The sequence below is a fragment of the Mytilus californianus genome, unplaced genomic scaffold (genome assembly GCF_021869535.1).
Source record: "Mytilus californianus isolate M0D057914Y unplaced genomic scaffold, xbMytCali1.0.p SCAF_2, whole genome shotgun sequence".
In the NCBI taxonomy this organism is placed as follows: domain Eukaryota; kingdom Metazoa; phylum Mollusca; class Bivalvia; order Mytilida; family Mytilidae; genus Mytilus; species Mytilus californianus.
This window is the reverse complement of record NW_026262668.1, coordinates 74,839,103-74,911,191: the sequence shown is the minus strand read 5'-3', so window position 1 is coordinate 74,911,191 and position 72,089 is coordinate 74,839,103. Positions and strand designations below refer to the sequence as shown.

The 72,089-nt window shown below is 33.9% G+C and overlaps 1 protein-coding gene and 2 long non-coding RNA genes across 4 annotated transcripts; 1 reads left to right on the top strand and 2 right to left on the bottom strand.

The window, feature by feature from the left end:
- Positions 1 to 30,347: 30,347 nt before the first annotated feature.
- LOC127730296 (phospholipase A and acyltransferase 3-like) lies at positions 30,348 to 67,023 on the bottom strand. Its single transcript, XM_052238620.1, has 5 exons — positions 66,927 to 67,023; positions 39,964 to 40,103; positions 37,541 to 37,727; positions 35,506 to 35,635; positions 30,348 to 34,425 (listed from the first exon to the last, which is right to left on the bottom strand). The coding sequence occupies exons 2-5, from the start codon at positions 40,082 to 40,084 to the stop codon at positions 34,306 to 34,308; spliced, it is 558 nt and encodes a 185-aa protein (XP_052094580.1). The 5' UTR covers positions 40,085 to 40,103; positions 66,927 to 67,023; the 3' UTR covers positions 30,348 to 34,305.
- On the bottom strand, positions 36,463 to 37,032 carry LOC127730299 (uncharacterized). Its single transcript, XR_007995023.1, has 2 exons — positions 36,885 to 37,032; positions 36,463 to 36,548 (listed from the first exon to the last, which is right to left on the bottom strand). It is a non-coding gene; the product is annotated as an uncharacterized LOC127730299 (long non-coding RNA).
- Positions 47,744 to 56,064, top strand: LOC127730298 (uncharacterized). 2 transcript variants are annotated; one of them, XR_007995021.1, is made up of 2 exons: positions 47,744 to 48,902; positions 54,549 to 56,064. It is a non-coding gene; the product is annotated as an uncharacterized LOC127730298 (long non-coding RNA). The 2 variants fall into 2 exon arrangements; XR_007995022.1 differs by lacking the exon at positions 47,744 to 48,902 and adding an exon at positions 53,887 to 54,103.
- Positions 67,024 to 72,089: the final 5,066 nt, after the last annotated feature.

The following is a 72,089-nucleotide window of genomic DNA, read 5'->3' as shown; positions in this document are numbered from 1 at the left end:
AAATGTTATGAAACTTATACACAATGCTTATGAACACAAAACACAGATGAGGTTAGAAATTGGGTGGCGTCACCTATACCGTTCATGAGTTATGCCCCTTTATAAATGGAAAAAATGCTAAATCTGTCGTTTCCGTTCTCTAACTTCAGTTTGCCTCAACCAAATGTTATGACACTTACACACAATGCTTATTACCACAAAATACAGATCAAGTTCGAAACTGGGCGGTGTCGCTTTTACTGTTCATGAGTTATGTCCCTTTATAAATGGAAAAATTGCTGAATTTTTAGCTTCCGTTCTCTAACTTTAGTTTGCCTCAACCAAATTATAAGAACTTATACACAATGCTTATTACCACAAAACACAGATCATGGTCAAAATTGGGCGGCGTCACTTTTACCGTTCATGAGTTATGCCCCTTTATAAACATAAAAATTACAGGATTTTTCGTTTCCGTTCTCTAACTTTAGTTTGCCTCTACCAAATTTTATAAAACTTATACACAATGCTTACTACCACAAAGAACAGATCAAGTGTGAAATTGGCCGGTGTCACTTTTATCGTTCATGAGTTATGCTCCTTTATAAACATAAAAATTGCTGAATTTTTCGTTTCCGTTCTCTTACTTCAGTTTGACTCAAATAAATGTTATGAAACTGATAAACAATGCTTAGTACCACAAAATACAGATCAAGTTTGAAACTGGGCGGTGTCACTTAAACCGTTCATGAGTTATGCCCCTTTATAAACATAAAAATTGCTGAATTTTTCGTTTCCGTTCTCTAACTTTAGTTTGCCTCAACCAAATATTACGAAACTTATACACAATGCTTATTACTACAAAACACAGATCATGGTCGACATTGGGCGGTGTCACTTTTACCGTTCATGAGTTATGCCCCTTTATTAACATAAAAATTGCTGAATTTTTCGTTTCCGTTCTCTAACTTTAGTTTGCCTCAACCAAATGTTATAAAACTTGATAACTTGTAAGAGGCATGCAATGTTTGAACTTTAGAAGTAAGCAGTTTTGTGTGTCGATTAATGTGGTTGCCTGTCTTAATTATTTATGTATATTTCACATCTCCTTTAAATCATATTTAGAAATTAAAATATGTTAACATGCACAAATAATTGCTGTTATAGTCTGAGAGTCGTTTTTATGCCCCGCCGTAGCGGAGGGGGCATTAAGTGTTACCCTTGTCCGTCCGAACGTCTGTCCATCCCGTCCCGTCCGTACGTCCTTAAAATTGGTTTCCGTTCTGTAAACTTAGTTTGCCTCAACCAAATGTTTTACCGTTCATGAGTTATGCCCCTTTATAAACATAAAATTTGCTGAATTTTTCGTTTCCGTTCTCTAACTTTAGTTAGCCTCAACGAAATGTTATGAAACTTATACACAATGCTTATGAACACAAAACACAGATGAGGTTAGAAATTGGGTGGCGTCACCTATACCGTTCATGAGTTATGCCCCTTTATAAATGGAAAAAATGCTAAATCTGTCGTTTCCGTTCTCTAACTTCAGTTTGCCACAACCAATTGTTATGAAACTTATACACAATGCTTATTACCACAAAACACAGATCAAGTTCGAAATTTGGTGGCGTCACTTTTACTGTTCATGAGTAATGCCCCTTTATAAACATAAAAATTGCTGAATTTTTTGTTTCCGTTCTCTAACTTTAGTTAGCCCCAACAAAATGTTATGAAACTTATTCACAATGCTTATTACCACAAAACACAGATCAATCTTGAAATTTGGTGGCGTCACTTTCATCGTTCATGAGTTGTGCTCCTTTATAAACATAAAAATTGCTGAATTTTTCGTTTCCGTTGTCTAACTTTAGTTTGCCTCAACCAAATATTATAAAACTTATACACAATGCTTATTACCACAAATACAGATCAAGTTTGAAATAAGGAGGCCTCTCTCTTACCGTTCATGAGTTATACCCCTTTATAAACATAAAATTGCTGAATTTTTCGTTTCCGTTGTCTAACTTTTAAATTAGTTTACATCAACCAAATATTATAACACTTATACACAATACTTATTACCACAAAACACAGATCAAGTTTGAAATTGGGTGGCGTCACTTTTACTGTTCATGAGTTATGCCCCTTTATAAATGGAAAAATTGCTAATTTTTTCGTTTCCGTTCTCTAATTTCAGTTTGCCACAACCAAATGTTATGATACTTATACACAATGTTTATTACCACAAAATACAGATCAAGTTTGAAATAAGGAGGCCTCTCTCCTACCGTTCATGAGTTATACCCCTTTATAAATATAAAAATTGCTGAATGTTTCGTTTCCGTTCTCTAACTTTAGTTTGCCGCCACCAAATGTTATGAAACTTATACACAATGCTTATTACCACAAAACACAGATCAAGTTTGAAATTGGGTGGCGTCAATTTTACTGTTCATGAGTTATGCCCCTTTATAAATATAAAAATTGCTGAATTTTTCGTTTCCGTTCTCTACATTTAGTTAGCCTCAATCAAATGTTATGAAACTTATACACAATGCTTATTACCACAAAACACAGACCAAGTTCGAAATTGGGTGGCGTCAATTTTACTGTTCATAAGTTATGCCCCTTTATAAATATAAAAATTGCTGAATTTTTCGTTTCCGTTCTCTAACTTTAGTTTGCCTGAACCAAATGTTATGAAACTTATACACAATGCTTATTTCCACAAAACACAGACCAAGTTCGAAATTGGGTGGCGTCAATTTTACTGTTCATGAGTTATGCCCCTTAATAAATATAAAAATTGCTGAATTTTTCGTTTCCGTTCTCTAACTTTAGTTAGCCCCAACAAAATGTTATGAAACTTATTCACAATGCTTATTACCACAAAACACAGATCAATTTTGAAATTTGGTGGCGTCACTTTTACCGTTCATGAGTTATGCCCCTTTATTAATATAAAAATTGCTGAATTTTTCGTTTCCGTTCTCTAACATTAGTTTGCCTCAAACCAAATGTTATCAAACTTATAAACAATGCTTATTACCACAAAACACAGATCAAGTTCAAAATTGGGTGGCGTCACTTTAACTGTTCATGAGTTATGTCCCTTTATAAATGGAAAAATTGCTAAACTTTTCGTTTCCGTTTTCTAACTTTAGTTTGCCTCAACCAAATGTTATGATACTTATACACAATGCTTATTACCACAAAAAACAGATCAAGTTTGAAATTGGGCGGTGTCACTTTTACTGTTCATGAGTTATCATGCTCCTTTATAAATATAAAAATTGCTGAATTTTTCGTTTCCGTTCTCTCAATTTAGTTTGCCTCAACCAAATGTTATAAAACTTATACACAATGCTTATTACCACAAAACACAGATCAATTATGAAATTTGATGGCGTCACTTTTACCGTTCATGAGTTATGCCCCTTTGTAAACATAAAAATTGCTGAATTTTTCGTTTCCGTTGTCTAACTTTAGTTTACCTCAACCAAATATTATAACACTTATACACAATGCTTATTACCACAAAACACAGATCAAGTTTGAAATTGGGTGGCGTCACTTTTACTGTTCATGAGTTATGCCCCTTTATAAATGGAAAAATTGCTAATTTTTTCGTTTCCGTTCTCTAATTTTAGTTTGCCACAACCAAATGTTATGATACTTATACACAATGCTTATTACCACAAAATACAGATCAAGTTTGAATTAAGGAGGCCTCTCTCCAACCGTTCATGAGTTATACCCCTTTATAAATATAAAAATTGCTGAATTTTTCGTTTCCGTTCTTTAACTTTAGTTTGCCGCCACCAAATGTTATGAAACTTATACACAATGCTTATTACCACAAAACACAGATCAAGTTCGAAATTGGGTGGCGTCAATTTTACTGTTCATGAGTTATGCCCCTTTATAAATATAAAAATTGCTGAATTTTTCGTTTCCGTTATCTAACTTTAGTTAGCCCCAACAAAATGTTATGATACTTATACACAATGCTTATTACCACAAAATACAGATCAAGTTTGAAATTCGGCGGTGTCACTTTTACTGTTCATGAGTTATGCCCCTTTATAAATGTAAAAATTGCTGAATTTTTCGTTTCCGTTCTCTAACTTTAGTTTGCCTACACCAAACTTATACACAATGCATATTACCACAAAACACAGATCAATTTTGAAATTTGGTGGCGTCACTTTTACCGTTCATAAGTTATGCCCCTTTATAAACATAAAAATTGCTGAATTTTTCGTTTCCGTTCTCTAACTTTAGTTTGCCGCAACCAAATGTTATGAAACTTATAAACAATGCTTATTACCACAAAACACAGACCAAGTTCGAAATTGGGTGGCGTCACTTTTACTGTTCATGAGTTATGCCCCTTTATAAATGGAAAAATTGCTAAACTTTTCGTTCCCGTTCTCTAATTTTAGTTTGCCTCAACCAAATGTTATGATACTTATACACAATGCTTATTATCACAAAATACAGATCAAGTTTGAATTAAGGAGGCCTCTCTCCTACCGTTCATGAGTTATACCCCTTTATAAATATAAAAATTGCTGAATTTTTCGTTTCCGTTTTTTAACTTTAGTTTGCCGCCACCAAATGTTATGAAACTTATACACAATGCTTATTACCACAAAACACAGATCAAGTTCGAAATTGGGTGGCGTCAATTTTACCGTTCATGAGTTATGCCCCTTTATAAATATAAAAATTGCTAAATCTGTCGTTTCCGTTCTCTAACTTTAGTTTGCCTCAACCAAATGTTATAAAACTTATACACAATGCTTATTACCACAATACACAGATCAAGTTTTGAAATTTGGTGGCGTCACTTTTACTGTTCATGAGTTATGCCCCTTTATAAACATACAAATTGCTGAATTTTTCGTTTTCGTTCTCTAACTTTAGTTACCCCCAACAAAATGTTATGAAACTTATTCACAATGCTTATTACCACAAAACACAGATCAAGTTTGAAATTTGGTGGCGTCACTTTTACCGTTCATGAGTTATGCCCCTTTATTAATATAAAAATTGCTGAATTTTTCGTTTCCGTTCTCTAACTTTAGTTTGCCTCAACCAAATGTTATGAAACTTATACACAATGCTTATTACCACAAAATACAAATCAAGTTCGAAATTGGGTGGCGTCACTTTTACCGTTCATGAGTTATGCCCCTTTATAAATATAAAAATTGCTGAATTTTTCGTTTCCGTTCTCTAACTTAAGTTTGCCTCAACCAAATGTTATAAAACTTATACACAATGCTTATTACCACAAAAGACAGATAAATTTTGAAATTCGGTGGCGTCACTTTTACTGTTCTTGAGTTATGCTCCTTTATAAACATAAAAATTGCTGAATTTTTCGTTTCCGTTATCTAACTTTAGTTAGCCCCAACAAAATGTTATGAAACTTATTGACAATGTTTATTACCACAAAACACAGATCAATCTTGAAAATTGGTGGCGTCACTTTTACTGTTCATGAGTTATGCTCCTTTATAAACATAAAAATTGCTGAATTTTCCGTTTCCGTTCTCTAACTTTAGTAAGCCCCTACAAAATGTTATGAAACTTATTGACAATGCTTATTACCACAAAACACAGATCAATCTTGAAATTTGGTGGCGTCACTTTTACCGTTCATTAGTTGTGCTCCTTTATAAACATAAAAATTGCTGAATTTTTCGTTTCCGTTCTCTAACTTTAGTTAGCCCCAACAAAATGTTATGAAACTTATTCACAATGCTTATTACCACAAAAAACAGATCAAGTTTGAAATTGGGCGGTGTCACTTTTACTGTTCATGAGTTATGCTCCTTTATAAATATAAAAATTGCTGAATTTTTCGTTTCCGTTCTCTCAATTTAGTTTGCCTCAACCCAATGTTATTAAACTTATACACAATGCTTATTACCACAAAACACAGATCAATTTTGAAATTTGATGGCGTCACTTTTACCGTTCATGAGTTATGCCCCTTTGTAAACATAAAAATTGCTGAATTTTTCGTTTCCGTTGTCTAACTTTAGTTTACCTCAACCAAATATTATAACACTTATACACAATGCTTATTACCACAAAACACAGATCAAGTTTGAAATTGGGTGGCGTCACTTTTACTGTTCATGAGTTATGCCCCTTTATAAATGGAAAAATTGCTAATTTTTTCGTTTCCGTTCTCTAATTTTAGTTTGCCACAACCAAATGTTATGATACTTATACACAATGCTTATTACCACAAAATACAGATCAAGTTTGAAATAAGGAGGCCTCTCTCCTACCGTTCATGAGTTATACCCCTTTATAAATATAAAAATTGCTGAATTTTTCGTTTCCGTTCTTTAACTTTAGTTAGCCCCAACAAAATGTTATGAAACTTATTCACAATGCTTATTACCACAAAACACAGATCAAGTTCAAAATTGGGTGGCGTCACTTTTACTGTTCATGAGTTATGCCCCTTTATAAATGGAAAAGTTGCTAAACTTTTCGTTTCCGTTATCTAACTTTAGTGAGCCCCAACAAAATGTTATGATACTTATACACAATGCTTATTACCACAAAATACAGATCAAGTTTGAAATTGGGCGGTGTCACTTTTACTGTTCATGAGTCATGCCCCTTTATAAATATAAAAATTGCTGAATTTTTCGTTTCCGTTCTCTAACTTTAGTTTGCCGCAACCAAATGTTATGAAACTTATAAACAATGCTTATTACCACAAAACACAGAACAAGTTCGAAATTGGGTGGCGTCACTTTTACTGTTCATGAGTTATGCCCCTTTATAAATGGAAAAATTGCTAAACTTTTCGTTCCCGTTCTCTAATTTTAGTTTGCCTCAACCAAATGTTATGATACTTATACACAATGCTTATTACCACAAAATACAGATCAGGTTTGAATTAAGGAGGCCTCTCTCCTACCGTTCATGAGTTATACCCCTTTATAAATATAAAAATTGCTGAATTTTTCGTTTCCGTTCTTTAACTTTAGTTTGCCGCCACCAAATGTTATGAAACTTATACACAATGCTTATTACCACAAAACACAGATCAAGTTCGAAATTGGGTGGCGTCAATTTTACCGTTCATGAGTTATGCCCCTTTATAAATATAAAAATTGCTAAATCTGTCGTTTCCGTTCTCTAACTTTAGTTTGCCTCCACCAAATGTTATAAAACTTATACACAATGCTTATTACCACAAAACACAGACCAAGTTCGAAATTGGGTGGCGTCAATTTTACTGTTCATGAGTTATGCCCCTTTATAAATATAAAAATTGCTGAATTTTTCGTTTCCGTTCTCTAACTTTAGTTTGCCTCAACCAAATGTTATAAAACTTATACACAATGCTTATTACCACAATACACAGATCAAGTTTTGAAATTTGGTGACGTCACTTTTACTGTTCATGAGTTATGCCCCTTTATAAACATAAAAATTGCTGAATTTTTCGTTTTCGTTCTCTAACTTTAGTTACCCCCAACAAAATGTTATGAAACTTATTCACAATGCTTATTACCACAAAACACAGATCAAGTTTGAAATTTGGTGGCGTCACTTTAACCGTTCATGAGTTATGCCCCTTTATTAATATAAAAATTGCTGAATTTTTCGTTTCCGTTCTCTAACTTTAGTTTGCCTCAACCAAATGTTATGAAACTTATACACAATGCTTATTACCACAAAATACAAATCAAGTTCGAAATTGGGTGGCGTCACTTTTACTGTTCATGAGTAATGCCCCTTTATAAATATAAAAATTGCTGAATTTTTCGTTTCCGTTCTCTAACTTTAGTTTGCCTCAACCAAATGTTATAAAACTTATACACAATGCTTATTACCACAAAAGACAGATAAATTTTGAAATTGGGTGGCGTCACTTTTACCGTTCATGAGTAATGCCCCTTTATAAATATAAAAATTGCTGAATTTTTCGTTTCCGTTCTCTAACTTTAGTTTGCCTCAACCAAATGTTATAAAACTTATACACAATGCTTATTACCACAAAACACAGATCAATCTTGAAAATTGGTGGCGTCACTTTTACTGTTCATGAGTTATGCCCCTTTATAAACATAAAAAATGCTGAATTTTTCGTTTCCGTTCTCTAACTTTAGTTAGCCCCTACAAAATGTTATGAAACTTATTGACAATGCTTATTACCACAAAACACAGATCAATCTTGAAATTTGGTGGCGTCACTTTTACCGTTCATTAGTTGTGCTCCTTTATAAACATAAAAATTGCTGAATTTTTCGTTTCCGTTCTCTAACTTTAGTTTGCCGCAACCAAATGTTATGAAACTTATACACAATGCTAATTACCACAAAATACAGATCAAGTTCGAAATTGGGTGGCGTCACTTTTACCGTTCATGAGTTATGCCCCTTTATTAATATAAAAATTGCTGAATTTTTCGTTTCCGTTCTCTAACTTTAATTTGCCTCAACCAAATGTTATGAAACTTGTAAACAATGCTAATTACCACAAAACACAGATCAAGTTTGAAATTGGGTGGCGTCACTTTAACTGTTCATGAGTTATGCCTCTTTATAAATGGAAAAAATGCTAAATCTGTCGTTTCCGTTCTCTAACTTTAGTGTGTCTCAACCAAGTATCATAAAACTTATACACAATGCTTATTACCTCAAAATACAGATCCAGTTTGAAATAAGGAGGCCTCTCTCCTACCGTTCATGAGTTATACTTCTTTATAAATATAAAAATTGCAGAATTTTTCGTTTCCGTTCTCTAACTTTAGTTTGCCGCAACCAAATGTTATGAAACTTATACACAATGCTAATTACCACAAAATACAGATCAAGTTCGAAATTGGGTGGCGTCACTTTTACCGTTCATGAGTTATGCCCCTTTATTAATATAAAAATTGCTGAATTTTTCGTTTCCGTTCTCTAACTTTAGTTTGCCTCAACCAAATGTTATCAAACCTATAAACAATGCTTATTACCACAAAACACAGATCAAGTTCGAAATTGGGTGGCGTCACTTTTACTGTTCATGAGTTATGCCTCTTTATAAATGGAAAAATTGCTGAACTTTTCGTTTCCGTTCTCTAACTTTAGTTTGCCTCAACCAAATGTTATGATTATTATACACAATACTTATTACCACAAAATACAGATAAATTTTGAAATTGGGCGGTGTCACTTTTACCGTTCATGAGTAATGCTCCTTTATAAATATAAAAATTGCTGAATTTTTCGTTTCCGTTCTTTAACTTTAGTTTGTCTCAACCAAGTATCATAAAACGTATACACAATGCTTATAACCACAAAATACAGATCAAGTTTGAAATTTGGTGGCGTCACTTTTACCGTTCATGAGTTATGCCCCTTTATAAATGGAAAAATTGCTAAATCTGTCGTTTCCGTTCTCTAACTTTAGTTTGCCTCAACCAAATATTATAAAACCTATACACAATGCTTATTACCACAAAATACAGATCCAGTTTGAAATAAGGAGGCCTCTCTCCTACCGTTCATGAGTTGTACCCCTTTATCAATATAAAAATTGCTGAATTTTCGTTTCCGTTCTCTAACTTTAGTTTGCCGCAACCAAATGTTATGAAACTTATACACAATGCTTATTACCACAAAACACAGATGAAGTTCGAAATTGGGTGGCGTCACTTTTACTGTTCATGAGTAATGCTCCTTTATAAATATACGAATTGCTTAATTTTTCGTTTCCGTTCTCTAACTTTCAAATTAGTTTGTCTCAACCAAGTATCATAAAACTTATAAACAATGCTTATAACCACAAATTACAGATCAAGTTCAAAATTTGGTGTCGTCACTTTTACCGTTCATGAGTTATGCCCCTTTATAAATGGAAAAATTGCTAAATCTGTCGTTTCCGTTCTCTAACTTTAGTTTGCCTCAACCAAATGTTATGATACTTATACACAATGCTTATTACCACAAAATACAGATCAAGTTTGAAATAAGGAGGCCTTTCTCCTACCGTTCATGAGTTATACCCCTTTATAAATATATAAATTGCTGAATTTTTCGTTTCCGTTCTCTAACTTTAGTTTGCCGCAACTAAATGTTACGAAACTTATACACAATGCTTATTACCACAAAACACAGATCAAGTTCGAAATTGGGTGTCGTCACTTTTATCGTTCATGAGTAATGCTCCTTTATAAATATAAAAATTGCTGAATTTTTCGTTTCCATTCTTTAACTTTAGTTTGTCTCAACTAAGTATCATAAAACGTATACACAATGCTTATAACCACAAAATACAGATCAAGTTTGAAATTTGGTGGCGTCACTTTTACCGTTCATGAGTTATGCCCCTTTATAAATGGAAAAATTGCTAAATCTGTCGTTTCCGTTCTCTAACTTTAGTTTGCCTCAACCAAATATTATAAAACTTATACACAATGCTTATTACCACAAAATACAGATCCAGTTTGAAATAAGGAGGCCTCTCTCCTACCGTTCATGAGTTGTACCCCTTTATAAATATAAAAATTGCTGAATTTTCGTTTCCGTTCTCTAACTTTAGTTTGCCGCAACCAAATGTTATGAAACTTATACACAATGCTTATTACTACAAAACACAGATGAAGTTCGAAATTGGGTGGCGTCACTTTTACTGTTCATGAGTAATGCTCCTTTATAAATATACGAATTGCTTAATTTTTCGTTTCCGTTCTCTAACTTTAGTTTGTCTCAACCAAGTATCATAAAACTTATAAACAATGCTTATAACCACAAATTACAGATCAAGTTCAAAATTTGGTGTCGTCACTTTTACCGTTCATGAGTTATGCCCCTTTATAAATGGAAAAATTGCTAAATCTGTCGTTTCCGTTCTCTAACTTTAGTTTGCCTCAACCAAATGTTATGATACTTATACACAATGCTTATTACCACAAAATACAGATCAAGTTTGAAATAAGGAGGCCTTTCTCCTACCGTTCATGAGTTATACCCCTTTATAAATATATAAATTGCTGAATTTTTCGTTTCCGTTCTCTAACTTTAGTTTGCCGCAACTAAATGTTACGAAACTTATACACAATGCTTATTACCACAAAACACAGATCAAGTTCGAAATTGGGTGTCGTCACTTTTATCGTTCATGAGTTATGCCCCATTATAAATATAAAAATTGCTGAATTTTTCGTTTCCGTTCTCTAACTTTAGTTAGCCCCAACAAAATGTTATGAAACTTATACACAATGCGTATTACAACAAAACACAGATCAATTTTGAAATTTGGTGGCGTCACTTTTACCGTTCGTGAGTTGTGCTCCTTTATAAACATAAAAATTGCTGAATTTTTCGTTTCCGTTCTCTAACTTTAATTTGTCTCAACCAAATATTATAAAACTTATACACAATGCTTATTACCACAAAATACAGATAAATTTTGAAATTGGGTGGTGTCACTTTTACCGTTCATGAGTAATGCTCCTTTATAAATATAAAAAATTGCTGAATTTTTCGTTTCCGTTCTCTAACTTTAGTTTGTCTCAACCAAGTATCATAAAACTTATACACAATGCTTATAACCACAAAATACAGATCAAGTTAGAAATTGGGTGGCGTCACTTTTACCGTTCATGAGTTATGCCCCTTTATAAATGGAAAAATTGCTAAATCTGTCGTTTCCGTTCTCTAACTTTAGTTTGCCTCAACCAAATATTATAAAACTTATACACAATGCTTATAACCACAAAATACAGATCAAGTTTGAAATAAGGAGGCCTCTCTCCTACCGTTCATGAGTTATACCCCTTTATAAATATAAAAATTGCTGAATTTTTCGTTTCCGTTCTCTAACTTTAGTTTGCCGCAACCAAATGTTATGAAACTTATTCACAATGCTTATTACCACAAAACACAGATCAATTTTGAAATTTGGTGGCGTCACTTTTACCGTTCATGAGTTGTGCTCCTTTATAAACATAAAAATTGCTGAATTTTTCGTTTCCGTCCTCTAACTTTAGTTTGCCCCAACAAAATGTTATGAAACTTATTCACAATGCTTATTACCACAAAACATAGATCGATTTTGAAATTTGGTGGCGTCACTTTAACCGTTCATGAGTTGTGCTCCTTTATAAACATAAAAATTGCTGAATTTTTCGTTTCCGTTCTCTAACTTTAGTTTGCCTCAACCAAATATTATAAAACTTATACACAATGCTTATTACCACAAAATACAGATCAAGTTTGAAATAAGGAGGCCTCTCTCCTACCGTTCATGAGTTATGCCCCTTTATAAATGGAAAAATTGCTAAACTTTTCGTTTCCGTTCTCTAACTTTAGTTTGCCCCAACCAAATGTTATGATACTTATACACAATGCTTATTACCACAAAATACAGATCAAGTTTGAAATTGGGCGGTGTCACTTTTACCGTTCATGAGTAATGCTCCTTTATAAATATAAAAATTGCTGAATTTTTCGTTTCCGTTCTCTAACTTTAGTTTGTCTCAACCAAGTATCATAAATCTTATACACAATGCTTATAACCACAAAATACAGATCAAGTTAGAAATTGGGTGGCGTCACTTTTACCGTTCATGAGTTATGCCCCTTTATAAATGGAAAAATTGCTAAATCTGTCGTTTCCGTTCTCTAACTTTAGTTTGCCTCAACCAAATGGTATGAAACCAATACACTATGCTTATTACCACAAAATACAGATCAAATTCGAAATTGTACGGTGTCACTTTTACCGTTCACGAGTAATGCCCCTTTATAAATATAGAAATTGCTGAATTTTTTGTTTCCGTTCCCTTCCTTTAGTTTGCCTAAACCAAATTTTATAAAACTTATACACAATGCTTATTACCACAAAACACAGATCAAGTTCGAAATTGGGCGGTGTCACTTTTACCGTTCATGAGTTATGCCCCTTTATAAACATAAAAAATGCTGAATTTTTCGTTTCCGTTCTCTAACTTTAGTTTGCCCCAACCAAATGTTATGAAATTTATACACAATGCCTATTACCACAAAACACAGATCAAATTCGAAATTGGGCGGCGTCACTTTTACCGTTCATGACTGATGAGTTATGCTCCTTTATAAATGGACAAATTGCTAAATCTGTTATTTCCGTTCTCTAACTTTGGTTTGCCTCAACCAAATGTCATGAAACTTATACACAATGCTTATAATCACAAAACGGTCTTAACTACGTGAATCCTGCATCTGTATGTGGAAGTTGACTCGAGCATTTTTACAAGCCGGGCATCTGTGGCCCATAGACACATTCTCCATTTATTTCTTCTTATTATTATCTCCTCGTCTTATGTTCTTCGCATTCTGCTATCTTGCCACGATAAGATAGCTTTAATTAATATTAATCGAAATTAATTGATTTGGTTATATCCGTTTTTCAATTAAATTGTTACCGTTGGATTATCTTACTAAGTATCAATATGTATAACAGAGGGAAAAAAAGCATGCGCGGTGTGTCCCTAGGTTTTCATATACGTTTCAACTATAATGACTCTTAAACATTCATAACAACGAGCGACTGGATAAAATGTGGAATGATCACGTGTGCGTTTTTACACATTACAAAATTTCAGGAGTTTCGGCTATTTATAGAATAATGTTCCTGTTTACCGATATGCATGATTGATCACGATGCAACTTTAATAACTAAAATAAAGAGTTCAATCCGACACTCTGCGGGATTGAAGGACAATTACTAGGTTTCAAATTGCCCAACCAATCAACAGACTTTTACTATGAAAGAGTCAGTAATATCTTCCAATTAGGTAGTAAGAAAACATTCAGCCCGAAGACTGTCCATCGTTCAACTTATAAGACCGTCTCCGAGGAGGTAAACAATTAAACATGAATTATTATTAAGGATTGTATCATTCCAAATAATGATTGGTTTGCTACCATTGAAACGTTCATTGACATTTAAGTAGTTATATATTGTTTTTTGTACTACACATTATTTTAGTTTGGTCCGTTGCATTCTTCGATTCAAAATTTTACAAAAAAATGTAAAATTTACAATTGTGTATACAAATGCCTTCAACAGGGAAACTATGCTAGTTTGAAAAGAAAAGAACTTGACGTGTTACACCATTAAAAAGGAGTTTACGGTGAAGATCAACAGTATCGCAGTATCACAATATTACTGTGTTAAAAGGCTGTTAGATTCAAATTTAAAAGACCGAAACCAATTTTGAGAAAAATCTATTGGTTGTAATTTTTTATATGTTAACATAGCTGTTTTTTACATTTTTGTACCTTCACGTTGTAAATAGTTTAAACTGTATTTAGCGCAATAACGACTTGTCTAACAAAAAATTCTACTGTCACAACCATGTGGTGAGCAAACAGAATGGGTACATAAAACAAGAAAATGTTATAAATAGAATGGCATTTGTTACATAGACAATATAAGTATATAATTAAAATAAAGATATTTTACACGAAACTTACCTTTACATCTTAGGACTAGCCCAAATGTCAATTTAACTTGCCATTGGCCCAAACACATATTACGGACAGGAGTTGTTCCATACTGTCAACGTTGTTATATAGCTACCAATCGTTTCTTTCAGAAAATAATATAATATCTGGGACTATTATACTAACTATAGTATAATAGTATAATAGTCCCAGATAATATGTAAGATGTGTATTGGTCTCCGTGCACTGTTCATACCATACCATACGTTTATAAATAGATACTAAAAGTGAATAATTATGAGGGAATATTGTCTCCATTTTTTATTTAAAAGTAAATCAAGACCAGCTAGTAGTACACGTGTATGGACCTTCAGAGCTTCATGCAAATGATTGAAAAATTACACATCTCCAGTCCATGATGCAACTGCATACCAAGTTTAACCAACTGAAGATTTACGGTACAAAAATTATGAGCCGGACACGAATTGGACAAATATTTGCTTCAATAGGAGTCAAATGTCAAAGTGACCTGACTATGGTATATGATACACCACCAGCCCATGATGCATCTGCATACCAAGTTTGATCAAGCTAAGTTCTATGGTACAAAGAACTACATGTTCTGTAATAAACGCAAAAAATAGTAAAAATATTTAAGGGCAATAACTGCTTTGAGGGGTTAGTTGAAATTTTCGACCATGAGTTTGAATGTCCCTTTGGTATCTTTCGCCTCTCAGATCTTATTGTGCTTAACATGTTTGATATCTACTATTTCTCTCTATTATGGTTTCCGCAAACAAGAGTGTACACGCTGAAATGTCTTGACTTATCATTGAAATAGTATAAGTGGTCAGTAAGGGACAATAACTCCCATAAGGAGTCAGTTGACGATTTCAGCTATGTTGACTTAGTGTTCTATGTTGTGTTTTGTGTACTGTTTGTCTGTTTGTCTTTTTCTTTTTTAGACATGGCGTTGTCAGTTTGTTTTCGACTGGCTTACGAGTTTGAATGTCCCTTTGGTATCTTTCGCCTCTCTGATCTTATTGTGCTTAACATGTTTGATATTTACTATTTCTTTCTATTATGGTTTCTGCAAACAAGAGTGTACACGCTGAAATGTCTTCACTTATCATTGAATTTATGTTGAAATCTCTAATATGAAGATTTTACTACAAGTATCGCTTAAACTTAGAATTATCAATCTTTCTATGAAAGTGAGGTCACGGTCAGATGAATCATACCAGATAGACACGTACACCTTTATAATCATTCCGTACCAAATATAGTGGTCCTATCGCTAAAAGTACATGTGAAAAAGATCAAAATACAAATCTTAACATTGACCAATGAACCGTGAAAATGAGGTCAAGTTTATATAAACCCTGCAAGACAGACATGAACACCTCACAATTGTTCCATACATCACATATAGTTGACGTATTGCTTATAGTATCTGATAAACTGACAACATTAGGAAAACTTAGCATTGACCAATGAACCATGAAATGAGGTAAAGGTCATATGAACCCTACCAGACATCCATGTACACCTTACAATCGTTCAACTTCCATACACCATATATAATTGACTTATTGCTTAAAATATCTGAAAAATAGACCAAACCAAAAAACAAAACATTGTCCAATTAACAATGAAAATGAGGCAAATGTCAGATGAAACCTGCTAGATGGACATTTACTCCTTACAATCATCCCATACACTAGATACGTTGCCCTATGGCTTATAGTATCTGAGAAATAGACCAAACCACAAAAGTTAAACATTGTCCAATGAACCATGAAATTGTGGTCAAGGTCAGATGAAACCTGCGAGTCGGACATGTACACCTTACAATCGTTCCATACACCATATATAATTGACCTATTGCTTATAATATCTGAGAAATAGACAAAACCACAAAAACAAAACATTGTCCAATGAACCATGAAAGAAGAGGTCTAGGTCAGATTAAACCTACCAGACGGACATGTACACCTTACAATCATTCCATGCACCAAATATAGTTGCCCTTTTCCTTATAGTATCTGAGAAATAGGTCAAACCACAAAAATTAAACATCGTCCAATGAACCTTGAAAATGAGGTCAAGGTCAGATGAAACCTGCCAGTCGGACATGTACACCTTACAATCATTCCATACAACCAAATATAGTTGACCTTATGCTTATAGTATCTGAGATACGGACTTGATTACATGACTTTAACCTTGATCATTGATCCATGAAATGAGGTCGGATCAGTGAACCCTACATGATAAATATGTAGACGTTGCAAGGAACCCATCATATACCAAATATACTTACCCTATTTATACTCATAAGTGAGTATTACACTTAACAAACTAGATGTGTTGGAACATGTACACCTTACAATCATTCCATGCACCAAATATAGTTGCCCTTTTCCTTATAGTATCTGAGAAATAGGTCAAACCACAAAAATTAAACATCGTCCAATGAACCTTGAAAATGAGGTCAAGGTCAGATGAAACCTGCCAGTCGGACATGTACACCTTACAATCATTCCATACAACCAAATATAGTTGACCTTATGCTTATAGTATCTGAGATACGGACTTGATTACATGACTTTAACCTTGATCATTGATCCATGAAATGAGGTCGGATCAGTGAACCCTACATGATAAATATGTAGACGTTGCAAGGAACCCATCATATACCAAATATACTTACTCTATTTATACTCATAAGTGAGTATTACACTTAACAAACTAGATGTGTTGGAACGACACGACCCCCCCCCCCCCTTTTCGCAAAAAAGCTTGAAGCCATTTTTAAGAGTGGAAATTTGAGAATGAAAGTCTGTATTTATTTCAAAATCAAAATTTCAAAGTTCAAATATCAGCGGAGTGAAACCAAACGTAAACTTGATCTGTAATTCATCATAGAATACTCTCATACTAAATATCATCACAATATGTGAAGGCGATTAGAAAAAAGTCAGTATACCTGTTATTTTTAAGAAATTTTCAAATTCTAAAGCCTTTAATTTTAGCAAATATCAATGGAGCAGAACCAAATGTTAACTCGATATGTAACTCATTACAATAGACCCGCATACTAAAATTCAGTCCAATATGCGAAGGCATTTAGATAAAAAGTCTGTATAACTGTTATTTTCACTAAATTTTCAAAGTCCAAAGCCCGTAATTTCCATAAAAACAAGCATTCTGAGAGTATTGCATGGCAATACATAGTCCCCTACCGGTTAAAAATTAATTGTACTGGATCAAAATGCTAACTTGATCTATAACTTGTCATGGTGTAAACTATATAACAAATATCAAGTCAATATCTTCAAGCATGACGAAAAAAAGTGCGGAAATCTGATAATTTAAGTAAATTTTCTAGGTCCAAGGACCATAACTCTGCAAAAAATCATCAAACCGAAACAAAATTCGAAATTGATCTGTAACTTGTCTTGATAAAACTATATACCAATTATCAAATCAATATCTTCATACATGACGAAAAAAAGTGCAGAAAACTGATTATTTGAGTGAATTTTCTAAGTCCAATGACCATAACTCTGCACAAAATTATCAGACCGGAACAAAATTCGAACTTGATCTGTAACTTGTCATGATAAAACAATATACCAAATATCTAATCAATATCTTCAAGCATGAAGAAAAAAAGTGTGGAAAACTGATTTGCCGGACTGACAGAAGGACAGACAGACGGACAGACATGCAGACATACGGACGGAGTGCAAACCTAAAGTCCCCTTCGACTTCGTCGGTAGGGGACTAATAAATGGAGCGGAAACCAAGCGTAAATTCGATCTGTAACTTATCACAGTAGATTAACATACTAAAATTCAGCTCAATATGTGAAGGCATTTAGAAATAAAAAGAAGAGTTCCAATGTCACCCGCGTTGCACAATAACTCAAAAAAACACTTTTTTTTTTGTTCTTTAAAACTTTTAATAAATGTCATAGAGGAAGGAAGGCTTCAGAGCAAATGCAATGCGATTTCTGTTATAATTTATATTTCCAAGAAGCATAACTCGTTAAAAATATTTGATCAGAACTTATTTTCGAAAGAGTCAAAGACATTGCTGATAATAACCTATGATATAAGTTTCATAAAATTCTGGGAAGAATCGTACATATGAGAGCGCTTACAATGCAATTCTCTATATAATTAATATTTCCAAGGGGCATAACTCTTTTAAAAATAATTGATCTGCCCTGATTTTCGGACTCGTCCAAGACATTGCTGATATAAACCTATGATATAAGTTTCATAAAAATCTTGTAAGAATTGTACACATGAGAGGGCTAATGATGCAGTTTTCAATATAATTAATGTTTCCAAGGGGCATAACTCTTTTAAAAATAATTGATCGGCACTGATTTTCGAACTCGTCCAAGACATTGGTTATATAAACCTATGATATAAGTTTCTTAAAAATCTGGCAAGAATTGTACAAATGAGAGCGCTAACGATGCAATTTTTCATATAATTAATGTTTGCAAGGGGCATAACTCTTTTAAAAATGATTGATCTGCACTGATTTTCGAACTCGTCCAAGACATTGCTGATATAAACCTATGATATAAGTTTCATATATAACTGGCAAGAATTGTACACGCGAGAGTGCTAACAAAACCGGACGGACGCCCAGTATTTCTATGTCAAAAAAGTCTGTATAAAAACAGTTATTTCCACGAAATTTTCAAAGTCCAAAGCCAGTAATTTTGGCCAAAATCAGCATAGCGCAACCAAACGTAAACTCGATCTGTAACTCATCATACTAAAAATCAGCTCAATATGCGAAGGCATTTAGAAAAAAAGTCTGTATAGCTGTTCGTTGATGAATGACGGAATGACAGAATGACAGAATGACAGAATGATGGAATGATGTATAGGGTAAAACTATATGACCCCAACCACTTTGTGGCGGGAGACATAAAAAAAACCCTTTTTCTCAAGCAGTCATTGAACCATGAAAATGAGGTCAAGAACAATGGACATATGACAGACGGAAACATCATAACATGAGGTATCTGTTTTCAAGGTATGAAGCATCCAGGTATTCTTCTGAAATATAAAGCTTTATACAAATATTTTACACCGTCGCTGACGCCACCGTCACCAGATTGTAATCCCTATGTCTTGCATTCTGCGACTTTCATAGAAGGCGAGACAAAAATGGGTAAATGTCATCTTTCAAGGATAAGACTCCTATAATGAGTCAGTTGACAAACATGTTGACTTACTTGTAGATTTTATTGTGTTTAACCATTTTGCTTTTTTAGTTTCTCTCGATCTATTACAGTTTCAGCAAATAGTGATAAAATAGGTAAAAATCATATTTCATAATCACTAAATCCTATATGTACATCATATTGTGCTTTACATCTTTGCTATTTTCAATTACTCATTATCTATTACAGTTTTCAAGATAAAAAAATTTGTAAGGGTTCTGCGGAACCCAGTGTCTCACCTGCTTTTGCTGTTAGTCGTAGGCTCAACAAACTAGAGGCTCTCAAGAGCCTGTGTCACTCACCTGATTCTACTTTGGTTTTGGAAATCATGTAAAAATAGATTAAAATCATAACAGATACCCTAATAATGAGTGAGGCCAAATTTGGTTTAATATTGGTCCTGTAATTTAATAAAAAAATCCTGGTGGCCATCTTGAACAGTAAATCGGCAACAAAGTAGCAACACTTAATCAGCACCTCATAAGAAACATTTATGCCATGTTTTGGTTTCATTCCATTCAGTGCGCCTCTAGAAGAAGCATTTGTATGTATTTCCCATAGGGTCTTATGTTAAAGGAAGTCCCCCCATTGGCGGCCATCATGGATGAAGGATCAGCTTCAAAGTAACAAAACTTAGTCAGCACCTCATAAGGAACATTCATGCCATTTTTGGTTTCAATCCATTCAGTATGTGGTTCTCTAAAAGAAGACATTTGTATATATTGTCCATAGGGTCCTTTGTTAAACATTGTCCCCATCTGGCAGCCATCACGGATGAAGGATCAGCTTCAAAGTAACAACACTTGGTCAGCACCTCAAAAGGAACATGCATGCCATGTTTGGTTTCATTCCATTCAATGGTTCTCTAAAAGAAAACATTTGTACGTATTTCTCATAGGGTCCTATGTTAAACTAAGTCCTCCGCTGGCGGCCATCTTAGATTATGGATCGGCTTCATAATAACAACACTTGGTCAGCACCTCATAAGGAACATTCATGCCATGTTTGGTTTCATTGCATTCAGTGGTTCTCTAAAAGAAGACATTTGTATGTATTTCCCATAGGGTCCTATGTTAAACTTAGTCCCCCGCTGGCTGCCATCTTGGATGATGGATCAGCTTTAAAGTAACAACACTTGGTCAGCATCTCATAAGGAACATTCTTGCCATGTTTGGTTTCATTCCATTCAGTGGTTCTCTAAAAGAAGACGTTTGTATGTATTTCCCATAGGGTCCCATGTTAAACTAAGTCCCCCGCTGGCGGCCATCTTGGATTATGGATCGGCTTCAAAGTTACAACACTCGGTCAGCACCTCATAAGGAACATTCATGCCATGTTTGGTTTCATTCCATTCAGTGGTTCTCTAAAATAAGACATTTGTATGTATTTCTCATAGGGTCCAATGTTAAACTAAGTCCCCTGCAGGAGGCAATCTTGGATTATGGATCGGCTTCAAAGTAACAACACTCGGTCAGCACCTCATAAGAAACATTCATGCCATGTTTGGTTTCATTCCATTCAGTGGTTCTCTAAAATAAGACATTTGTATGTATTTCTCATAGGGTCCCATGTTAAACTAAGTCCCCTGCAGGAGGCAATCTTGGATTATGGATCGGCTTCAAAGTAACAACACTCGGTCAGCACCTCATAAGAAACATTCATGCCATGTTTGGTTTCATTCCATTCAGTGGTTCTCTAAAAGAAGACATTTGTATGTATTTCCCATAGGGTCCAATGTTAAACTAAGTCCCCTGCTGGCGGCCATCTTGGATTATGGATCAGATTCATAGTAACAACAGTTGGTCAGCACCTCATAAGGAATATGCATGCCATGTTTGGTTTCATTCCATTCAGTGGTTCTCTAAAAGAAGACTTTTGTATGTATTTCCCATAGGGTCCCATGTTAAACTAAGTCCCACGCTGGGGGCCATCTTGGATTATGGATTGGCTTCAAAGTAACAACACTCGGTCAGCACCTCATAAGGAACATTCATACCATGTTTGGTTTCATTCCATTAAGTGGTTCTCTAAAAGAAGACATTTGTATGTATTTCCCATAGGGTCCCATGTTAAACTAAGTCCCCCGCTGGCGGCCATCTTGGTTTATGGATCGGCTTCAAAGTAACAACACTCGGTCAACACCTCATAAGAAACATTCATGCCATGTTTGGTTTCATTCCATTCAGTGGTTCTCTAAAAGAAGACATTTATATGTATTTCCCATAGGGTCCTATGTTAAACTAACTCCCCCGCTGGCGGCCATCTTGGATGATGGATCCGCTACAAAGTAACAACACTTGGTCAGCACCTCATAAGGAACATTCATGCCATGTTTGGTTTCATTCCATTCAGTGGTTCTCCAGAAGTTCAAAATGTAAAAAGATAACGCCGATGCCGGACGACGCCGGACGACACCGGACGCCAAGTGATGAGAAAAGCTCACTTGGCCCTTCGGGCCAGGTGAGCTAAACTAGAGGCTCTCAAGAGCCTGTGTCGCTCACCTGACTCTACTTTGGTTTTAGAAATCATGTAAAGATAGATAAAAATCATAACAGATACCCAATAAATTATAATGATTGAGGCCAAATTTTGATTAATATTGGTCCCGTTATTTTATCAAATATCCTGGTGGCCATCTTGAACAGTAAATCGGCAACAAAGTAGCAACACTTCGTCAGCACTTCATAAGGAACATTCATGCCATGTTTGGTTTCATTCCATTCCGTGGTACTCGAAAAGAAGACATTTGTATGTATTTCCCATAGGGTCCTATGTTAAACTAACCCCCCCCCCCCCCCCTAGCGGCCATCTTGGATGATGGATCGACTGCAAAGTAACAACACTTGGTCAGCAACTCATAAGGAACATTCATGCCATGTTTGGTTCCATTCCATTCAGTGGTTCTCTAAAAGAAGACATTTGTATGTATTTCTCATAGGGTCCAATGTTAAACTAAGTCCCCCGCTGTCTGCCATCTTGGATGATGGACCGACTGCAAAGTAACAACACTTGGTCAGCACCTCATTAGGAACATTCATGCCATGTTTGGTTTCATTCCATTCAGTGGTTCTCTAAAAGAAGACATTCGTATGTATTTCCCATAGGGTCCTATGTTAAACTAAGTCCCCCGCTGGCTGCCATCTTGGATGATGGATCGGCTGCAAAGAAACAACACTTGGTCAACACCTCATAAGGAACATTCATGCCATGTTTGGTTCCATTCCATTTAGAGGTTCTCTAAAAGAAGACATTTTGTATGTATTTCCAGTAGGGTCCTATGTTAAACTAAGTCACCCACTGGCAGCCATCTTGAATGATGGATCGGCTGCAAAGTAACAACACTCGGTCAGCACCTTATAAGGAACATTCATGCCATGTTTGGTTTCATTCCATTCACTGGTTCTCTAAGAGAAGACATTTGTATGTATTTCCCATAGGGTCCAATGTTAAACTAAGTCCCCCGCTGGCGGCCATCCTGGATGATGGACCGACTGCAAAGTTACAACACTTGGTCAGCACCTTATAAGGAACATTCATGCCATGTTTTGTTTCATTCCATTCAGTGGTTCTCTAAAAGAAGACATTTGTATGTATTTCCCATAGGGTCCTATGTTAAACTAAGTCCCCCGCTGGCGGCCATCTTGGATGATGGACCGACTGCAAAGTAACAACACTTGGTCAACATCTCATAAGGAACATTCATGCCATGTTTGGTTCCATTCCATTTATTGGTTCTCTAAAAGAAGACATTTTTATGTATTTCCCAAAGGGTCCTATGTAAAACTAAGTCCCCCGCTGGCGGCCATCTTGGATGATGGATCGGCTACAAAGTAACAACACTTGGTCAGCATCTCATAAGGAACATTCATGCCATGTTTGGTTTCATTCCATTCAGGGGTTCTCTAAAAGAAGACATTTGTATGTATTTCCCATAGGTCCTATGTTAAACTAAGTCCCCTGCTGTCGGCCATCTTGGATGATGGACCGACTGCAAAGTAACAACACTTAGTTAGCACTTCATAAGGAACATTCATGCCATGTTTGGTTTCATTCCATTCAGTGGTTCTCTAAAAGAAGACATTTGTATGTATTTCCCATAGGGTCCTATGTTAAACTAAGTCCCCCGCTGGCGGCCATCTTGGATGATGGATCGGCTACAAAGTAACAACACTTGGTCAGAACCTCATAAGGAACATTCATGCCATGTTTGGTTTCATTCCATTCAGTGGTTCTCTAAAAAAAGACATTTGTATGTATTTCCCATAGGGTCCTATGTTAAACTAAGTCCCCCGCTGGCGGCCATCTTGGATGATGGACCGACTGCAAAGTAACAACACTTGGTCAGCATCTCATAAGGAACATTCATGCCATGTTTGGTTCCATTCCATTCAGTTGTTCTCTAAAAGAAGACATTTTTATGTATTTCCCATAGGGTCCTATGTTAAACTAAGTCCCCCGCTGGCGGCCATCTTGGATGATGGATCGACTGCAAAGTAACAACACTTGGTCAGCACCTCATAAGGAACATTCATGCCATGTTTGGTTTCATTCCATTCAGTGGTTCTCTAAGAGAAGACATTTGTATGTATTTCCCATAGGGTCCTATGTTAAACTAAGTCCCCCGCTGGCGGCCATCTTGGATGATGGATCGGCTACAAAGTAACAGCACTTGGTCAGAACCTCATAAGGAACATTCATGCCATGTTTGGTTTCATTCCATTCAGTGGTTCTCTAAAAGAAGACATTTGTATGTATTTCCCATAGGGTCCTATGTTAAACTAAGTCCCCCGCTGGCGGCCATCTTGGATGATGGACCGACTGCAAAGTAACAACTCTTGGTCAGCATCTCATAAGGAACATTCATGCCATGTTTGATTCCATTCCATTCAGTGGTTCTCTAAAAGAAGACATTTTTATGTATTTCCTGTAGGGTCCTATGTTAAACTAAGTCCCCCGCTGGCGGCCATCTTGGATGATTGATCGGCTACAAAGTAACAACACTTGGTCAGCACCTCATAAGGAACATTCATGCCATGTTTGGTTTCATTCCATTCAGTGGTTCTCTAAGAGAAGACATTTGTATGTTTTTTCCCATAGGATCCTATGTTAAACTAAGTTCCCCGATGGCAGCCATCTTGGATGATGGATCGGCTACAAAGTAACAACACATGGTCAGCTCCTCATAAGGAACATTCATGCCATGTTTGGTTTTATTCCATTCAGTGGTTCTCTAAAAGAAGTCATTTGTATGCATTTCCCATAGGATCCTATGTTAAACTAAGTCCCCTGCTGGCGGCCATCTTGGATGATGGATCGGCTACAAAGTAACAACACTTGGTGAGCACCTCATAAGGAACATTCATGCCATGTTTGGTTTCATTCCATTCAGTGGTTCTCTAAAAGAAATCATTTGTATGCATTTCACATAGGGTCCTATGTTAAACTAAGTTCCCCGCTGGCGGCCATCTTGGATGATGGATCGGCTACAAAGTAACAACACTTGGTCAGCACCTCATAAGGAACATTCATGCCATGTTTGGTTTCATTGCATTCAGTGGTTCTTTAGAAGAAGTTCAAAATGTAAAAAGTTAACGCCGACGACGGACGACGCTGGACGACGGACGCCAAGTGATGAGAAAAGCTCACTTGGCCCTTCGGGCCAGGTGAGCTAAAAAGGGAAAAATTATTAAAAATTTTCCTCTAGATACTATTTTTTTATTGTAAGAAGCTTCTATCCAAGTTTGGTAAAAATCCAGGATGATTTATGAATCTAATAAATGTTTGTAAATCTTTAACTGGAGACTGTATGTAATGTTAACTGGAAGAAAAACTAAGTCCATTTATAAGTAATATACGGAAAAACAGGAAATAAATGTTTACCAAATTTCCTTCTAGATACTAGCTTTTGATCATAAACAAGCTTCTGTCCAAATTTGGTACAAATCCATGATAGTTTAAGAAAGTTATTAAAATTTAAAAAACTTTAACCACAGAGTGAGTGTAATGTTAACTGGCAGAAAAACTAAGTCCATTTATAAGTAAAATACGGATAAACAGGATTTTTTTTCTCACAAAAATTACTTCTGGATACTATCTTATGATCATAAACAAGCTTCTGTCCAAGTTTGGTACAAATCCAGGATAGTTTAAGAAAGTTATTAAAATTTCAAAAACTTTAACCAGAGTGAATATTTGTGGATGCCGCCGCCGATGACGGAATGTAGGATCGCTATGTCTCACTTTTGCGACAAAAGTCGCAAGCTCGACAAAAAACCATAACTCTGAATTTTTCTAAACATTGACATAGCAGGGGCATTTTTACAATTCAAATTTTCTATCCATCTATTATAGTGTTCAAGATAAAAGCCAAAATGATGAAAAAAAAATAATAAACAGCTGTGCCATGAGCACATGATACATTTGTCTTGTACATATTGAAATTGTTGCCTTATAAATGTTACTGTAAAAAGACCAATAACTCTGGAACAACAAATCAGTAAATTTTCAAGTAAAACACGAGCCTACATTTACAGATCTCAACAACATTGTAAAGATTGTAGTAATTGGATCTGGGCATACTAGAGCTAGTGCATGACATTTAAATAATAGCCCATAATCTGGAGGTTAAAGTCCCATAACTCTAGAATGACAAATTGGAAAAATATAAAAAATCAAAAGGCATCTAACGTTTACTAATTCCAAAAACTGTGTAAATTTTCCAGTAATTCAATCTAAATCTATAACATGTGAAAGATTTGCTTAAATCTGTTTCATCATGTTTGATCAGATATAAATAAGAAGATGTGGTATGAGTGCCAATGAGACAACTCTCCATCCAAGTAACAATGTATAAAAAGTTAACAATTATAGGTCAAAGAACATCCTTCAACACGGAGCCTTGGCTTGCACCGATAAGCAAGCTATAAAGGGCCTCAGAATGACTAGTGTTTAACAATTCAAACAGGAAAACGAACGGTCTAATCTATATAAAAAACGAGAAACAAGAAACACTTACGAACGACACCAACAAACGACAACCACTGAACAACAGACTCCTGACTTAGAACAGGTGCATACAAATGCAGCAGTTTAAACGTTTTAACAGGCGCCAACCTTCACCCTAACCTGAGACAGTAGTGTAATATTACAACATAAAATGACACACTATGAACAAGAAATGATTGTAACAGGATGCTGTTACGAAGTCTCCCAAACGAAGCTCCCATAATTCGTAATTCCCAGGGTCGCCTGACATTGGGCAACGTCCAGTGAAAATTGGTTTGGTCCAGTAAAGTTATATGCATTAGTGATGCCTGGGGACTAACCTTGTATATCATTCAAATCATCTTGGCATGACAAACCAGAATATATATGGTTTAGGGGTGGGGATCTCGACCATTTGCAAGATACTAGAATATTGGGGGTGGGGAGGAACCCCTGGGGACTGGCCCTATACGTCATTCAAATGTTCATTACATGACGAACAGGAATATATATGGTTTAGGGGTAGGGATCTCAACCATTTACAAGATATTAGAACATTGGGGGTGGGGGGAGCCCTGGGGACTGACCGTATACGTCATTCAAATGTTCTAGACATGACAAATAGGAATATATATGGTTGAGGGGTGGGGATCTCAACCATTTACAAGATATTAGAACTTTCTCAAATGGCAGGGGGTCGGGATGACCCCTGGGGACTAACCCTGTATATCATTCAAACCATCTTCGCATGACAAACCAGAATATATATGGTTTAGGGGTGGGGATCTTGACCACTTACAAGATATTAGAACTTTCTTAAATGGCAGGGGGTGGGGGTGACCCCTGGGGACTAACCCTGTATTTCATTTGATGTGCTTTATCATGACAAACCAGAATATATATGGTTTAGGGGTGGGGATCTCGACCATTTACTAGATATAAGAACTTTCTCAAATGGCAGGGGGTCTGGATGACCCCTAGGGACTAACCCTGTATATCATTCAAACCATCTTAGCATGACAAACCAGAATATATATGGTTTAGGGGTGGGGATCTTGACCACTTACAAGATATTAGAACTTTCTTAAATGGCAGGGGGTTGGGATGACCCCTGGGGACTAACCCTGTAATCATTCAAACCATCTTCGCATGACAAACCAGAATATATATGGTTTAGGGGTGGGGATCTTGACCACTTAGAAGATATTAGAACTTTCTTAACTGGCAGGGGGTGGGGGTGACCCCTGGGGACTAACCCTGTATTTCATTTGATGTGCTTTATCATGACAAACCAGAATATATATGGTTTAGGGGTGGGGATCTCTACCATTTACAAGATATTAGAACTTTCTCAAATGGCAGGGGGTCGGGATGACCCCTGGGGACTAACCCTGTATATCATTCAAACCATCTTCGCATGACAAACCAGAATATATATGGTTTAGGGGTGGGGATCTCGACCTCTTAGAAGATATTAGAACTTTCTTAAATGGCAGGGGGTGGGGGTGACCCCTGGGGACTAACCCTGTATTTCATTTGATGTGCTTTATCATGACAAACCAGAATATATATGGTTTAGGGGTGGGGATCTCAACCATTTACAAGATATTAGAACTTTCTCAAATGGCAGGGGGTCGGGATGACCCCTGGGGACTAACCCTGTATATCATTCAAACCATCTTAGCATGACAAACCAGAATATATATGGTTTAGGGGTGGGGATCTTGACCACTTACAAGATATTAGAACTTTCTTAAATGGCAGGGGGTGGGGGTGACCCCTGGGGACTAACCCTGTATTTCATTTGATGTGCTTTATCATGACAAACCAGAATATATATGGTTTAGGGGTGGGGATCTCGACCATTTACAAGATATTAGAACTTTCTCAAATGGCAGGGGGTCAGGATGACCCCTGGGGACTAACCCTGTATATCATTCAAACCATCTTAGCATAACAAACCAAAATATATATGGTTTAGGGGTGGGGATCTTGACCACTTACAAGGTATTAGAACTTTCTTAAATGGCAGGGGTCGGGGGTGACCCCTGGGGACTAACCCTGTATATCATTTAATGGGCTTTATCATTTAGAACATTTTCAATTAAAAAGATTGTGTCTATCACAAACGGTTTTCAATTTATAATCATTTGAAAATTAAAAAAAATAAAATCCCATAGGGTTCTTTAGTAAAACCCTCTTTTCTTTTTGCCCCTCAAAGTACCCCTTTATAAACCCCATTGCACAAACAAAACCCTGGTTGCACCACTAGACATGTTAGTCTAACATATTGTAAAACCCTAAGTTAATCTGACAAGGGGTTTTGGAGAACGGGTTCGGACAAGTTCAAATTTAAAAGCGGCAGAAGAGGAAGAAGAAGAAGAAGAAGAATAATAATAATAACAAGAAATAACTGTAACAGGATGCTGTTACGAAGTCTCCCAAACGAAGCTCCCATAATTCGTTATTCCCAGGGTCGCCTGACATGGGGCAAAGTCCAGTGAAAATTGGTTTGGTCCAGTAAAGTTATATGCATTAGTGATGCCTGGGGACTAACCCTGTATATCATTCAAATCATCTTGGCATGACAAACCAGAATATATATGGTTTAGGGGTGGGGATCTAGACCATTTACAAGATATTAGAACTTTCTCAAATGGCAGGGGGTCGGGATGACCCCTGGGGACTAACCCTGTATATCATTCAAACCATCTTAGCATGACAAACCAGAATATATATGGTTTAGGGGTGGGGATCTTGACCACTTACAAGGTATTAGAACTTTCTTCAATGGCATGGGGTGGGGGTGACCCCTGGGGACTAACCCTGTATTTCATTTCATGTGCTTTATCATGACAAACCAGAATATATATGGTTTAGGGGTGGGGATCTCGACCATTTACAAGATATTAGAACTTTCTTTAATGGCAGGGGGTCGGGATGACCCCTGAGGACTAACCCTGTATATCATTCAAACCATCTTAGCATGACAAACCAGAATATATATGGTTTAGGGGTGGGGATCTTGACCACTTACAAGATATTAGAAGAGGAAGAGGAAGAGGAAGAAGAATAATAATAATAATAAGAACTGTGTCAGAGCAAAAACAATAAGTCTTCCCAAACTTCGTTTGGGAGACTTAATAAGAACTGAGCAAAAACAATAAGTCTTCCCAAACTTCGTTTGGGAGACTTAAATATCAATTGAAATGGCTTAACTCGATCAAAAAGACATTTAAACAAAAACAAGTAAACATACACTGAACGAATAAGTTTGATCTATGACACAATATAGAACAATCTTTAGATTTTGTTACACATATGAATGGATGCACTGCAATGACGAAACAAAAGTATGGACAAATAGATAACTGTATTTCATTATACATCCCTTTGATGACCGTCATATCAAAATGGTCATTCTAGAGTAATAAATCCTAACTAAAGGAAGCCCTCTGACAATTGTGGTCACAAGGGATGGTATGAAGAACTTGACATTTTGACAGACGACACTGAATATCAAGTGATGGCAATAGCTCACATAGACCTTCTGTTGTAGTTCAAACAAACATTTATTTGCTTACAACCACTTCATATGGTCCCTTGTGGATGGTTGTCTCAATCATACATTAATTCTTATTTATATATACATGTATACAAATGAGAAATACTTAAACAAACAAAAGTTTATTAAAAAAACTACAATAGAAACACAATAACATTTCATACATAGATACTTTTTTTTTGTAAATAAATAACATATTTATATATCCTTCCTAATTTTCTTTTTATATGTCAGTCTGGAATCAAGTGGTTTGAACTAAGTGAGTCCCATATACCAAAACATTGAATAAAGAAAATTAGCAAAATAAATAGTCAAAGAAACATTATATAGTATATTAATGGTAGTAGTGAACAATAATTGTAACAAACAAATCCTATCTTAGGTCCAAAATACCTGGTAGATTCCACTTCAATTCTGATAAAACTTGTCAGACTCCAGTCACATTGATAGAATAATAGTTAAGTCTTTTTAAATAAATAAGTGCTGTTTTGTTTGGAATATAGTACAATGTATATGCTTGGCACTGCCAATATACTATAAAATGATTCCAATTCATCATTTACCAAGGTCATCTTCTCACTGATTTCAAACCAAATTTATTCTTATCGTTATTAAGAAGTATTACACAAAATTAATTGTAAAGTTAAAAATCATATGACACATTCATAAAAGAATAAACAAAAGCCCAATCAAAATAAGCAATATTATTTTACAAAATGATGTTTGGTACAAGTAAATAACCTGTAGTTTCTTGGGAAAATGCAATTAAAGTCTTTTATACTACAACAAGATCACTTTATGTTGTCTTATTTCCAAATATAGTAACATAGTTATATTTTGTGCAATCTTGACAATGTTAATTACCTTCATTCAAAGGACAAGGTTCACTTTAGGCCAAATATGGCCTTGAGTTTCAACTTTGTCATAAAATTTCAAAATGGCCATAATTTGGTTTTTAAGTGGATATATTGTCAAAAAGAATGATTTTGTGCATTTTTCAGAACTAAAAGCTTGAGGAAACCCTTGGCCACAAACTATGATCAAAAATGTTCTGTAACCAAAAGTTGCCAATGATGACATTGAATGTCATTTTTAATGTGATGTGCCAAAATAAAGTTATTTTGTATTAATAGTAATATCACAACTATTTCTAGGTGAAATTTGTAGTATTTTGTCCTGATTAAAAAAACATCAAAATCTGAGGGCCAATTTTAACCTCACTCCTTAAGAGGCTTATTTTGGGACAGAAAATAAGGCTTTTTTGTTTGTTCACACTTTAGTGACAATAATAGTCATGGTTGTAGAATTTCATAGCAGCAGTATAAAACAATAATAGATCAATGTCTGAAAATATTAACTTTTTTGTATTTAGCAAAAAAACTGTTGAAGAGCTCAGTGAACCTTTCTATCTTAGACACCAAAGGACATGCTTTGTACCAAAGCAGCACTGATATGTTGAGAAAAAAGGCTGTGAAGAAAATGGCATGTCAAGGATGAAAATATGCAAAACGGGACAAGTGGAGATAATGCAGTTAGCCTTTATGTCTTGGGTATTAATATAATAAATTCATATGCTAATATGTTAAATATAATTGTTTCATTTGTAGAACGGATCATTACATCAAAATAAGAATTCAAAATAACAAACAGCTGAGGTATTTAACAAAATTCTTCATTAAAATAAGTGTTGAACTTTAATCACAGATAGGCATGTATACATATACAACTTTCCATAAATTTTTAAAATAAAATTAATATAACAGCATAAATAAATAAAGTGTGCACAATTCTTTAATACTTAAACAGTTTCATTGAAAACAAAAAGATGCCCTGAAAAATTTACATATTTATCAAACAACCTTATTTCATACACTTTACTTCATGTAGAATCATAATATTAACATACCTGTCAACCTCTGAAGGTGAAAATGCAGGTAAACAAATATCAAGTCATATAAAGTGTACAGACTTTTTTTTGCTGAATTCAAGTTTCAATGATCAATTTGCTTTTAATACTTATGCCTCATTCTTGAAAATATTCCCAAGTGTTAATCGATTACTGAAAATAAGTTCCAATTTTATCCAAAAAAAACAAATTTCCTCTACAAGTAAATATTAATTATTTTAATGGCGTTATACCCATTTTGCATATCAGGATAAGCTTTGATATTACCTTTCAATTTTACTACCTTTCTAAACTTCATGTACAATACGCTTGATTCCAATCGTAATCTTTCTGTCAAAGTATAAAGTTTTTGCTGACGTTATATTACGTCATTCGACGTTAATTGGGAATTAAATCTATGTCAATGATTGAATAAAGGAATAAATATCTCAATTGGAACAATTTCCCTATAGCCCTTACATAAATGTGATACACAGTGTGTGAAACCTCTGCTCGCTAACTCGCCAAAGGCGAGTCAGAAATGTATATAGCGAGCACTGATAGTTGAGAACTCGCCAATGTGGCGAGTGATATTTCCCTGGCCAGTTGAAGTATTTTGACAGTTGCCAGGCCTTAAATTATCAAAGGTTGACGAATTTTTAGTCTGTTGAACCAATTTCAATGTGGAGTGTTACTAGACAATGATATTCCTAGCTCCTTAACAATTTATTAATCACAATAGGCAAACTAAAACATTATTATGACAACCTTGACACTTCATTGAAGTAGCATGCTAAAACTTATAATATGACCCCGACCACACTGATTTCATTTGTTGATGTGACTGAAATAAATGTTTTATTCATAGAGTGTGGTATCAATGGGTGACAAACAAAAAATTTTATAATATGTTTACCTTCCTATGGTGCATTTATGTTTATTTAAAGAGAAATACAGGATGGACAGGACATTTTTTAAACTTCTCTGAATGTTCAACAAGTTCAATCTGGACATTCTGGTGGCAAATTTTGAAATAGTAATTTCAATATGGACAAGTTTTTAGGGCTTAGCTTAGAATAATTAAAAAATGAAAGGAACTAAAAAGAAAAGCAAAACTAGAAACAAAACATAAAAAAGCCTTTGGTGCAGAAATTGTACACATAGTGTAATTTTTCAAGAGGCTGCTCAATAACTCCAGCATTTGTTATTTGTTATTATTATAATGTCTGGTCATGACATAAAAAATAACTTTTGACTTGTGGTGAAAAGCTATATGATACCAACCTCCCCAGTTAATCGAAAGATAACACAGATTGCTCCCTTATAACATGTATAACTGAGACTACTATATGTGTAAATAGTAATTTAAATTGTCAAGTTGCTAGTTATAGATTTAAAAAAAATAAACATATGTTCATACATTTTGTATTAAAGTAGACTTGGAATAATATCTTTTAATACATACAAAAATTATGTATTGAAAAGTCACGGCAAGTCCCAAAAGTAAGTCACTAGCTAAGCTGGCAAGTGGAATTTCAATTTGGTAAGTAAAAATGAAAAGCTGTTCCCAATTTGGCGAGTAAGAAAAAAAAACGGTTTCACACACTGGATACATGACAAAATTAAGGTATTTGTGTAGGTAGGGTTGAATAGATATGAACAAATAAGTTGGTTTATAGTTCTGAATATACTTATTTTGCAAAACTAAGGAACAAAAAAAATAAAAATCTTTAAAATCAAAAGAAATCAGAATTGAATATATTAAAGATAGTGTTTGGTAAAAAAAGTGTGTCTCCCCTTCTAATAATTGTCTAATACAAAATGGAGATTAACTATTGCTATTTTTTTTACTATTTCATAAAAAGTGCATTTGATATTTCACTGTACAATGGCTGATAAAAGCTTTAAATGTGTTTTGAAGATCACATACATTAAGTACATATGTAAGGTATATAAGTGTCAAATGAGATACTGCCTTTTTTTGAATTGAAAACATGTACATTTTGAATAAAATATATGGTAAATTTCAATATCAATGATATGATACCCCAAACCAAAAATACAAGGTACCAAAAAATAACATTTTGCAGTTGCCAGACATCATTCAACATATCTTATATTTAAACATGAATAATATTAATCAATCTAAATGAAATAAATGATGCATATTGTCTGGGGTCTATAAGGGCTGTTGTGTATCTTCTTTCTTCTTCTTTGATTCAGAATATCCAGCATAAGCCATTCCACCAACAACAACTGCAGCACCAATGCCCATTACCCATTGTAAGAAACTATCAGCCTGAAATGCACACAAATATTAAGATGATGACTTGTTTTGTGACTTGTCAAACCATAAGTCAGTGCATTTTTACACAAAATCAACAAAGAATGGAATTGTTTGATAAACTAAATTACCAAATTGGACTACATTCATATGAATAACTAGAGATACCAGTTATATTTCAATGAGACAGCAATTCAAGGACACACAAATCTGAGAGACATCAATAGTTCTTCTCATTAGTAAATTGTGTGCTTTCAGTCTCAACAAATACAATTCAGATATAGATTTATATAATATATGTTTGCATATTCATTGAGTTATATAAAACAGCTGTATACTTCTTATAAAGAGGATCAGCAGACAAGACAAGGCTGCACTGCAGATGTTAAAATTGCTTACATGCTAAGACTTAACATTATCAAGCTCAAGACCAAAAATAAAATCATTCCTTTCCTTAGAAGCCAAGGCTAGATTGACATTTGCAGTGTACAATGAGCATTGTAAAATTCCGAACTACCAATATACAAGAAATTGCTTTTGAATAAATATCTTACAAAAAATGTGCATGAATTGCTAACAATGTTGTTTTCCATATCATTTCTATTTCCAAGGGGCATTTCTCCTGTTCAAATATTTAGTCTTCCAAGACAGTTGCTGATAAAAGCCATAGATATGAAATTTTATAAAAATTTGACAAGAAATGTTGGAGTGAAAGTGCTTACAATGCGATGTTCAATATAAATAATTTTGATTTGTCGAGATATATATAACGTATAACTTTTGAAAGTTTTAATTAAAGTTTTTTAATTAGAGTATATGTTGCTAATTTTTCACTCAGTATAGTTAAAGTGTAAAGAAACAAACTTCAGTGTTATACAAATTTTCATGGTTCATTTGCTAACATGTTTTCTTGCACATATAATTAGTTTTGCAGATAAATATTATTGATATGTTCTCAATTATCAAAATCAGTTTAAAGAGGGAATAACTTTTCATACATTTGTTACTATGAAACAAAATCGAGTTCACATCAATTTTTTTTACAATTATCAATCTTTTATTCTATGTTTTCACATTATATAACAAGTCACAAACCTGTTGAGACCAGTTTTCTCCATTTCTACACCAAGCAGCAAAATGTTCACAATTGCTCCATAGTACATTATAAGGTATTGATCCTAACCTTGACTTTCCTCTTTCAATTATTTCATTTGGTGGGAATGCTCTGAAAACACCAATTTACCAAATTAAACCTTTTCGGTTATAATTAAAAGCATGATATTATCAAATTTTATGGAGAAAAAAAATTCTATACATAGATATCAAACTAGAGGCTCTCAAAAGCCTGTGTCACTCACCAGACTCTACTTTGGTTTTAGAAATCATGTACAGATAGATAAAAATCATAACAGATACCCAAATAATGATTGAGGCCAAATTTGGTTTAATATTGGTCCCGTTATTTAATAAAATATCCTGGTGGCCATCTTGAACAGTAAATCGGCAACAAAGTAGCAACACTTGGTCAGCACCTCATAAGGAACATGTATTTCCCATAGGGTCCTATGTTAAACTAAGTCCCCCCTGGCGGCGATCTTGGATGATGGATCGGCTGCAAAGAAACAACACTTGGTCAACACCTCATAAGGAACATTCATGCCATGTTTGGTTCCATTCCATTCAGTGGTTCTCTAAAAGAAGACATTTGTATGTATTTCCCATAGGGTCCTATGTTAAACTAAGTCCCCCGCTGGCGGCCATCTTGGATGATGGATTGACTGCAAAGTAACAACACTTGGTCAACACCTCATAAGGAACATTCATGCCATGTTTGGTTCCATTCCATGCAGTGGTTCTCTAAAAGAAGACATTTGTATGTATTTCCCATAGGGTCCTATGTTAAACCAAGTCCCCCGCTGTCGGCCATCTTGGATGATGGACCGACTGCAAAGTAACAACACTTGGTCAGCACCTCATAAGGAACATTCATGCCATGTTTTGTTTTATTCCATTCAGTGGTTCTCTAATAGAAGACATTTGTATGTATTTCCCATAGGGTCCTATGTTAAACTAAGGCCCCAGCTGGCGGCCATCTTGGATGATGGACCAACTGCAAAGTAACAACACTTGGTCAGCACCTCATTAGGAACATTCATGCCATGTTTGATTGCTCTCCATTCAGTGGTTCTCTAAAAGAAGACATTTGTATGTATTTCCCATAGGGTCCTATGTTAAACTAAGTCCCCCGCTGGCTGCCATCTTGGATGATGGACCAACTGCAAAGTAACAACACTTGGTCAGCACCTCATAAGGAACATTCATGCCATGTTTGGTTTCATTCCATTCACTGGTTCTCTAAAAGAAGACATTTGTATGCATTTCCCATAGGGTCCTATGTTAAACTAAGTCCCCACGCTGGCGGCCATCTTGGATGATGGATCGGCTACAAAGTAACAACACCACTTGGTCAGCACCTCATAAGGAACATTCATGCCATGTTTGGTTTCATTCCATTCAGTGGTTCTCTAGAAGAAGTTCAAAATGTAAAAAGTTAACGACGACGACGGACGCCAAGTGATGAGAAAAGCTCACTTGGCCCTTCGGGCCAGGTGAGCTAAAAATGAGAAAATTAAGATTGTGCAATTAATTAATAATTATGAAATACTATTTTACTGAGTATCATAATTGTTTTTCTTATTGACTTTAATCAATTTTTTTTCAGTAACTCCTAACCTACATGACCTATGAAGCAAGCTGCAACTGTAATATTTGATCTTTGTTTTTTGTTTGTACATAAATAGTTTTCTCTAAAACTTGAATTGGTTTACATTTTGTCATGATATGGTCTTTTTTAGTAGGCTATACTGTATGGGTTATGCTTCTTGCTGAAGACTGTACAGTGACCTTCTTGCTGAAGACTGTACAGTGACCTTCTTGCTGAAGACTGTACAGTGACCTTCTTGCTGAAGACTGTACAGTGACCTATCATTATTTACATCTACATCATTAGGCCTCTACTGGATAGTTGTCTCATTGGCAATCATACCAAATCTTCTTATTTTTATATATATATATGAATGGGTTAGAATATTATATAAAAAAACAAATAACTCTAGATATAAGAACATACTTGCACTTTTTATCTTTGTCATTATTTTTCTTGGCCTTACTGGTGCCCACTACGTCCCAAAAGTTATCAATTTTCACATTAGCTTTGTTAAACTGTCTACCACAAACAGTAAACAGGTGACCAGAATCAACATTTCCATTTATTCCATCATTTTCATCACCTGCTAAATGTATGATTTCTTCATTACCTGTAATGCAAAATAGTTTTAACACCACAGTGACGACTGATTAAAAATTAACCAAAAGCTTCCAGGAACTTTTTCAAACAAATGGCATCCACATTTTTTTTTATTTACTGAGTATAATACACATGTATGCTTGTTCAGGTAAAAAAAAACCACCAAACAATTGAGTTTTAGGGTTTCCCAACCAACCCTGATGTTTTTATAAGTACTTTTGGTAGTGAATCCTGACAAAATTACCGGTCTCCCAAATACTCAACATGATAAATTGAGAAAAAATTCTATGTTACCAACCCTGTCTACCCAATTGAAATACAGATATTGTGTCCAGTCTTCACTAACAAGGATCTGACAACATTTCATTCTACTTTCTGTTCTGGTAATTATTACATCAGCCAATGAAAAATCTGCCTTCACATTTTTGAAGTTGAATATCATAATGACAAAGCCAGAGGATCTGGAAAGATCTTTAAAATAGAAAGTTGAATGGAGCCTTGTCAGATCCTTGTAAGCAAAGCGTGGACACGGGATCTGTATTTCAATCAAATTGCCTACCCTGTTTGTCTTAAGGACAAAAAATAGAAACACAAATACTTTTTTTTTGCCCTTATTTAAGTCAATGCCATCACAATCTTCCTGTATGGCTGACAGTTTCTCAACCTTCTCCCATCTTGGATTGTAAAATAGCTGCCAATAATTGATCAAATTTTTTATTGAAATAAGCAAATTTTGAGACAGCAATCAATTCATTTGTAACACTTTTCATCTATAGGAAGCAAATTACGTGATCTTGTCTTTTTATTATGAAGTTCTGTTTTTAACAAATTCAGAATATTTTTTGATTGATTCAAAATATTTTAAACTAAGCATTATAATGGGAGAGTCAGAAAATTTTATTCTATAAAGAAAAATATAGTACATTTTTGTATTTTGTATTATCATGATTATAGGAAGAAAACTAGATGTGTCAGAATGACAAATGGCCCCGCTCGCAAAAAAAGCTTGAAGCCATTTTTAGGAGTGGAAATTTGAGAATGAAATTCCATACAACTGTAATTTTAAAGAAATTTTCAAAGTCCAAAGCCGGTAATTTCAGCAAAAATCAATGGAGCGGAACCAAACGAAAACTTGATCTGTAACTTATCATAGAAGACTCACATACTGAAATTCAGCTCAATATGTGAAGGTGTTCAGAAAATAGTATGTACAACTGTTATTTTAAAAAAATGTTCAAAGTCCAAAGCCTATTGTTTGCGGCAAAAATCAGCAGAGTGGAACTAAACGTATATTTGATCTGTAACTCATCATAGTTGACTCACATACATACTCAATATGTGAAGACGTTTGAAAAAAGCCGTGTAACTTTTATTTTCATGAAAGTCCAAAGCCTATAATTTAATGCAGTAAACACCCTACATGCATTGTAAAAGATCCTTGAATCCAATTCAGAAAAAAATGTTTATTTCTTGCTACTGAATATATGTATTTTTCCTAAACTAAGCTGAATATAGAGGAATTTCACTAGTACCTTTTTCATAAATTAAAATTTATGTTGCAACTATCTGAGCCTGAAACAAGAATGTGTCCATAGTACACGGATGCCCCACTCGCACTATCATTTTCTATGTTCAGTGGACCTTGAAATTGGGTTCAAAACTCTAATTTGGCATTAAAATTAGAAAGATCATATCATGGGGAACATGTGTACTAAGTTTCATGTTGATTGGACTTCAACTTCATCAAAAACTACCTTGACCAAAAACTTTAACCTGAAGCTGGAAAGACAGAAGGAACGAACTGACGAACGAATGGACACACAGACCGAAAAACATAATGCCTCTTAGACTATAGTACTTGGGGCATAAAAATGTAGTACACTATCTTATGAAACACCATTTTGAAAAAAAATATTGAGCATATTCAGATGTTATATTGAGGACACTTGCAGAGCTGTCTTATGGTTTTAGTGTTATGATTGTGTTGTTAGGTTGCTGTGTAACTGATACATGTGTAACAGTTATCTCTCTAGAAATACGTACATACATGTAACTTTTGTGATGTTGTTAATGTTGCTTTGTAACTAATGTTACCAATTATCTCTCTATAAGTAACATACAGACATGTATATTTTAAAGTTTTTGTGTTGCTGTTTCCTTTTATTCAAACCTTTTAGGCTTCATGTGTTTGCACATTCAGTTAAAAGCAAGCAATTTAATACAGGACAGAAAATTTTGAGGCCTACCAATATAAACTCCCCAGTGTGAGTAAATGCGTCCCCTTGGGAACTCCACTAAGTCTCCTTCTTCTAAGTTGTCTAAAACTGTCTGGTTATATTCTCTTACAGGTACCAATTTCTGTGCCATTTTGCTTCATAACAATTAGCTGGAAAACAAATTAATAAGCAGTGGGTAAATAACAGAACAAATCCGAGACTAACAAAAATGTCTTTGAATTAGCCAATATGAAGCAAAGCCTAACTCTTTTGTAATAAGAACACTAAGGCTAATTCAAAGACATTTTATTTTGATATGTACAATGCAAATAAATCAAGGAATTTAAGATCAGACAATCTTCTCATAAAAAATATGTTGGTATGTCAAAGTGAAAGGCTATACATCCACAGGCACTTGTCTCTGAAAAAAATGATGTATATATATATATATATATAGGTAATAAATTGCTTCGCTGAGCGCAGCTGGAAACCACCACAGAGGTCCAACCCTGAACAGTTGGGGCAAAAATGGACACAATATTCGCGCTTGATACAGGTCTGAATTTGGATTGTAATTAAATATTTGACACATAATAAGTTTCTGACACAGAATAACTGTAGTCAAAGAACTTAGAATTGGTTATATGATTTAAATTTATATTCAATTTGTTGCTTTTGTGCAATACACTATGCTGTTGGGTATTGATCCCCCCCCCCCCCCCCCCCCCCCCCCCCCCCAAAAAAAAATAAATGTGGATAGTGGACACATGTGGACACAGATGATGCCCCCGCTTGCAAAGCATATAGTTATAAAGGGACATAACTGAAGAACGGTAAAAGTGACGCTACCCAAATTTGAACTTGATCTGAGTTTTGTGGTAATAAGCATTGTGTGTAAGTCTCATAACATTTGGTTGAGGCTAACTTAAGTAGAGAACAGAAACTAAAAATTCAGCAATTTTTCTATTTGTAGTTTGCCGCAAACTAAAGTTAGAAAATATGGAAACAAAAAAGGAGTAGGCCCAGTAAGACCCCTTTTTGGCCCCAAAATATAGCAGTTTTACCAAATTGTTAAAATGTAAATTTTTAGTTATTTATTGGAAAGAAGAATACTTCTGTTTCATAAATATGGGCTGTTTTTGACAATACAATGCACATGTATCGGGTACTAGCATCATTAAATCATGCTAAATTACTGAAATCTTCGAAATTTTAGCATTTTGGTTAATTTTTAGACGGTTTCCGTCTGAAATGGAAGTGGCCGCATTTGTGTTCATTCTTAATATTTAAATGTAAGTTGTATTTGATGATAATACATAACATATATAATGGTTGAGAATGAACACGGATGCGGCCACTTTCATTTTTGACAAAAACCATCTGAAAAGTGACAAATTATGGCATATTTGATAGATTTTTTATATTTAAGCTTGAATTTGAGCGTCTTTAATGACTAAATCAGTTCAAATCCTTCACATAAACTAATTGAATCGACTGAAGTAGACACTTAAGTGTTTAAAAAGTGTCCAAAATCTTTCATCAGATGAACCTGAATTTTTGAGGCCAAAATCGGCCCTTACCGGACCTACTCCTTTGTACTTGATCTTAGTTTTGTGGTAATGAATATTGTGTATAGGTTTCATAATGTTTGGTTGGGGCAAACTTACGTTACAGAATGGAAACTAAAAATTTTGCAATCTTTCGATTTATAAAGGGGCATAACTCAATAATGGTTAAAGTGACACTACCCAAATTCAACTTGATCTGTGTTTTATCAGTGGAAGTCAAAATTAAACATTGCATTGTATAAAGCATTGATTGTAGTTGATCAAGTATAATCATGGACAAAGGAAGATAACTCCAATTTTAAATCAAAGCATCGTCTATCATGTCTATGTTGTGATCCAGCCATATTCATAGCTAGTCTTAAATTCTCCCTCATGAATTCGTCCGAATTTAAAACATTTCTATTCTAAATACATGGCTAAATAAGAGACAAGTCATAATTTAGGTTTGTTTGCTCGCAGTAACTTTCTTATTTTCTCAGCGAAACAACATTTAATATCTTGTAAACATTTTACAAATTACAAAAATATACCACAATTCCATCTATATACATTCACAATGTCCTCTAAATACATATCAATACAAACATAACTGTAATAAATTATGCAGAGCTTAACGTTAACTTCGTCTATCAAAGTTACTGGAGCACATCGATAATAACCAAACGTAATCAGGACTTATATATGCCTATAAAACCCCACCCGTACTACCGCCCTCGAAATATTCGTGCAGAAAACAACAGTAACATCAGACCACTTCTGATTTACATACTAGCCAAACTTGTACCACAAGTCTAAAGATAGAAATAGAATAGGGAAATTCCAAATATAACGGAATAGAAATAAATTTAAATTCTCCCTCATGAATTCGTCCGAATTTAAAACATTTCTATTCTAAATACATGGCTAAATAAGAGACAAGTCATAATTTAGGTTTGTTTGCTCGCAGTTACTTCGATAAAACAAAGGAATAAATAATTTGAGAACTATATGCCAAAATTCAAGGAAACAGCCATTTGAGATTTTAAATTGTCTTTAATATACCCATCTTTGGCTTTATCAGAAGCCCATCTACCGTGGACTTTAAGTAACCTATCAGAGACTCCTCTATTAGCCCCCGTAGAAGCGCCACCACTTCTCAAACTATGAAGCCCAAACTTAAGCTTATCTAAACCAATATCTGATAAACTCTCTAACAAAATTTCTCTCGCTCTGGTATAGGACAATGGACTATTTATATTACATAATTTATAAACATCTTTCAATTTCATAAAAGACAGTGCTCTGAAAATATAGCTATCAGAATTTTTGCTCAATTCAGCTAAATTGATATACTTATTTAACCAAAAAACTGGACATAAATCTGTACCTGTTGCAGCTATAACAACAGAATTACCCCTTCTGTATAAATCAGTTTTGCTTTTATCAATGCGAATTTTAACATGACTGACTTGAAACTCAATATTATTCATCTTAATGTTAGCCAATTCACTATACCTCAAAAATCCAGAAAATCCTAACAGAAATAATACTACTACACGCAATTTTTTGAGATTATTATGATCTCCGAACTTCAAAACAATTTTCCTTAATATATCTGACGTAATAGGTTCTTTTTTGTTTATAGATTTACTTAGCAATCTCCTTCCTCCTTCATAAATAAGACCAAGGAATTTGTCTGAAAAAGGATTATGTTTGAAATTAAAGTCATGAAACCATTTTATTGAATAAAAACTTGCATCTAAAATCGCAACACTGGATCCCTGTTGAATGAGTCCACCTATATACATAGAAATCGTAGTAGTTGTCGCTGGTAAACACTCAAGTGAACATGAAACACACCATTTTTCAAACTTTTTAAAATAGCACTTGTATTTCTTAATTGTAGAATTTGATCTAAACGATTCGACAAAAGAGGGTAAATCTCGTATGATACTGACAAATCTCGAATCATTGGCATAACACTCAAATTGTTTCCATTGATCTGTAAAATAAATATAATAATGAATACCAAGTGATAACTATAAACAAAGTAAATATAATTAACATTACTACTATAAATGAATGCGGCATTTCCCTCGCAAACAACCCAGTGCGGCATTTCCCTCGCAAACAAATAAATGCGGCATTTCCCTCGCAAACAAATGAATGCGGCATTTCCCTCGCAAACAAATGAATGCGGCATTTTCCTCGCAAACAAATGAATGCGGCATTTTCCTCGCACACTTACTGTGGCATTCAACCTCACAGTATCTAAAAAAGTCATATACTTATATATATACAGTGGCATTAACCCTCACTGTATTCATAAACAATTAATCAACAATGTTAACAATGACATATCTAATTGTTGCAGTTAAAACATCACAATGTTAAATTTAACATTCTTACGAATATAGTCTCATATCTGATAACTGCGGCAAATAACCATCGCAGAAAACTAAATCAACTACAGTCTGTATACAACATTCAATGCATAAATCTCAATACTTCGAGAAATCCAACAACAAAACATATACATTACTGTTAAAAGGTCTCTGTGCAAATATACTCTTTTCTTGTGAACCTTTTGTAAAAAAGTTCATAGGTTTTTAAAATAACGCACTGTATCACCATATTGCCAAGAAAATCCTAAATATTTTGGTGATCAGGGTGAATTTCTATATGGTGATAACCAGACTTTAAATCAAATTTAAACCCAAAACCGCTAAAATTTACAAATGTCATAGCTTCTTTAACCCCTTCAAATTTAACTTTTTGTTTCTCGACAAATTTATTAACATGTCTCAAATCTAAGACTAATCTTTCTTTACCCGTACTATTTACCGACACAGTAAGTGGATTAACGACAAATGGTCGATTTACTTCTTTTATACATTCTTTAGTTAAAAGTTCTTCAATAGAATTTTCCACAAATTCTGAGTGTTTTAACGCGGATCTATTATTACTTAGAAAAATAGTCGGTGGTTCACTCAGAAAAGGAATTCTATAACCAAAATTAATAACATTCATTATAAAATCATTAGCGTTAAGTACATTTTTCCAAAACAATGCATGTTTTCTTAAATTTCCTTTCACATTTATAAGATTTTGACAATATTTTTTCTCATACTTGTTAACAAATTGAAAACAATACTCAACTTCATCTATGTCTGTATCTGTTTTGTTACTGGGTCTTTCCTGTGTTCTGTTCCTGGAACTTTGGTGCACCAACTGTCGCTGTAGGAATCCTTTTTTCGGGGCAGTTCCTTGCAAAGTGCCCGGGCTGGTTACAATAGAAACACTTGTAACTTTCTGACTTGCCTGCTTTGGAGAACTCGGTATCACTGACTTGGCCAAGGCCACGAAAAAAAAAACTCCTGGAATTGAATTCTCCTTTTCCGGAACCACTATTGGAAGATTCTGGTTTACTGTACGGCTTGGAACTTCTTTTACGAGAAGCCCTGGAAATAGCAGCACGCAAATCACTAGCATCTTCTTTATTGTCGGCCAACGGACTATCCAAGTACTCTTTAACCGTGTCCCATCCATGCTTGTCGGTTATTTTTAGAATTTTATTACGCTTACGGATGATTTCCTTTTCCTGGGTAATAATTTCACTAACTTCGAAAGCATTTCCAAGCTTTATACAACTTTCAACGGCAGCAAGCCTCTCCAGACGCTCGGTATTAAACGAATGTTGCACTTTAATTCCCTCACTTTGGAATACAAATTCTGGTTGGTCGACACCGGTTGCTTTAACACTTTTTCCTAAACGAGCTTCGAAATGATTAATCAAGGAATGTTTTTGCTTCTCTAAAGCATTGTTTAAAGCTGAAGTGAAAAGCGAAATAGCCCCGTCCGTACTTAACTCTGTTTCGTTACTATTTTCAGCATGTTGAGTAGTAGCACGGTGTTCATCATGGTCGGAGCCTTCCTCGGACATATTATGCAGAGCTTAACGTTAACTTCGTCTATCAAAGTTACTGGAGCACATCGATAATAACCAAACGTAATCAGGACTTATATATGCCTATAAAACCCCACCCGTACTACCGCCCTCGAAATATTCGTGCAGAAAACAACAGTAACATCAGACCACTTCTGATTTACATACTAGCCAAACTTGTACCACAAGTCTAAAGATAGAAATAGAATAGGGAAATTCCAAATATAACGGAATAGAAATAAATTGATATTCTTTCAGACCATACTTTTTACAATATTTTTTTCTCTTTTCATTTCCAATCTTACTATAAAATTTCTATGTTATTGTCCAAAGGTAGGAAATTTCACAATATTGATGCAAATATTGATATAATTTTAGACTGTCAGACTTTTTTTTTATAAATATTTGCAATTTAATGGTATAGACAAGACTGGAAAGGGAAATCGTCAAACAAGTAATATGTTTTTTTATATGCCATTAATAATAACTGGCTTAATAATTTCTAGAAAGAGGCCTTGGAAATGCACTTTCTCAACAACAAAAATTAAAGAAAATAATAACTATTTTTTATCTAAATTGGTGTTCATTCTTCATTAAGAAAAAATACATTTCCTGTATTCAAATTTAAATGTACAAATACTTAATGCTGAGATATTTCCAATTACTGTTAAATAGCAATATAATGGGATATAAATGAAGAACAAACAAATAAATTTTATTGCAGAAAATGCTCAGGTAAGAGTTTTGCAATATTTTTGGCCCCAAAATATAGCAGTTTTACCAAATTGTTAAAATGTAAATTTTTAGTTATTTATTTGAAAGAAGAATACTTCTGTTTCATAAATATGGGCTGTTTTTGACAATACAATGCACATGTATCGGGTACTATCATCATTAAGTCATGCTAAATTACTGAAATCTTCGAAATTTTAGCATTTTGGTTAATTTTTAGACGGTTTCCGTCTGAAATGGAAGTGGCCGCATTTGTGTTCATTCTTAATATTTAAATGTAAGTTGTATTTGATGATAATACATAACATATATAAAGGTTGAGAATGAACACGGATGCGGCCACTTTCATTTTTGACAAAAACCATCTGAAAAGTGACATATTATGGCATATTTGATAGATTTTTTATATTTAAGCTTGAATTTGAGCGTCTTTAATGACTAAATCAGTTCAAATCCTTCACATAAACTAATTGAATCGACTGAAGTAGACACTTAAGTGTTTAAAAAGTGTCCAAAATCTTTCATCAGATGAACCTGAATTTTTGAGGCCAAAATCGGCCCTTACCGGACCTACTCCTTTGTACTTGATCTTAGTTTTGTGGTAATGAATATTGTGTATAGGTTTCATAATGTTTGGTTGGGGCAAACTTACGTTACAGAATGGAAACTAAAAATTTTGCAATCTTTCGATTTATAAAGGGGCATAACTCAATAATGGTTAAAGTGACACTACCCAAATTCAACTTGATCTGTGTTTTATCAGTGGAAGTCAAAATTAAACATTGCATTGTATAAAGCATTGATTGTAGTTGATCAACTATAATCATGGACAAAGGAAGATAACTCCAATTTTAAATCAAAGCATCGTCTATGTTGTGATCCAGCCATATTCATAGCTAGTCTGATATTCTTTCAGACCATACTTTTTACAATATTTTTTTCTCTTTTCATTTCCAATCTTACTATAAAATTTCTATGTTATTGTCCAAAGGTAGGAAATTTCACAATATTGATGCAAATATTGATATAATTTTAGACTCTGTCAGACTTTTTTTTTATAAATATTTGCAATTTAATGGTATAGACAAGACTGGAAAGGGAAATCGTCAAACAAGTAATATGTTTTTTTATATGCCATTAATAATAACTGGCTTAATAATTTCTAGAAAGAGGCCTTGGCAATGCACTTTCTCAACAACAAAAATTAAAGAAAATAATAACTATTTTTTATCTAAATTGGTGTTCATTCTTCATTAAGAAAAAATACATTTCCTGTATTCAAATTTAAATGTACAAATACTTAATGCTGAGATATTTCCAATTACTGTTAAATAGCAATATAATGGGATATAAATGAAGAACAAACAAATAAATTTTATTGCAGAAAATGCTCAGGTAAGAGTTATGCAATTTTGTTTATGGTTTCAACCAAATTTCTGATAATTGTAACTAATTAATTAGAACTTGATTATTAACCTTTGTCAGATGATAATGACACTGATTTTACAAGTGAAATCAAATTTGCTTGCATTTTTTATACACATGTTTTTTCATTTTTTGTCTTTTCTTTGAAAAAAAACCCACATCTGATTAATCATTCCGCTAGCTAGCAAAATTAACAGAATATTTTAATGTAGTGTAGATCAAAATAAATAATACATTTGTAGGTTTACTATTAAGGTCAAGAATGTGTGTTTTCAGTAAGGTGTGTAATAAATTGTGTCTATTTAATTACGTAACAGGTCATGAGATATTAACTGTGGTGAATTAAGACTGGGGTTGTTTCCAATCAATACTTACACCTTTGAGTGTAATTATTTGAAAATCATGACAGATGATAATCATACTGACTCTTACTTGCCTATGGAAAGAACTGGAGTAATACCATTTCAAATAAAATGCTTCGCTGGGGCGCAGCTTGATACGACCGCAGAGGTCGAACCCTGAACAGTTGGGGCAAGTATGGACACAAAATTCAAGCTTGATACAGCTATGACTTTGGATTGTCATTAAATATTTGACACAGCATAGGTTTCTGACACAGGATGAATGTGGTGTAAGAACTGGAAAAAATTTAATTTACCTATTATGGTGGAATATCCATAAACTAAATTGTTTGTTAATTTCAATATATCAAAGAATATGTAGAATTCAATGTTTGATGTAATGTAATAAAGTTGAAATTTGGACCGTTTTTGTTCAATGTGGACCAATTTGGTAACATGTATAAATAATCAAAAATCTAAATACATGGGAGCCCATTTAAATACATCATAAAGGTATTAAAATAGAAAGTGACATCATAGTCATGACTAAAAATAAACAAAAATCCTTAATCAGCAACATTTAAAGTAATATCTAAAAATTAAATTCCTTTGTAACCATAAAAGCCCATTTAAATACATCATAAAGATATTAAAATAGAAAATGACATCATAGTCATGGCTAAACATAGCAAAAAACCCTTAATCAGCATCATTTAACAGTAATATCTAAAAATAGAAATTACATCATAAAGGTATTAAAATAGAAAATGACATCATAGTCATGGCTAAAAATAAACAAAATCCTTAATCAGCATCAGCAACATTTTATAGTAATATCTAATAAAATGCTTCGCTGGGGCGCAGCTTGATACGACCGCAGAGGTCGAACCCTGAACAGTTGGGGCAAGTATGGACACAACATTCAAGCTTGATACAGCTCTGAATTTGGATTGTTATTAAATATTTGACACAGCATAGGTTTCTGACACAGAAAGAATGTGGTCTAAGAACTTGAATTTTTTTAATTTACCTATTATGGTCCAATGTCCAAAATCAAAATACATGGTTAGATTCAGCATATCAAAGAACCCCATATATTCAATTTTTGTTAAAATCAAACAAAGTTTAATTTTGGACCCCAACTTGGACAAACTTGAAAACTGGGCCCATAATCAAAAATCTAAACACATGTTTAGATTCAGCATATCAAAGAACCCCAAGAATTCAATTTTTGCTAAAATCAAACTAAGTTTAATTTTGGACCCTTTGGACCTTAATGTAGACCAATTTAAAAAACGGGACTTAAAATTAAAAATCTAAATACACGGTTAGATTTGGAATATCAAAGAACCCCAATAATTCAATTTTTGATGAAATCAAACAAAGTTTAATTTTGGACCCTTTTGACCTCAATATGAACCAATTTGATAGCGGGGCCCACAAATAAAAATTCTAAATTCATGGTTAGATTCAGCATATCAAAGAACCACATATATTCAATTTTTGTTGAAATCAAAAAAAGTTTAATTTTGGACCCCAACTTGGACCAACTTGAAAACTGGGCCCATAATCAAAAATCTAAACACATGTTTAGATTCAGCATATCAAAGAACCCCAAGAATTCAATTTTTGTTAAAATCAAACTAAGTTTAATTTTGGACCCTTTGGACCTCAATGAAGACCAATTTAAAAAACGGGACCCAAATTAAAAATCTAAAAACACGGTTAGATTTGGCATATCAAAGAACCCCAATAATTCAATTTTCGATGAAATCAAACAAAGTTTAATTTTGGACCCTTTTGACCTCAATATGAACCAATTTGATAGCGGGGCCTACAAATAAAAAATCTAAATACATGGTTAGATTCAGCATATCAAAGAACCTCATATATTCAATTTTTGTTGAAATCAAACAAAGTTTAATTTTGGACCCCAATTTGGACCAACTTGAAAACTGGGCCCATAATCAAAAATCTAAATACATGTTTAGATTCAGCATATCAAAGAACCCCATATATTCAATTTTTGTTGAAATCAAACAAAGTTTAAATACTGGACCCTATCTTGGACCAACTTGAAAACTGGGCCCATAATCAAAAATCTAAACACATGTTTAGATTCAGCATATCAAAGAACCCCAAGAATTCAATTTTTGTTAAAATCAAACTAAGTTTAATTTTGGACCCTTTGGACCTCAATGTAGACCAATTTAAAAAACAGGACCCAAAATTAAAAACCTAAATACACGGTTAGATTTTGAATATCAAAGAACCCCAATAATTCAATTTTAGATGAAATCAAACAAAGTTTAATTTTGGACCCTTTTGACCTCAATATGAACCAATTAGATAACGGGGTCCACAAATAAAAAATCTAAATACATGGTTAGATTCAGCATATCAAAGAACCCCATATATTCAATTTTTGTTGAAATCAAACAAAGTTTAATTTTGGACCCCAATTTGGACCAACTTGAAAACTGGGCCAAAAATCAAAAATCTAAATACATGTTTAGATTCAGCATATCAAAGAACCTCATATATTCAATTTTTGCTAAAATCAAACAAAGTTTAATTTTGGACCCTTTGGACATTAATGTAGACCAATTTGAAAACTGGACCCAAAATTAAAAATCTAAATACACTGTTAGATTCGGCATAACAAATAAATAAATGTGATCAAAGATTTTACAAATCTAATGCGCCATACTGTGCAATTAAAGATTACTTCTTGAAATTTTTCAATATTTGAAATTTGAAAAAAAAATAATATTTGAAGAATAATTCTTTTTAATTTCTGAAATCTGAAATGAGAAAAAATTGGCCCCCCACAATTTCTTTTTATCCCCCCCTCCCCTTTTTCCCCCAAAAAAATTCTTTCCCTCAAGATATGGTCATAATCTCAATTCAAATTTCCAATGGAGTTGGCAACCATAATTACCCATTTAAATTTACCATAGTGCTAACTTAATCTATTTTATAATAGATCGAATTAATAAAAATATAGTGTCAAATCTTTCATATGGATTTTTTTGTAAAAAAAAAAGATGAAAACATTTGCAGATATTTTTACTGGTCTTCCTTTATTAATATGCATTTCTTTAAACATAATTTAAAAGCAGTGTAAGGGAAGTAACCAAAACGTTGTATTTGGATTACCTCCCTTACACTGTTTTAGATTATCTTTATTGTTCATTAACCATTACTTTATACATAATTTAAAAGCAGTGTAAGGGAGATAATTTCAATGATGTATTTGATTTATCTCCCTTACACTGCTTTAAATTATGTTTTGTACTAAAGTATTTGTCCATTAACCAGGACAACCTTGTTTTTCCCCCTTTTTTGCCCCTAATTCCTAAACGGTTTGAGCCATAACCCCCCAAAGCAAATCCTAACCATCCCTTTGTGGTATGGAAACTTGTAGTATAATTTCAGAGAGATCCATACACAGTTCCACAGTTAATGTCTGGAAACTAGAAAATGCTCATTTTTGGCCCCTTTTTGGCCCCTAATTCCTAAACTGTTGGTACCATAACCCCCAAAATCAATCCCAACCTTCCTTTTGTGGTATTTAACCTTATGGTCAAATTTCAAAAAGATCCATTCACTTAAACTAAAGTTAGAGTGCGAAAACCAATATGTATTCGGACGAAGACGCCGGACGACGACGACGACGACGACGACGACGACGACGACGCCAACGTCATACCAATATACGACCACAAAATTTTTTTGCGGTCGTATAAAAATAAAATTCCTTTGTAACCATAAAAGCCCATTTAAATACATCATAACAGATATTAAAATAGAAAATGACATCATAGTCATGGCTAAACATAGCAAAAACCTTAATCAGCATCATTTAACAGTAATATCTAAAAATAAAAATTTCTTTGCAACCATAAAAGTAAAATAGAAAATGACATCATATAATATAATCATAGCTAAAAATAAACAAAAATTTTTTTTATTGGCAAATTTTAAATGGAGTTTATTATACTAAAACAATAAATTTGCAACCATAAACATGATAAAACCCCATTTAAACACATCATAAAAGTATTAAATAATTCAACTACATCATAAGGCTATAAAAATAGAAAATGACTTCATAGTCAAGGCTAAAGGTAAACAAAAAACTTTCATCAGCAAAATTTTATATTGGCAAATTTCCAATGAAGTTTATTACACTAAAATTGTTGGCAAATTTCCAATGCATTTATTAACAATAAAGTTATTGGCAAATTTCCAATTTACATAATTTAAAAGCAGTGTAGATGAGATATTTAAATGAGTTTGAATTACCAACCTTACACTGCTTTTAAATAATGTTCTTTACTCAATTATTTCTCTATTAAAATGGAAACCCTTGTTTTTTAACCTTTTTTTCCCTTATTCCTTAAACATTAGAGCCATTTATAACCCCCCCCCCCCCCCAAAGCCAATTATTACTTTCCAATGTAACCTAAATTTCCAATATACATAATTTTAAATTTCAATTCCTCATGATATATAACCGTATCATTATTATTTTCTTTCATATATAAATCTGAAACAACCATCTTTAAATGGAAAATTTTAAAGAAAAAAAAAGGAAAAAAAAAAATCCCACACATTTTTTCAACCCCCTTTTGATTCATCATCCCCCACCTCAATCACAACCTTCAATTTGTGGTATGGTACATTGCAATACAATTTCACAGAGATCCATACACTTGAACACAAGTTTTTGTTGCAAACTAAAAAAATCCTTATTTTTGACCAATATTTGGCCCCTTATTCATAAAAGTTTGAGCAATTAACCCCAAAACTCAATTCCTACTTTCTCTTAGTGATAAAAAATAACTAACTTAAAATGTAAATTTTAAACAAAAAAAAATGAAAAAAAAAAATTACCCCTTTTTTGACCCACGCCCCCTTATGATTCATCACCCCCACCCCCCTTTCCCCCCAAACCAAGCTCAATAACAGCCTTGCCTTTGTGGTATGGTACCTTGTAATACAATTTTAGAGAGATCCATACACTTGAACACAAGTTTAGAAACTAAAAAATGCTTATTTTAAACCCCTTTGTAGGCCCCTTATTACTAAACGTTTTGGGCAATTACCACAACACTCAATTCCAGCTTTCCCTTTGTGAAATGGAACCTTGTAGTAAAATTTCAGAAAGATCCATACACTTACACACAAGTTATTGTCATGAAACTAGAAAAATGCTTGTTTTTTGCCCCCTTTTGGCCCCTTATTCCTAAAATTTTGAGGCAATTAACCCCAAAATCAATCCCAGCATTGACCCTTTGTGATATGGAATCTTGTGGTACAATGTCAAAGAGATCCATATGCTAACACACAAGTTATGTCTGGAAGTTACAAAAATGCTTATTTTTTCGGCCCCTTTTTGGCCCCTAATTCCTTAACTGTTGGTACCATAACCCCCAAAATCAATCCCCACCTTCCTATTGTGGTATTGAACCTTATGGTAAAATTTCATAGAGATCCATTCACTTAAACTAAAGTTAGAGTGCGAAAACCATTATGTATTCGGACGACGACGCCGGACGACGCCGACGACGCCAACGTCATACCAATATACGACCTCAAAATTTTTTTGCGGTCGTATAAAAAGTGTGGGAATCAACTTAGATATATTTATACACATGTTGACCAAAATTTCATTGAACAATACCTTACACAAGCATAAGATACTGATATAATACTTTCAAAACTCTTATCAACTGATTCAATTGATGTTCAAATACTTTTTCAAATTAATTCATAAATAGTAAATCATTATAAATTTTGATTTACAAAGGAACTATATGCAAGTGTTTATCTAAAATAAAAGGGTTGTTCGACCAATCTTTTCTTAATTTAAGGGCAAATAACATGTCAAAAGTTGGCAGTTCATGATTAAAATGGTGTAGAAAGTTTCTGCAAGTCATAAAAACACATAATTAGTTCCATGATATGTCTCCAACTTAGTATTCTGCACAATCTCCAAAACCAGAGTGATCGCATAGAATCAGCATGGCTGAATCAATAAAATGCTCCGCTGGGCGCAGCTTGATACGACCGCAGAGGTCAAACCCTGAACAGTAGGGGCAAGTATGGACACAACATTCAAGCTTGATACAGCTCTGAATTTGGATTGTGATTAAATATTTGACACAGCATAGGTTTCTGACACAGAATTAATGTGGTCTAAGAATTTTTAATTTACCTATTATGGTCCAATATCCAAAATCTAAATACATACAGGGTTAAATTCAGCATATCAAAGAACCCCAAGAATTCAATTTTTTTTTAAATCAAACTAAGTTTAATTTTGGACCCTTTGGACCTTAATGTAGACCCATTTGAAAACGGGACCAAAAAATTAAGAATCTAGATACACGGTTAGATTCAGCATATCAAAGAACCCCAATATTTCAATTTTTGATGAAATTAAACCTTATCATTATTATTTGCTTTTATATATAAATAAATAAAATGCTTCGCTGGGCGCAGCTTGATACGACCGCAGAGGTCGAACCCTGAACAGTTGGGGCAAGTATGGACACAACATTCAAGCTTGATACAGCTCTGAATTTGGATTGTGATTAAATATTTGACACATCATAGATTTCTGACACAGAAAGAATGTGGTCTAAGAACTTGAATTTTTTTAATTTACCTATTATGGTCCAATGTCCAAAATCAAAATACATGGTTAGATTCAGCATATCAAAGAACCCCATATATTCAATTTTTGTTGCAATCAAACAAAGTTTAATTTTGGACCCCAAATTGGACAAACTTGAAAACTGGGCCAATAATCAAAAATCTAAACACATGTTTAGATTCAGCATATCAAAGTACCCCAAGAATTCAATTTTTGTTAAACTCAAACTAAGTTTAATTTTGGACCCTTTGGACCTTAATGTAGACCAATTTAAAAAACGGGACCCAAAATTAAAAATCTAAATATACGGTTAGATTTGGAATGTCAAAGAACCCCAATAATTCAATTTTTGATGAAATCAAACAAAGTTTAATTTTGGACCCTTTTGACCTCAATATGAACCAATTTGATAGCGGGGTCCACAAATAAAAAATCTAAATACATGGTTAGATTCAGCATATCAAAGAACCCCATATATTCAATTTTTGTTGAAATAAAAAAAGTTTAATTTTGGACCCCAACTTGGACCAACTTGAAAACTGGGCCCATAATCAAAAATCTACACATGTTTAGATTCAGCATATCAAAGAACCCCAAGAATTCAATTTTTGTTAAAATCAAACTAAGTTTAATTTTGGACCCTTTGGACCTTAATGTAGACCAATATAAAAAACGGGACCCAAAATTAAAAATCTAAAACACGGTTAGATTTGGCATATCAAAGAACCCCAATAATTCAATTTTTGATGAAATCAAACAAAGTTTAATTTTGGACCCTTTTGACCTCAATATGAACCAATTTGATAGCGGGCCCACAAATAAAAAATCTAAATACATGGTTAGATTCAGCATATCAAAGAACCCCATATATTCAATTTTTGTTGAAATCAAACAAAGTTTAATTTTGGACCCCAATTTGGACCAACTTGAAAACTGGGCCAAAAATCTAAAATCTAAATACATGTTTAGATTCAGCATATCAAAGAACCCCATATATTCAATTTTTGTTGAAATCAAACAAAGTTTAATTTTGAACCCCAACTTGGACCAACTTGAAAACTGGGCCCATAATCAAAAATCTAAACACATGTTTAGATTCAGCATATCAAAGAACCCCAATAATTCAATTTTTGTTAAAATCAAACTAAGTTTAATTTTGGACCCTTTGGACCTTAATGTAGACCAATTTAAAAAACAGGACCCAAAATTAAAAATCTAAATACACGGTTAGATTTGACATATCAAAGAACCCCAATAGTTCAATTTTTGATGAAATCAAACGAAGTTTAATTTTGGACCCTTTTGACCTCAATATGAACCAATTTGATAGCGGGGTCCACAAATAAAAAATATAAATACATGGTTAGATTCAGCATATGAAAGAACCCCATATATTCAATTTTTGTTGAAATCAAACAAAGTTTAATTTTGGACCCCAACTTGGACCAACTTGAAAACTGGGCCCATAATCAGAAATCTAAACACATGTTTAGATTCAGCATATCATAGAACCCCAAGAATTCAATTTTTGTTAAAATCAAACAAAGTTTAATTTTGGACCCTTTGGACCTTAATGTAGACCAATTTGAAAACTGGACCCAAAATTAAAAATCTAAATACACGGTTAGATACGGCATAACAAATAAATAAATGTGGTCAAAGATTTTACAAATCTAATGCGCCATACTGTGCAATTAAAGATTACTTCTTGAAATTTTTCAATATTTGAAATTTGAAAAAAAAATAATATTTGAAGAATAATTCTTTTTAATTTCTGAAATCTGAAATGAGAAAAAATTGACCCCCCACAATTTCTTTTTACCCCCCCCCCCCCCTTTTTTCTCCCAAAAAATTCTTTCCCTCAAGATATGGTCATAATCTCAATTCAAATTTCCAATGGAGTTTGAAACCATAATTACCCATTTAAATTTACCATAGTGCTAACTTAATCTATTTTATAATAGAATTTGAAATATAGTGTCAAATCTTTCATATGGATTTTTTTGTAAATATTTTTACTTGTCTTCCTTTATAAATATGCATTTCTTTAAACATAATTTAAAAGCAGTGTAAGGGAAGTAACCAAAACGTTGTATTTGGATTACCTCCCTTACACTGTTTTAAATTATCTTTATTGTTCATTAACCATTACTTTATACATAATTTAAAAGCAATGTAAGATAGATAATTTCAATGATGTTTTTGATTTATCTCCCTTACACTGCTTTAAATTATGTTTTGTACTAAAGTATTTGTCCATTAACCAGGACAACCTTGTTATTCCCCCTTTTTTGCCCCTAATTCCTAAACGGTTTGAGCCATAACCCCCAAAGCAAATCCTAACCATCCCTTTGTGGTATTGAAACTTGTAGTATAATTTCAGAGAGATCCATACACCGTTCCACTGTTATTGTCTGGAAACTAGAAAATGCTTATTTTTGGCCCCTTTTTGGCCCCTAATTCCTTAACTGTTGGTACCATAACCCCCAAAATCAATCCCCACCTTCCTTTTGTGATAATGAACTTTATGGTAAAATTTCAAAGAGATCCATTCACTTAAACTAAAGTTAGAGTGCGAAAACCTATGTGTCTTCGGACGACGACGATGACGACGCCGCCAACGTCATACCAATATACGACCGCAAAAAATTTTTGTGCTCTATCAAAAAAACAAACTTAAAATGGAAAATTTTATAGAAAAAAAAAAGGAAGAAAAGGAAACCCCCTTATGATTCATCACCCACAAACTCAATCCCAGCCTTCCTTTTGTGGTATGGTAGCTTGCAGTACAATTTTTGAGACATCCATACACTTGAACACAAGTTATTGTCTGGAAACTGTAAAAATGCTTGTTTTTTGGCCCCTTTTTGGCCCCAAATTCCTATACGTTTAGGGCAATTACCCCCAAACTCAATTCCAGCTTTCCCTTTGTGATATGGAACCTTGTAGAACATTTTCAGAAAGATCCATACACTTACACACAAGTTATTGTCTGGAAACTAGAAAAATGCTTGTTTTTTGCCCCTTTTTTGGTCCCTAATTCCTAAAATTTTGAGGCAATTACCCCCAAAATCAATCCCAGCATTCCCTTTGTGATATGGAACCTTGTGGTACAATGTCAGAGAGATCCATACACTAACACACAAGTTATTGTCTGGAAGTTACAAAAATGTTTATTTTTGGCCCCTAATTCCTTAACTGTTGGTACCATAACCAACAAAAACAATCCCAACCTTCCTTTTGTGGTATTGAACCTTATGGTAAAATTTCATAGAGATCCATTCACTTAAACTAAAGTAATTGTGCGAAAACCAATGTGTCTTAGGACGACGACGCTGTCGGACGACGACGACAACAACAACGACGAGGCCAACGTCATACCAATAAACGTCCGCAAATTTTTTGGCGGTCGTATAAAAACTACTTGATATTTAGAAGAAAATAAAAATTTTGCAACTTTTCCATTTATAAAGGGGCATAACTCTAGAACGGTTATAGTGACGCCACCAAAATTCAAACTTGATCTGTGTTTTGTGGTAATAAGCATTGTGTATAAGTTTCATAACATTTGGTTGAGGCATACTTAAGTTAGAGAACGGAAACTAAAAATTTTGCAATTTTTCCATTTATAATCGGGCATAACTCTAGAACGGTTAAAGTGACGCCACCAAAATTCAAACTTGATCTGTGTTTTGTGGTAATAAGCATTGTGTATAAGTTTCATAACATTTTGTTGAGGCAAACTTAAGTTAGAGAACGGAAACTAAAAATTTTGCAATTTTTCCTTTTATAAAGGGGCATAACTCTGGAATGGTTAAAGTGACACTACCAAAATTCAAACTTGATCTGTGTTTTGTGGTAATAAGAATTGTGTCTAAGTTACATAACATTTAGTTGAGGCAAACTTAAGTTAGAGAACGGAAACTAAAAATTTTGCAATTTTTCCATTTATAAAGGGGCATAACTCTGGAATGGTTAAAGTGACGCCACCAAAATTCAAACTTAATCTGTGTTTTGTGGTAATATGCATTGTGTATAAGTTTCATCACATTTAGTTGAGGCACACACAAGTTAGAGAACGGAAACAAATTTGGGACGTACGGACGGACGTTCGTACGCACGTACGTACAGATGGACAAGGGTAAAACTTAATGCCCCCACTGCTACGGTGGGGGCATAAAAAGACCAAAACTCAAAAACTTAACTTTGACCACTGAACCATGAAAATGAAGTCAAGGTCAGATGACACCTGCCAGTTGGACATGTACACCTTACAATCATTACATACACCAAATATAGTAGACCTATTGCTTATAGTATCTGAGATATGGACACGAAAACTTAACCTTGTTGAATGCAGATCAGTCTCTCTAAGTATAAACAATTTTGATTTTAGAAAATTAATTTGAAAAACACCTTTACAATAAAAATAAAATGCTCCGCTGGGGCGCAGCTTGATACGACCGCAGAGGTCGAACCCTGAACAGTTGGGGCAAGTATGGACACAACATTCAAGCTTGATACAGCACTGAATTTGGATTGTAATTAAATATTTGACACAGCATAGGTTTCTGACACAGAATGAAAGTGGTCTAAGAACTTAAAATTTTTTAATTTACCTATTCAAACCATATCATTATTATTTGCTTTTATATATAAATCAGAAATAACCAATTTGAAATGGAAAATTTTTAAAGAAAAAAAAATCCCCCCCCCACAAATTTTTTGAACCCCCTTATGATTCATCACCCCCAAACTCAATCCCAGCCTTTCCTTTGTGGTATGGTACCTTGCAGTACAATTTCAGAGAGATCCATACACTTGAACACAAGTTATTGTCTGGAAACTAGAAAAATGCTTGTTTTTTGGCCCCTTTTTGGCCCCTTATTCCTAAACGTTTAGGGCAATTACCCCGAAACTCAAACCCAGCTTTCCCTTTGTGATATGGAACTTTGCAGTACAATTTCATAAAGATCCATACACTTAAACACAAGTTATTGTCCTGAAACTAGAAAAATGCTTGTTTTTTGCCCTTTTATGGCCCCTAATTACTTAAGTTTTGAGGCAATTACCCCCAAAATCAATCCCAGCCTTCCCTTTGTGGTATGGTACCTTGCAGTACAATTTCAGTGAGATCCATACACTTGAACACAAGTTATTGTCTGGAAACTGTAAAAATGCTTATGGCCCCTTTTTGGCCCCTTTTTCCTAAAATTTTTGGGCAATTACCCCCAAACTCAATTCCAGCTTTCCCTTTGTCATATGGAACCTTGTACACGTAGTACAATTTCATAAAGATCCATACACTTACACACAAGTTATTGTCTGGAAACTAGAAAAATGCTTGTTTTTTGCCCCTTTTTGGCCCCTTATTCCTAAAATTTGGAAGCAATTACCCCCAAAATCAATCCCAGCATTCCTTTTGTGATATGGAACCTTGTGGTACAATGTCAGAGAGATCCATACACTTACACACAAGTTATGTCTGGAAGTTACAAAAATGCTTATTTTTGGCCCCTAATTCCTTAACTGTTGGTACCATAACCCCCAAAATCAATCCCCACAATTCTTTTGTGGTATTGAACCTTATGGTAAAGTTTCATTGAGATCCATTCACTTAAACTAAAGTTAGAGTGCGAAAATTAATGTGTCTTCGGACGACGACGACGACGACGAAGACGCCAACGTCATACCAATATACGACCACAAAAATTTTTTTGCGGTCGTATAAAAAGCAGGCATTGTGAAAGTTTGCATTATATTAGAAGATGATATTCATTTATTCTTCACTTGCCAAAAAATACATGTAAAATATTACTTAAATTGATAGAATTATTTAAAAGGTATAACCAGAGACATATATACACATTGTGTATATATGTCTCTGGTATAACATCAAAACAAATAGTCATGAAACAATTTTTTCAATTTTTTTTTTATTAAGGTATATATGGTTCAACTTTGTTTTATTATTTCATTTTATTTTTGAATTTTCTTGTCATAATCACAGTAATTAAATTTGACAAACACATATATTTTACCTGAGACACTTTACCTGTAAGTTATATAATTTGAACACTTCAATGCAGTCATGATTTCCCTTTATCCTTGACTAGTTTTTGATTAATACCTTGTGTATTAATTAAGCAACAGGTGGTATAATGATGGACGTAATTTTTATGGCCACCATTAATAAGATAAAGGCACAGGTAGTACTGTACACCTTACAATCATTCCATACACCAAATACAGTAGACCTATTGCTTACAGTATAAGAAAAACAGACCAAAACACAAAAACTTAACTATAACCACTGAACCATGAAAATGAGGTCAAGGTCAAATGACACCTGCCAGTTGGACATGTTCACCTTACAATCCTTCCATATACCAAATATACTAGACCTATTGCTTATAGTATCTGAGATATGGACTTGACCACGAAAACTTAACCTTGTTGAATGAAGATCAGTCTCTCTAAGTATAAACAATTTTGATTTTAGAAAATTAATTTGAAAAACACCTTTACAATAAAAATAAAATGCTCCGCTGGGGCGCAGCTTGATACGACCGCAGAGGTCGAACCCTGAACAGTTGGGGCAAGTATGGACACAACATTCAAGCTTGATACAGCACTGAATTTGGATTGTAATTAAATATTTGACACAGCATAGGTTTCTGACACAGAATGAAAGTGGTCTAAGAACTTAAAAATTTTTAATTTACCTATTCAAACCATATCATTATTATTTGCTTTTATATATAAATCAGAAATAACCAATTTGAAATGGAAAATTTTTAAAGAAAAAAAAATCCCCCCCCCACAAATTTTTTGAACCCCCTTATGATTCATCACCCCCAAACTCAATCCCAGCCTTTCCTTTGTGGTATGGTACCTTGCAGTACAATTTCAGAGAGATCCATACACTTGAACACAAGTTATTGTCTGGAAACTAGAAAAATGCTTGTTTTTTGGCCCCTTTTTGGCCCCTTATTCCTAAACGTTTAGGGCAATTACCTCGAAACTCAAACCCAGCTTTCCCTTTGTGATATGGAACTTTGCAGTACAATTTCATAAAGATCCATACACTTAAACACAAGTTATTGTCCTGAAACTAGAAAAATGCTTGTTTTTTGCCCTTTTATGGCCCCTAATTACTTAAGTTTTGAGGCAATTACCCCCAAAATCAATCCCAGCCTTCCCTTTGTGGTATGGTACCTTGCAGTACAATTTCAGAGAGATCCATACACTTGAACACAAGTTATTGTCTGGAAACTAGAAAAATGCTTATGGCCCCTTTTTGGCCCCTTTTTCCTAAAATTTTTGGGCAATTACCCCCAAACTCAATTCCAGCTTTCCCTTTGTGATATGGAACCTTGTACATGTAGTACAATTTCATAAAGATCCATACACTTACACACAAGTTATTGTCTGGAAACTAGAAAAATGCTTGTTTTTTGCCCCTTTTTGGCCCCTTATTCCTAAAATTTGGAAGCAATTACCCCCAAAATCAATCCCAGCATTCCTTTTGTGATATGGAACCTTGTGGTACAATGTCAGAGAGATCCATACACTTACACACAAGTTATGTCTGGAAGTTACAAAAATGCTTATTTTTGGCCCCTAATTCCTTAACTGTTGGTACCATAACCCCCAAAATCAATCCCCACAATTCTTTTGTGGTATTGAACCTTATGGTAAAGTTTCATTGAGATCCATTCACTTAAACTAAAGTTAGAGTGCGAAAATTAATGTGTCTTCGGACGACGACGACAACGACGAAGACGCCAACGTCATACCAATATACGACCACAAAAATTTTTTTGCGGTCGTATAAAAAGCAGGCATTGTGAAAGTTTGCATTATATTAGAAGATGATATTCATTTATTCTTCACTTGCCAAAAAATACATGTAAAATATTACTTAAATTGATAGAATTATTTAAAAGGTATAACCAGAGACATATATACACATTGTGTATATATGTCTCTGGTATAACATCAAAACAAATAGTCATGAAACAATTTTTTCAATTTTTTTTTTATTAAGGTATATATGGTTCAACTTTGTTTTATTATTTCATTTTATTTTTGAATTTTCTTGTCATAATCACAGTAATTAAATTTGACAAACACATATATTTTACCTGAGACACTTTACCTGTAAGTTATATAATTTGAACACTTCAATGCAGTCATGATTTCCCTTTATCCTTGACTAGTTTTTGATTAATACCTTGTGTATTAATTAAGCAACAGGTGGTATAATGATGGACGTAATTTTTATGGCCACCATTAATAAGATAAAGTCACAGGTAGTACTGTACACCTTACAATCATTCCATACACCAAATACAGTAGACCTATTGCTTACAGTATAAGAAAAACAGACCAAAACACAAAAACTTAACTATAACCATTGAACCATGAAAATGAGGTCAAGGTCAAATGACACCTGCCAGTTGGACATGTTCACCTTACAATCCTTCCATATACCAAATATACTAGACCTATTGCTTATAGTATCTGAGATATGGACTTGACCACGAAAACTTAACCTTGTTCACTGATCCATGAAATGAGGTCGAGGTCAAGTGAAAACTGTCTGATGGGCATGAGGACCTTGCAAGGTATTCACATACCAAATATAGTTATCCTATTACTCATAATAAGAGAGAAATTAACATTACAAAAAATCTTAACATTTTTTTCAAGTAGTCACTGAACCATGAAAATGAAGTCAAGGACAATGGACATGTGACAGACGGAAACTTCGTAACATAAGGCATCTATATGCAAAGTATGAAGCATCCAGGTCTTCTACCTTCTAAAATATAAAGCTTTTAAGAAGTTAGTTAAGGCCGCCGCTGCCTTGCTGGATCACTATCCCTATGTCAAGCTTTCTGCGACAAAAGTCGCAGGCTCGACAAAAATGAGAAACAAGAAACACCTATGAACCACACCAACAAACGACAACCACTGAAGAACAGGCTACTAACAGGACTGTTTTAAAAACATACATATATAAGGCAATATCAAGGATAGAATTTGAAGTGACTTGTACAGGAATGGACCCAAACAGCTCTGACACAAAAATAGTAGGGTGCCCAGTCAACAATTTGGATTAACTGAATACCACATGGCTGTATCTTATATCATTGGAAAGAGGAGAACAAGCCGCATCGAAATATTGATGTCGTCATTGTCTACAGTGGTCACGTTAATCTTAAATTTGAATCAAAGGTCAAAGCTAAAATTTCAGTAAAAAAGCAGAGTCATATTTAGACAGCTTGACGCCCTACATATATATGTTAAGAGCGAAATAAATTCAAATAATTTAAAGGATTATAACTATAATTTTTTATATTTAAGACTAATTGGATATTTATGTTGCCAAATATGATTCGAGATTGACGTGTGTACGTACACATAGGATGCACATTTACAATTTTCATTCAGCTGTTAAATAACAACCTTGACCAATTTCAATTTCAAAATTTGGAATTTTTGTATAAGATTTGATACATGTGTACTCTAGAAATGTTTTTTAGATATTAAAACATTTATAAGTTTCCTACCTAAAAAAGATGTTTTCCCCATCTTTTGATAGAAGATGTTCGTCATTTTTTTGGTAAATACATGTATCTAATTTTCTTTCTGTGAGTGTGGAAGAACATACAATTTCAATTTTTTCAAAATGTCAATTGGGAACAGGGTGACTCACTCCATCTTACACTTTAATATGACTTATTGAGCAGAAATTGGCTATAAAATTGACATGAAGTTAAAGAATATCTACAGGAAGAGGGTTTTGTCCAGCATCATTGTATTTTACAAACACTTGTAGACAACATGAAAAAATGGTCGAAGCTGGTTACAGTTATTAAATTTCTTTGTCTACTGTAGAATTAAAGCCATATATAAACTAAATTATAAGCACTATTTCAACCACCAGCAAAGAGCACAATAATTTTATTTTTCATGTTAAAGATTCCCCGTACAATACAGTATCTGGGGGTACCCTGTAAAACACGAAATTTAGAAAATCGTGACCACGGGAAGTTAAGATGACAATCATGATTGTAAAATATAATGATTTTCCTATACAATGTAATTTGCAAACAAATTTAGCCATTAACTTAAACTTGTTAACTAGAAGCCTTTTTTCAACATGTTTTAGGCACCCTACTAAAACTATCCTTTTTGTCAAGAAATGAAACAAAATTTTCCTCATACTCTGGTCAAAGTGTTTTTAGATTTAACTTGTGATAAGGCGAAGCATGGATACATGATAATCTGGTTGTATAGGTGGGCAAGGAAGGGTTCATGTGTTTTCTCACCTTTTTTTTAATAAAAAGATACATTTTCATTGCATTCCTGTGTCAATGTCAGAGAAGTGTTGTGGGTTGCTAGAGTTATTTTCACGCAACGTGTTTACTTGTGCTGTGCCTTCGATAAAAATTTCGACCGTTGATCGATTTTTTTAAAGAGGAAAAATATAACATGAATGGAAATAACAATGTACAGAAAAACAGTTCGTTGTTTTATGAATATGCATTAAAAATCTAATCGCTGACATTAAAAGTACATTCCCATGGCTATTCCTATATCATATACTGTGGATTCATTTTATTTCGTGGGTTACCAATTTTCGTGGATTGAGGAAAACTTGCATTTTCGTGGATCTTTAATTTCGTTGTTTTGGCAAAGTCTGCATACATTCCTTTAGAAAATTTGCAATTCGTTGAACATTTAAATTCATGGTTCCCCTGGATCCATGAAATCCACGAAAATTGGTATCCAACGAATATTAATGAATCCACAGTATATGATTAATTTTTTAGTTTCATGTCCAGTGGCAAATGTTTCATGTATTTTTTAATACAAGTTCATTCTGATTGGAATAGATTGAATTTTTTATGGCAGGTTTTGGACCACTGAAGACAGGTCTTGTCTGATTAACCTGTTTTCACATGTAACGTTCCAAAATTATGACATTTGTTTGTTTCGATTATAACAAATTTCATCCGTTTTATAGAAGTTTCAACCTCAATAAAGTCTTCATATATCAGTATATATAGAACCAATTATCATTGATTAAACAATTTTTATGTTTACTATCGATGTATTGATCAAACTTTTAAACTCACTAATTTTCCGATTATATTAACTACATTTTGAATTAACAACTCGACAACTTTAAGTTTTGAAAGTTTTCAATCTATAAGTTCATGTACAGTGTAGATCAACTTAAAAAATATTCCCTCCGCATGGTAAAATGATACCTTTTCAGTAATAACAGTTTCTGAGACTAAATTACATGAACAATGAGAAACTGCACCTTTACATTTTCTTTTAATCATGTTAATGAAGTGTATTTTCCCAAAGAACACACCGTGTATTAGTTAACCAAAACTTGCAAGGTTCTCGATTGCTTTATATGCATATGGTCATGGTATTTCTTAAATACAAGACGGGTGGTATGGTATATCATCTGTTTCGGTTTCTTTGACATATATACTTATAAGAAAGAGTAGTTCAAATGCCACCCCAACAATCATGACAATGGTTCTATGAAATAGATTTTCTGTTATGGCAGTAATGTACCTTCCTTTGTTGGACTTTTGGGTTGTCATACTAATGGGGTGTCAGACCAATGGGGCGTTGGACTAGTTGGGTGTCAGAATATCAGGGTGACCACTATATTAACTCTCTATATAATATATATCAGTGACCTCTATAGATATTTAGTTCATATTATACAGAAAAACGTGAAATGAATTAGAATAGAAAACAAAAAAATAACGGATTTGGGAAAAAGGGGGAGGGCTAAAAAAAAATTGTCCTGTTCCCAATTCCTACATGTATGATATACTGATATGTGAGGGTCGTAATGGACCTTCAAGACGAATAACGATAAAAAATGTTACCAAATGACGTTAACGGTAATTTTTGGTGCATGACGATAAATTGTACATTTTCTTTATGAGGACCGATTTTGACAAATCACGCTAAATTATTTCCAAAAATAACGCTAACGGTTTATTTTTTGAGACCTCTGACGACTCACGATAAAAAATTTAACCAATTTGACGCTAACGCTAGCCGAAAATGACCGTTTGACGCCTGACGGTAAATGGCATTAACAAAATAAATTTTACTTTCAGTTTCATTGATCAATAGCACATATAAATACAAATTTCATTAATCTCGATATTTGCTTTCAACCATAACAATTAACATAATACAATCATTAATCTCGATATTTGCTTTCAACCATAACATATTGTGACTTGAAAATTGAAATATAATGGTGCGTATGTTGGAAAACATTTTACCTATAAATGCAAAAGAAATCTGCCAAAATAAGGATGACGTAGTTTTCTGATTGGTTTCTTGTGAACTGACAAAAATAGAATCGACCGCTTGTGTCGTTAGAAAAAGGTTAACTAGAACATGTCTCGTCTCCCCGATCACAATCTTTTTTATCGATAGTTTTAAATCATCTATATATAGTATAATTTTGGCAGTGGCTTTTTTGACGGCTCTATTGAAATTTTGATTTATACTGTTAATTGATTTAAAATAAAAGCCTACATACTAATCATAGTACACAATTTCAGTAAATTGGTGTTCTTAATATGTCGTTTGCATTATGTACATGTACATGTTGTACATGTATAAAATACATGTAATAAGAAGCGGATCCAGCAATTTAAAAAAAAAGCCATATGTCCCCATTCACATATGAATTTGCTTCATATACTACTGACGCAAATCATTTAAAAATTGGTATTTTTGAGCTTTGGCAGACCCAATAGTACATAGCGTTATTTGCAAGGAAACTTGTTTCTCTATTTTTTTAATTTTTTTTGGGGGGGGGGGGGGCAATTTAGCCCTTTCTGGACCCATTGTTTAAAAACATTTAATCAACGTGTGGTTGTTGATGATCTCAGTAAAAGATTGGCTAAGTTTATGTCATAACCTTATCAGCTCTCTCGATGAATTGAATTGAATTGAATTCAAAAGCATTGATCGTCGAAAAAAAGGGAGGTACTTTTGAATTGCGGTTCATTACATTTTGATTTGTGATACATTACATTTTGAATTGTGTTACCTTATGGTTAAGTTTTACTGCTAATTTCCATCTGTGAATGATTTAAAAGTAGCAAATAGGCTATTATATATTTTTTCAAATACTTTACATTTCAATTCTTTTATAAATGTTGATAATAAACACCATTTTATAGTATCCAAAAAGACAAATTTAGGATTCATCAATTTTTTGTAGAGTCGGCAAAATAGCATGTTTTCTATTTTGCCGGCGCCAGTAAAACAGCACCTGCCTATAATTTCGGGTCCCGGTAAAGTGAGAAACGGAACAGAAACGAAACAGAGCGAAACGAAACCATGCCAAGAAATTGCCTCCGTTGAAATTCTGCAAATATCCCATAGAGCAAATTACATGGATGATTAATATTGACCATTTGGTATATGGCTGTGTTCTAAGCGACACGTACATGAAGGTCATAAATTAATTTGTTGAATGAAATCAAATCTTTAACTACTAATGGGTGCCGTAGGAGGTCTACCGGAATTTTTAGCTTAGATTTCTTCGCATGGAAACATGGCGAAACGAAACGAAACACAGCGAAACGAAACGAAACACGACGAAACGAAACGAAACATGTAAATTGAGAAACGAAACACAACGAAACGAAACAAAATCTGTATTTAGAGGAACCACCTATAGAAAATCTTCCTGACATAGCCGAAGATCAGTGTGGGTTTAGAGGGCCCTTTTGATTGATATCCACGTTGCGCACGGTATTGGTGTCTCTTTGGAAAAATGCTATAGTTAGCGGGTAATTCTAACTCAAGCTCTTTTCCTATACAAGACAGATCCATGTTCTACATATCATTCGAAAGGAAATAAACCAAAGAAATCGATTACATAGATGATTTTGTGCTTTGTATATTATGTAAAGAAAACCTTTGCTCATTTCGATGCCTATAACGTCATTTTAAGGGTGTCCCGCTGTTACAATTTTGTTTTGAGCACGTCATTGAAATCCCAGTGCGGATTAATTAGTAGGTTAAATGTGATAAAATTTTACAACTGTATTGTATACCTTTAACGAAAAAGGGGGTCATAGACGTTTTTAACTGTGAGTGAAAGAGGATCGTCAGAAGCGTTTAGATTAGGAAGAGAAAAAATGTCCCACTGAGCTGCTCAACCCTTATAAAATCTTTCTGCTTTTTTATTATAAGATATAACAGATGTAAATGGCTTTTATTAATATCAGAAAAATTATACATGTCCTAAAGAAGCTATCTGAAGTCATCATTATGTAACTGCGGTCTTACTTTCATAACATCGTCAGTTTTCCCGTGTCCAATAAAATGTCCCGATGGACAAAATAACACAAAGAATAATTCGGAGGCTGTTTATTAAACGAAATTCTACTTGATCTTCAATTTTTAACACCTTTTAACTGATATGAATGGAAAATACATTTAATTTCCTCTAAAATGATATGATATGTACTTTTGTTTGAGCTGCAGGTAGAAAATACGAAACGATCTAAGATGTCCAATGACATGTCCCCATAACTGTAATTTGACGTTCACGTTATGATAATGCTAAACTGTTACAGTACATGACTTTTTTTGCATATTTGGCATAAAATAATTTCATTAGTTGGTCTGATCAATATAAAATAAAGTTCTCGTTTAATATGCATTAAAATATAGATCTGCATTGTATCAATGATTTAAGATGTCTAAATATTTAACTCGGATACTTCATAAAGACAAGGCTCCGGGCCATAAAAGTGAGACAAGATTACATATGATCACAGTCTCACTTTTAGCAAAGCAACATACAGTGAAAATGAAAATGCGATCAAAAGTGAGCTCACCTTATTTAGCCATATTATAAACGATTCAAAATCAAGCTATACACCCTATCCTTAATTCCTAGCGTTGTTATTAAAATAATTTCTCAAAAGTACTCGTTAGTCATAAACATTTCGGTATAACGTGCAATCATTTTTTGTCGCAGCGACTCATTTAACAAAAAAAAAAATACGAGAGAAATGCTCGAGTATGTCATGAACATTTCAGTATAGCTTACGATCATGTTTTTTGTGTACTGTGGGTAGAACAATGTCTAGTCATCTACCTAGCAACATGTGTATGAAACAGAAGATTAATACTTCTAGAAGTAATGTGAGGCAGAATGGAGTTTATTGACTCGAATCTCCAACAGAATTGCCTGATACATAGCCATGCGATGCGACGATCGACTATTAAAATTGTAAATGGAACTTTTCTATTACATTAATTTGAGAGAGAAAGAGATAAAGAAAAATTCAAATGCACTCAGTGTTAGGGTTATAGTTGTCCGACAAATATGATGGATTGCACACAAACATGTAGCAGGTTCCACTGTATATATTTACAGACACTCCAAACCCTTTCGAAAAAAAAGTCCCCATGCACTGGACCCAACATCTTCACAAATTTCTTTCTTTCCATTTTTTTTGAAAGCGTATTTTTTGCGGGAAGTTTAATATTCTTTGCATGAATAACCAATTTATAAAAAAGAGGCAGAGAGAATTTCAAATACTATTAAATATACACTGATTACGCTGTATATATGTAGGACTCTAAAGTGCGATGGTACTCTAAAGTGCGATGGTCACGCTAAAGTCCGATGGTCTACGCTAAAGTGCGATGGTGTCAGACGCTAAAGTGCGATGGTTGTTTGTTTTTAAGTGCGATCAGATAACACGCTAAAGTGTGATGGTATGACACGCTAAATACGATGGTGTAACGGGAATGTGGTTCAGGCAATGGTTTTTGTTTGTTGCTGAGTTCCTATTACTTTTTCGTGAATTGTTTTATTTAAACATCAAGCCGTAGTCTTTCTCTTTTGAATTGTTTTACACTGGTCACTGTTTAACCCTATATAGCTTGTTATGTTGTAGTTGTATGGGCCAAGGATTTACGTTGAAGGCCGTATGATTACTAGTTGTATACATGAACGACATTTGGGGTTGAATGGATAGTTCATACTACATCTTCTTGTTTTTATTATAAAGTACAATAGTTGTCCAAAAAATGTAATGGTTACATTGCAGTAGTTAGTTTATCCGGAATTTAGTGGTAGTCGTTTGTTTGTATATTTCATATTTGATGTTCGTTTATTCTTTTGTATTTAAATCATGTTGCTATTTTTCTCGTTTGAATTGTTTTACACTGGTTGTTTTGAGGCCCTTTAGTCTTAATAGAATACTATGCGGTGTAAGCCAAGTTGAATGTTCCGCGTTAAAGGTCATACTATAACCTAAAGTTGCATACATTAATGACATTAGGTCTTCGATAGAGAGTGTCTTATTGGCAATCATATGTTGATACTACACATCTGTCCGTTAGGTTGCTGTCTAGTTGACGTATATTCATTATTTAACAGAAGTAACAAACCATATTGTAATTTTTTAATAGAAATATTCAATTAGAAAGTAAAAAAGAAGACTCTTGGTTCTCTCAAAGCACTCTGGCTTCCTCAACCAATATAAACTGACCGCATCGAAATAGCCAATAGTGTCGAATTTGGTGTTAAATACCAAAAAAATCAATCGACCAATCTGCTGTGTGCAAATGTTCAAGTTTTGTGTATAGTAGATCTACTAGGCCTTTTTTTATCTTCGCAGAACGCCACAAAACATGGCCTGAATATTGCTTTTTATACTTTTAAAAACAAAATCAAAAACATTGAAACCGAAAACCCGAAAATAACCCGTTTGGAAACGGTCTAAAAATGTCAAAGGAAATAGTGTAAACTGATACTCAGTTATATGCTGAAATTGGAAGCGCTAAATCAAAAACAATTTATAGTATGAAAAGTACATAGTACTTCGTTTCAGAAAACATTGATACATGTGTATGTACTAAAGTAGTAACTAAAAAATACATATCTTGTCACATAAAAATAAACATAATTAGGTTTAAAAATCGGATTTCGGTCTGCTGTTAATCAAATAGTGGTTAAGATAACATAGAAGTTAACAACTATTATAGGTCACCGTACGGCATTCGACAATGAGCAAAACGCATACCTCATAGTCAGTTATGAAAGATCCCGAAATGACAAATGTAACCAATTCAAAGGAGAAAACTTACGGCTTGATTTATTGATAAAACAATCCTGATTTAAAAATTATAATCAATGAAAACATTTTATTTAAAAAAAAATAATTTAGACCCCGACCAACCTTAAAATATTGAAAGTTGACAATGGCAGCTTAAGAACACGTATTTCTTTCTCAAACTTGTAGCATATTTTATCAAGTATTTCGTTAGTGATTTATAAAAAAATTGTAATTGATTTCAAGATTGTGAACTAATACGAGCATGACCTGATAGAATATGTAATATGAATTATAATACTATTAGAAGCCACTTTTTATGAAAAAATAAGTAAAACGGACCTCTTA

Excerpts from the sequence above, each read along its gene's own strand:
- LOC127730296 (XM_052238620.1), bottom strand. The coding sequence starts at position 40,084 with ATGGCACAGAAATTGGTACCTGTAAGAGAATATAACCAGACAGTTTTA. Across the intron at positions 37,728-39,963 it reads ACACTGGGGAGTTTATATTG|GTAATGAAGAAATCATACAT; the intron begins GTAGGCCTCAAA and ends TTTGCATTACAG. Across the intron at positions 34,426-35,505 it reads GAGAAAACTGGTCTCAACAG|GCTGATAGTTTCTTACAATG; the intron begins GTTTGTGACTTG and ends TGTGCATTTCAG.